The sequence below is a fragment of the Arachis stenosperma genome, chromosome 6 (assembly GCF_014773155.1).
Source record: "Arachis stenosperma cultivar V10309 chromosome 6, arast.V10309.gnm1.PFL2, whole genome shotgun sequence".
NCBI lineage: Eukaryota > Viridiplantae > Streptophyta > Magnoliopsida > Fabales > Fabaceae > Arachis > Arachis stenosperma.
Genome location: NC_080382.1, coordinates 2,647,934 through 2,720,022, shown reverse-complemented (window position 1 = coordinate 2,720,022; position 72,089 = coordinate 2,647,934). Strand labels below are relative to the sequence as shown.

At 33.4% G+C, this 72,089-nt stretch overlaps 4 protein-coding genes, 1 long non-coding RNA gene, 1 other non-coding gene and 1 pseudogene across 11 annotated transcripts; 1 reads left to right on the top strand and 6 right to left on the bottom strand.

Annotated features, from left to right (window-relative positions):
- Positions 1-2,729: 2,729 nt before the first annotated feature.
- LOC130935616 (UV-stimulated scaffold protein A homolog) lies at positions 2,730-5,630 on the bottom strand. Its single transcript, XM_057865441.1, has 2 exons — positions 5,256-5,630; positions 2,730-4,727 (listed from the first exon to the last, which is right to left on the bottom strand). The coding sequence occupies exons 1-2, from the start codon at positions 5,460-5,462 to the stop codon at positions 2,982-2,984; spliced, it is 1,953 nt and encodes a 650-aa protein (XP_057721424.1). The 5' UTR covers positions 5,463-5,630; the 3' UTR covers positions 2,730-2,981.
- Positions 5,631-13,652: 8,022 nt separating this feature from the next.
- LOC130935540 (aspartyl protease family protein 2-like) lies at positions 13,653-15,368 on the bottom strand. Its single transcript, XM_057865327.1, has one exon. It carries the CDS (start codon positions 15,347-15,349, stop codon positions 13,889-13,891), a length of 1,461 nt encoding a protein of 486 aa, XP_057721310.1. The 5' UTR covers positions 15,350-15,368; the 3' UTR covers positions 13,653-13,888.
- Positions 15,369-21,256: 5,888 nt separating this feature from the next.
- Positions 21,257-23,401, bottom strand: LOC130932724 (uncharacterized; annotated as a pseudogene).
- Positions 23,402-26,828: 3,427 nt separating this feature from the next.
- On the bottom strand, positions 26,829-35,627 carry LOC130935786 (lysine-specific demethylase JMJ27). 5 transcript variants are annotated; one of them, XR_009067964.1, is made up of 14 exons: positions 35,196-35,627; positions 34,971-35,072; positions 34,692-34,816; positions 34,429-34,528; positions 34,218-34,344; positions 34,068-34,131; positions 33,093-33,858; positions 32,680-33,009; positions 31,623-32,168; positions 31,463-31,535; positions 31,292-31,377; positions 28,661-30,495; positions 27,928-28,587; positions 27,266-27,386 (listed from the first exon to the last, which is right to left on the bottom strand). XR_009067964.1 is itself a non-coding variant. In XM_057865676.1 (13 exons), the coding sequence occupies exons 1-13, from the start codon at positions 35,511-35,513 to the stop codon at positions 27,052-27,054; spliced, it is 2,832 nt and encodes a 943-aa protein (XP_057721659.1). In that variant the 5' UTR covers positions 35,514-35,626; the 3' UTR covers positions 26,829-27,051. The 5 variants fall into 5 exon arrangements, 2 of the variants coding, with proteins under 2 accessions (XP_057721659.1, XP_057721660.1); XR_009067965.1 differs by having other exon boundaries at positions 27,928-28,582; XM_057865676.1 differs by lacking the exons at positions 27,928-28,587; positions 28,661-30,495 and adding an exon at positions 26,829-27,126 and having other exon boundaries at positions 27,267-27,386; positions 35,196-35,626.
- Positions 35,628-38,345: 2,718 nt separating this feature from the next.
- LOC130936689 (uncharacterized) lies at positions 38,346-41,655 on the bottom strand. 2 transcript variants are annotated; one of them, XR_009068148.1, is made up of 7 exons: positions 41,410-41,655; positions 41,134-41,212; positions 40,969-41,031; positions 39,985-40,165; positions 39,254-39,313; positions 38,858-38,960; positions 38,346-38,385 (listed from the first exon to the last, which is right to left on the bottom strand). It is a non-coding gene; the product is annotated as an uncharacterized LOC130936689 (long non-coding RNA). The 2 variants fall into 2 exon arrangements; XR_009068147.1 differs by having other exon boundaries at positions 40,045-40,165.
- A 4,171-nt stretch (positions 41,656-45,826) lies between these two features.
- TRNAQ-CUG (transfer RNA glutamine (anticodon CUG)) lies at positions 45,827-45,898 on the top strand. The gene has a single exon. It is a non-coding gene; the product is annotated as a tRNA-Gln (tRNA).
- A 4,752-nt stretch (positions 45,899-50,650) lies between these two features.
- On the bottom strand, positions 50,651-53,656 carry LOC130933067 (protein DEFECTIVE IN MERISTEM SILENCING 3-like). Its single transcript, XM_057862567.1, has 6 exons — positions 53,481-53,656; positions 52,768-52,888; positions 52,311-52,566; positions 51,887-52,078; positions 51,305-51,625; positions 50,651-51,048 (listed from the first exon to the last, which is right to left on the bottom strand). The coding sequence occupies exons 1-6, from the start codon at positions 53,487-53,489 to the stop codon at positions 50,862-50,864; spliced, it is 1,086 nt and encodes a 361-aa protein (XP_057718550.1). The 5' UTR covers positions 53,490-53,656; the 3' UTR covers positions 50,651-50,861.
- Between the last annotated feature and the right edge of the window lie 18,433 nt (positions 53,657-72,089).

Here is a 72,089-nt window from a genome sequence, read left to right as displayed (position 1 = left end):
AAATGGCAAGAAGAGCGCGAATAGATGTGAGCCGAGCAATCGAAGCAATCATCTCTTCATAATCAATACCATACTCTTGCATACCCTTAAGCGACCAATCGTGCTTTATAACGGTCAATAGAACTATCAGAGCGAGTCTTGATCTTGTATACCCATCTACTACTCACAATTTTATGATTAGAAAGAAGATCAACCAAATCTCAAGTGTGTACATTTTCAAGTACCTGGATTTCGTCCTACATTGTTTGCTGCCAATATGGATTTGTGGAGACTTCTTGGAATGATTGAAGTTTATGGTGATGAAGAATAGTAGAAAACAATGATAATCAAGAAGATGATGAGGTGAATTTTTTACCCTAGAAGAATGATTGGAGGGAGGAGGTATGATAGCAGGAGTAGGATCGTCGTCTGGTCTAGAATCATCGAGAGATAGAGAAGGCAGAAGAGTAGAAGGCTCAAGAGGTTGACTGAAGATAGAACCTGTAAAATCATCACTAGAAAAAATATCAACATTGGGGTTAGTGAAAAATATAAATCTGAGGTAGCTCATGGAGATTAGTCATCAAATAAATCTAAGTTAAGTGTGAATAATTATCAATGAAAACTACAAAGTATCGAGTCCCTCCTATAGAAGCGGTGGGAGCAGGGCTCTAAACATTAGAGTGGATAAGATCAAAGGGGGAGCAAGCAAGAGATGAATTATTGCAAAAAAATAAAGTAGGTTGTTTGACAGTCTGACAAGAAATGCAATCAAAAGATTCATTATTAACCTGACCCAAACACCCTTAGACACAAGAGAACAGAATTTTTCTAAGGAGCTGTGGATAAGATGGTGATACCACAAGTGAAGGGTAGATGGAGAAGAAACAACACAAAGATTTGACACAGGATTATGAAGATTCTCGAACTCAAACAATCTTTCGACCTTACGTCCAGTCCCGATGATCTGTCCTGTCCGAGAATCCTACACACGACAACCAGAAATAGAAAAATTAACATCCAAATCGAGTTCAACAAGTTGACCAACAGAGATAATATTAAAGTGTAAGTTTGGAATAAATAAGTATCAGGAAAATTAAGATTGGACTGTGAAATAAAATCCTTATGTGTCGCATGCAAGAGGGAATTATTAGCAGTATTGACAGAAGGTATATTTGTGGTGGTAGAAAAAGATGAAAAAGGATAACGCAAAGGAGATATGTGATTAAAATAACTAGAATTAAAATACCATTTAGAATCACATGGAGGAGTGGAAGCAACAGAAGTATTACTAGAAAAGGAGAAAAATATCTTAAAAAGTGACTCAATGTAGGATGGAAAGACAAAAGGTGAATTGAGAAAAGCAGAGTTAATAAATTCAGTAGCAGCAACAACAGTAAAAGCAGGCACATTTTAATTAGTGTAGTTAGAACAAAAAATATACTTGTTCTGATTTAAACGTAGTGGGCGAGTAGAACATATAATTATTTTTTATTATATTTTTTAACTCCAACTTTATAAAGAGACATAATTATCACGTATTTTAAAAAGTGAAAAACTTAAATATATTTTTCAATCATAAAAAATTTAAATATTTGAGGATAAAAAGATCGGAATATATTTATCTTTTTACTCATAAATAAATAAATAGAGATTTTGTAGTCGATTAGCATGTGAAAGGAGATTTGATTGAATGATTTCCCTATTATGCCTTTGAGGCGCATAGTGTGTTCACCTCACCGTCAATCGTTTTCTCTGTGGATGCCAGGTTTATCCATAGTTTGAAAATGCTAACAAAGAGAAAAAAGAACTTTGATTTTGTAGTGGGGTTTCCAAAATTTTAAATTTTATATTATTTTATTGATGTGTGGACTTAGTTATCTTAATCACACTGATATTTGATTTGAGGACGCTCTAAAAACACGTATCTGTCGTGCAAAGCATTTGGAACTGGTTTTGAGCCACTTGCTGGAGAAATGTTGCATACTTGTATCTCAAGGCTTACACTTGTTAGTTGTTAACAAATAACAATATTCATCAGATGTGACCTTATTATTATTTGGTTTTTCCCCCCTCCATTTTGCGTGTTGTGTCGCTTACCCCCCCCCCCCCCCCCCCCCCCCCCCCTTACTTTACTTGTTACTTCACAATTCACATACACTTTCCATCGTGCATGTTTAGTACAATTGTTAATTTTAGGTGCCTCATGCTTGACATTGAGGTTTGCTGAGTTAAATCTGACACAAATGATAATAAGACAGGTTTCATGGAAGGCTAAAGAACATAAGATAGAAATGGATAAAAAAATGAATGACTTGCAATCAAAGTAACTTTCTCTCGAGTTGACGGAACATCTCTTTTATTATTGCGGGTTAATCTCCCCCAATAATAATCGGGATATACTGTCAGTTATTTCGTTTTCTAGTTCCTCACAGCACTATGCCAACTTCTTCATATCAACAATTTCTGAAATCATATTGAAAAAACCCCATCCACCGATGAGTGCGTCCAAAATAACTAATTTTGGAGTACAGTCGAAATTCGCTATGAGTCTTCTTGTTAGGGGAAAGCAATAATTTGGTCATGAATCATGGAGGTCCACCACCACCACCACTGGCAACTCAGACTACTGAGCTGCCCTTATTTAATGAAAATGGAAGGCATTTATGATACTATTAATGATTCTACAACCACCCACGAGGTATTTTTATAAGTGAGATTCCTTCATGGGCTACACACATAACACAACCTTGATGGGAATAATAATTGATGAATTGAACATCTATTGGCCTATGGCAACAAATTATAGTTATGGTTAACATAAACACATCTTGGCACCTACTATATACGGGGAAAAAATTATAGAAAATGTGGTAAAATAAGTTTTCAATTTCGCTCCTCTCCAAATTACAGAGACTGGCCAAACAAACTGCTTTTTTCTTCATTCTTGGTTGACATTATAATCAGCCAAAGAAAAATAAAGCAGCATGAGAAGCTGCTGCCTAACTGCAGCCCCTTGCCCGCAAACCCAAAAGCTTTTGGGCAATTCTATCTTTGGATGTGACTTTCTTTTGAAGCATGGATGCAAGACCTTTCTTCTTTTCTTTGGCAGATGATCTATCCTCACCGTCTTCCCCAAGTGCCGCTGATCTTGAAGTTGAAGCCAAAGCAGCATCGCGCAAGACTACTTCATTGTGCTCTCGAATTTTAGCAAGTTTTGCCCGCTTCAATGATCGTTTATCCACTACTCTCTTTTCTGCCACCTCTTTGTCTCTTTCGCGAACATTTTTCACTGCTTGTTTTGCCAACTCCTCTACCAAATCAGTCTTGAAATTCATGTTTGTTTCCTTTGATGGGCTCAGATTGTCAAGTGGTCTCCCTTCATCATCTCGAGGAATTACAGGTCCATGAAATGGGCAAACTTTTATATCTCTTCTCTGACATAGTCCACCATTCCTCAAAGGAGCACCGCATGGTTGTATCTCAACCTGCTCTTCTTCATAAGGAACGGCCTGAACATTCAGTTCATCAATTTTGTCTGCTGGAAGAACTCTATCATTGTCCACCCTACCCCAGTGACTTTGAAGCTCCAAGCCCCGCTGGTTGGCCATATAAACTCTCTGTGAACCCCAGTCATCCAAGTTAGAACCCCAATGCACCACAGGGGCTTCAGCCATTAATTTACTCCTCAGAGTATTTGACTCAGTTTCTTCTTTTCCATGCTGCATGCTGTCAGTATTAGAGCCAGCAGAACATTTCTTGTTTGAACCAAGATTGTCATTATTCATATTCATTCTATGGGAACTTGATACCATGGCAGGTGCTTTGTTTTCTATACCAGTTGTATTCAATGCGATTTCAAGAGCCTTGTTTTCATTACTAGTCATACTCAATGAGGTTACATTAGATCCAACAATACCCTCCTCCCAAAAATCTTCTTCCTCATTTGGTTTTGATGAGTTTGTAAGAGAACAACCTGCCTCCTCGCATTTTCTTTTAACTGATTTGAGACGATTTAGGATATCTATGAATAGTTTCAGAGAGGAATCCCTGAATCTATTATCTGCCACTTCAACTTTTAATAGAACAGAAATCCATTCTTGGATGCAAACCAAATGCTTTGTTACTAGAAGCTTGTACAGCTCCCTCAAGGCATCAAAAATGACCTTGTTCTCACTATTCTCGTAAACTTTCTCCCCTTCTCTCAATGCATCAAGACGAATCCGCTGCAGCTCTAAGGATCGGAATGCAGCATCATCATCATCATCATCTAAGATATCATCTGACATGGATTCATGCTCTGAGTGCAAAATGTCCAAACATTCATCAATCTCTTCCACTGTAGACATTATTCCTCCCTCAATTGAAGATACATTTTCTTTCAAGAATTCGTACTTCTTCAATAAAATCTCTTTAGACTTCCTCTCTCTTTCCCTTCTCTCTTGCTGAATTCGCTCCCGGTTAGCCTGTATGTTAGGAAACTGAAGCCTAAGAGTATTCTTTAGGTAATCATAACCTAATCTAAGCTGCCTGTAATGAAACCCAAATGACACATTCCACTTCTCCAAGAACTCAATGGCCTTAGAACGCAGAACAGATGCAACAGCTGGTGGAGCAGGCAGAGGCAGATTTCGCCTGAACCCAACACTCAAAGTCATTAACTGGTCCAAATTCTCAACAATAAGGGTCCTAAAAAGCTTCGAACGCATGAACAGCTCATTGATGATAAGAAGTGCAAGGTACCTAACCTGCAACACATATCTTTCACGATCAATTCAGGATCATGTTTCAGAGATGACAGCAGCAATGTTAAAGTTAAAGTAATCCACTTAGTCAATTATGCCTGCGGAACCCAGGATAATCCCCACCCGTCGTTGTAATTTTAAAACTAGTTACTTCGGTTTGGTCGATAGATAATCAATTACAAAACAAAAGCTTCCCGCAACAAGAACAGCTGAATTTTTTTATCAATCAATGCACAACGAAGAAGCACAGCTAAAACACTCACTCACTTCATAACTTCACTCAAATCCCACGTGACCAAGTTCATGATTTCATGCCTTTTCAAGCTAATTGGTCAAGTAAGCATGGGGTTGCCCTGCCCTATCCATATCAATAAGACTTGAATGCAACATATATTACATCCTTTTTTTTTTTTCGTTTTTCTTTGCAGATAAGATCGACAAATACTGAAAACTTGTCCAATTGAAAATAACCCTAATGAGAAAACAGCAGGGAAGAAATTTAAGCCCTAGGGAACAAGAAAAAGGAAGAACCTGCGAGTGGTCACGCTTCATGAGATCCATTAGAATTTCGGCAGAGAGGCGGAGCTCGGAATCGGAGTATCGGACCACCGCCTTGATAGCATTGAGGAGGCGGGGATCCACCTCGAGTTCGGTGGAGTTGGTTGCCTTTTCGATCAAAACAATCACCTTTCTTCCATTCCCAATCCCTTCTCCTCTTTCTCTCTCCTCTGCTTCCATACTTTTCCAACTTCCAATCCAATCCCTATCCCAATTTCAATCGTAAATGTGAGTTATATATTCATTATCATTTATACCGCAGTTATAAAAACCCTAAATTTATAGTGCCTTGCAAAATTGCCCCTTTTCGTGTTGGTGACGCCGTCCGCGCGAAATGTCAACGGCTTCCAACTGAATCTGATAAAGACCATCAGCCATTTGCTGACTTTCAATATAATTGGGTCATAAATCATAATAAGCTGAAAGTCATATGGATCCAAATTGAAAATAGAAGTAAATATCAGATTATGTAACATAGTTTTTGCGGGCCTTGTCCTCTCTTTGAAGCCCAAAAAGTAAACCTTTTTGAAAAAATTAAAACAAAGTCCAATCCAAAGATACTATATACATCTCATGTGTCCACTTTGATGACCCAATATTATTGCCGCCTCTGACTTCTCTGTCTCCATTTTAGGAGGGATTGAATCCGTTGGCTCAGTCTATTTACCTGTTTAAATGATTGGCTTTTGTTTCTTTTTTCGGATTCGATCAAAGGCTCGACCTGATCTACTAAAAGAAATTGTCAAATGTTTTTTTTGCCAAAAAATGTCATTTTTTGTAGTCTAAAATTGAATTTTTTTATCTAATTAAAAAAAAAAATGAAATCTAATTGTGGTCTCTAACAATTTCATAAAACTTTTTTTCACCTCTTAAAAAAATATAATATCATCGTGACCTCTATCTATCACTTCCGTTAGATATTATGACTCTTCTATCAAAGTTTCCGTCAACAACAAGTAGAGTCAATCTTACGTGTAAAGTTATGTTCTTACGTGTAAGATAACGATCTTACGTGTTATTGGATAATTTTTGTATAGAACAAATTGCCTCTGATATAGTAATCAAAACGTTAATATTTTGATGAGGCCAAAATATTGGGTTTCACAACAACATTATATAGGTAAACTCTTCCCTTCATCTCCGTTATTGACACCAACAATTATAGAAAATCCTAAGAAAAATTTTATTTCATGCTAGAAATTCTCCAACTAGAGACACCGTGACGGAAAATGTATAACGACTGACAGTACAGTGACGTCTTATTCGAGGAATATGAAGTAGGCTTTTTTTCTGTTTTCTAATATTTTTCTATGTTTAGTTGTGTATCTGTGTGCGTGATCCTGTTAGGTGGTCCTCCTTTATAAATCTATTGCATGCAATTTGGAGTTAGTGACTTATCTAGTTGTTAGGATGATAAATATTTTCTATTTAGGGTTAAGTAAAGAAATCAAATAATGAAAATAAATTAGTAATTTCTAATTAATGTTGAGTGAGGTATTATGAGTAAATTAAAAATAAATTAGTTGTTCGAGTCGACCATGATGTCCATGTAGCAGTCTCATGAGGTCGGTGGAATGGGGTTGGTTCTCTCCTTTCGGGTGACGAACCTCGGAAGGGATTCTTCTGTGATGATGATCGCCCGACACGCATTCCCCGTGCGATTCCTCCGTCCTTGAAGGATACCACAAGGACTTGCTCATTGTTGATAATGTTTTGGTATTTTGGATACGATTCAGACGCTGTACGTCCGTCTTCAGCGTGATCGACTGTCATAGAGTGCTGATTTCCAAGTCTCTGGCAACGGCGTCAATGTTTCGAAGGTTACCTGAAACGGGATCGTGTCTGGGCCTGAACGTGAGGTACAAGCTCTTAGTGAGGTGGTTTCCGACTTAGCTATGTCAGGCAGCCGTCGTTTGAGTTATTTGTGAGGAGATGGAGGTGGTACCTGCAAAATACTCTGATGCCTAAGTCAGTAAGGGTCTTATCAGGTTTATCGAGTATTAGAACTTACGTATACCTGAGAGTGTCATGATATTTATAGGTAATGAGTCAATAATTACCGTTGGAGTAGTTCTTCTATTAATGGAGGACCGCCCTTTTATCAAGAGGTTGTAAAGATCTCTCTTCTGGAAGTGGAAAAAGATATTAGGAGTTAGTTATAACTCTTTAAGGGTGAAAGTTATTACCTTGTAGCACTTTTGTCCGACCTGTTGAGAGGTCGGCTAGGCAGTAACTGTATTTTAGGCTTTTCTTGCTTTTAGGCCTGGCTGAATGTTTTATGTCAAATATAAACAACTATTAATTTTAAGGATTATTTTAAACTTTGAGTGCAATTTCAAAAATCATTTTTGACTCATTAAAATTCATTAAATTAATGTTTCGTATAGAAGATATATGCACAAAAACCAGATCTGCGGATGGAAAATAGGGGTTGTAAGTGCAATATTCGCATTATTCTTGGATATAATATACAACTTTATCATTGCAATTCTGATAAGTTTTGTCTACCCTCCTTCATAATGTCTAATTAAGAAGTTCCATTCACATGGACACGGTTTGGCTTTATACGAAAATAAAAAAATTGTATAAAATGGTTGATGATTTCTGCACGTCAACCATGCAGATCGGTGAATTTTCAATATTGGAATTTGTTACCTCGGTTTCAGCTTATAAATGATCAGATATGTTGAAAAATGGACTGCCATATACATACACACACTGCACATTCATCCTTAGCTTTTAGTCTAACGATACAGAATACAAAGAGCAATCATGATTACTTGATCCCGCTTTTATAGCCTTATAGGCATGCTTTTACTCAATCTATACTTTGTTTAAATCTTATAAATTAAGTTCAATTTGTTCTACAAACGTATCATAGGACAATGAGAGTTTAGGCCACATGTGAGCATCGCCATCATACTACTTTATTATAATATAATGAGTATGTTCACGATTTCGAACGTGAGCTATACGATTTGGCGAAAAGAAACTAGTTACTTAATTAACTTGGTGGTTGGATCGAAAGCAATAAGAAAAATTAGGCAGTGTTAAGCTGAAATGGAGGAGCTTGGTGCCCCCATCATTGTGATTTTACAAAGTAAAAAGGGAGCTTCCACCGATGGATGCTTTCTTCTACTTTTTAATCTCTTAACAGCTAGATTCCACAACATATTAGAAAAGAGAAATTTGGTTTCCTCTTTTCCCGAACTACCTTCTACAGCAGAATTTTTTATTTTTAATATTGGAGTGGTAGTGGTGTTTTTCTTAAATGTGGATTGTTGGGGTGTTATACTTAAATGTGGGATCGTTTAACTAGAAAAGCATAAATCGGTGCTAAAAATTTGTGAGAGGTACACAAATCGGTGTCAGGGATTTGTGAGAGGTACACAAATCGGTGCCAGGAATTTGTGTAGGGTACACAAATCGGTGCCAGGGAATCGGTCCCAGGAATTTGTGTTAAAAAAAAATTAAAAAATTTTAAGTACAGAAATCGGTGTCAGGGATTTGTGTACTTCCACAGTTTTAAAAAATATCAAAAATTACCATGTTAAAGTATATCACCACTTTTACTTTCATAACAAAAAAAATTAGCCTCTATAGCACTAGCCATTTAGGTCCAATTTGAGTAATTAAATTACTTTTGAAGAAATAGCTTAAACAATAAATATTTATATTAAAAATAACTTATAAATAAATTATTTTGTGTTTTATTTTTTAGTTCTAAAAGTACTTATTTTAAAAGAAAAGTAATAAAAAAATTTTATTATGAAAAAAGTCATTTTTTTTAATTTCTCCTTAAACAATAAAATAATTTTTTAAAAAATTATAATTTTATTTTTAAAATTATACCAAATATTAATATTACACCTTTTCATAAGTTAAAAATTCAAAAAATCACTTATGAAGTTATCCAAACGGGTCTTTATTCTTTTTATGTATTATTATCAGTTAATTTTTAAGAGTCGGCTGGTTGGTTGGTGATTGAATTTTTTATTTTTTTTTGTTTTTTCATGTGGAACATATATGGGCACTCTGGAATCATGGCAACAGAGCATGTGCCCATGTCTGCTTCAAGCATTGTTATTGATTTAACCATGCTATCCGGGTAATTTATTTAAGAAAAATGTTACACAATTAACTGTTTTTTATATTTAATTTATATTTAAAGTATTATTATTAATTATTTATTTAACTAAAAATATTAGTATCTGTTTTGTTTGGATTTTAGTTTTTTGATCTCAGATATAAACGGTTGCTGAAATTTGTATCAAGATTTTAATTTGGGAAGTAAATACTATTTTTCTTAAAGAATTCGACTTTAGAATTTATCGATTATAAGTGTTGAAATAAACTTTGCTAGTAGTGAAAGAGAAATGTAAACTTTGTATTATTGACCAGGTGAAACTTGAAAATATTTTCAATGGAGTGTTTTTAGAGTATCACTTTTGATACTTTTAAGAAGTGAATTGATTTAGAATTGAAATTTACATTGAAGTTGATTTATAAAATGAAACTAGTATTACCTTAGAGATACCATATTACCTTGATAGAAAACCAATAAAATTTTGTCACTCGTATAATTATGTTGATAAAATAATTAAAAAATATAAAATTTTAAATGAACTAAGACTAAGTATTAGAGAAACAAATTTCACTTTTAATTTTAAATTATTATTTATAATATATGATCCTACAAATATTTTTGTAGGACTCAAAATGAAACTGAAATTAGAACTAGTATTAGAGATACTCTTGCAAACACATTTTTCTTTAAAGATGTAAATGGAAATAAAATTAAACATGATCTAAAATAGAATAGCTAGAAGTAAAGAAAGACTTAATATTAAAAAATAGTTAAAGAAATAAAGAAGATAATTCAAAGAATTAAAAGACAAATCAAAAGTAAAAATAAACAACGAAAGAAATAACTTTCGACACGCACATACACTTATACTTTATGTTCTTTTATAGCATCTATGTGATTGGAAATTTATCAGGGTTTTGGTGTGATTTTGTAAATAGAAATTCCATTGTCAGTTCGTGATTCTTCTATTTATACTTTTATTGGCAATATTCTTCAGCTCTAAACCTTGTTCCTTGGTCATGAAGAAATTCACCCGATGTTCTGGTTATACTTGACCTCCAAGCTATTAATCCATATTCTATATCTGTTTGGATTCAAGTAAATCACCCACGTCTTGAGAGCTGTTATTAATTTGGATCAATTAAATATTTAAGCACTTTAATTGTAATCTCTTTTTATGTGTGTCTTCGATTGTCTTTACTCTGTTATCTTTAAAATATTGTTAAGTGTTTTTCTTTAATTTTGACTTTGTGATAGACTTTGAACTATAATCCTTGTCAAAGCATTTTTTCATCGTCTCATCCTTCGTTGATTTGCCTTTGTATGCTAGACTCATGCTATGCTTTCTAGGTTTGTTTCGAGAAGTTTTTGCAGTTTACTTCGGTTCTTGTTACTATGATGAGTCAAAATATGGATCCACTTATCTTACGAAACTAAATTGATCCTCTCACTTCTCAACCTCAATGCTCATCATAGCACGTCTATGTCAAAAATGAACTTTAACTCCCCTGTTCAAAATTTTGATTTTTGATTTTTTTTTTTAGTTGAAATGCCAAGGTTTGATCGAAATTTAATTCACACCAACAGTATCTTAACATTTATCTTTTCAATTCGAATAAGGATCCAAATATTTTTCAATTAATATCAACTAATTATTTAAATTATATTTTTAATTTTTCGGTTCTTATTGTCTCTTTTTCTCTTCTTTAAAATAATTATAACTTTCCGTTAGTCAACTATAGGTATTGTTTTGCTTGATTTTTGTTCGACTTCGACATAAGTGTCAATTCAAGTTTGTATCAATTATCTCAATTTAGAGAATAGATACAATTCTTCTAAAAAAAGCGAATTCAATGCAGGACTTATCAATTGTAGTGTCAAAACTGACGTGTCAAATAATATAATGATGGAACTTTTTAGATCAATGACAATAAAATTGTATAAACGACTATTAGATAAGAACAATAATTAAAATAAGATCAAATCAACTTAACCAAATGCTACTAAAATCTGAGATAAGAAAAACTTGTTTAAATGTGAATGAAATGACGAACACAAATGAATAGAAATGCTAAAAGTAAACTAGAAAGATATAAGGAAAAGAAATATCAACAAAGAAAAAGAGTTGACTTCAAACACTTACTTTATACTAGTATTTTATGATCTTTTGTATCAATGTGATTGAAAATTTTGCAGAAATTTAGCGTGATTAGAGATGTTTAAAATTTCATACTTTTGACTCTCCTATTTTAGAGAAAAGAAAATTTCTAGTGCTCTAAGTAGTTATTGGTCTCTTACCTACATTCTTGTTTTTACTTAATCTCCAAGTTTAACTACCTACACTCTTACCATATCTTGATGGTCAAGTAATAGCCCCATGTTTATCTCCATTTAAAAGTCAATTCCATTTTTCATGTGTTATTTATATTACTTAATCTGATTTAGAAACTCCCTTTTTGCCTCTCAAAGCACTCTTTGACCAAATCTTTTGTATTGTCCATCATTTGCTATAGTTTTCTGGTGACTAAACAAGAAAAACAAAACAAAATAAAAAACAGAACACAGCTCAAAGAGCTAACAGATCCTGCTGAAGAGCATCCACAATCTTTGGCACTGGAGATAAGAATTCCACATAATCATAGCATCCTAAGGCACCTAATTTTGCTAAACCATCTGCAACTTGACCTTCCCACAAAATAAGACTAAAATCCATCTCCCAATCAAAAAGAATCATTTCTCGAATCTTCGAGATTAGATCACCATCATCGCCAACATAAGCAGAGAAACAGTTTTTAACTGCCAAAAAGACATTCAGAGAATCAAGCTCAAAGATAACCGACTTGAGCTCAAATTTCCAAGCAAGCACTAGATCTTCTATTTCAAGAGTCATACTAGATTGATTAATTCATATTCTCCATACACTAAGAACAGTTATTTTTAATTTGATTAAAAGTCTCAACAATACTTTTTCAAAAGTAGAATTTACTACTATAATAATATTGAAGACCATGATTATTCTTAAAATATTTAACAAGTATTATTTGAATTCAGAATTTATCTGAATATTTTAAAAAAATGTCAAACTAACTTGTTAAGAAAAGATAAATTTATCAAGTCAATTGTTCATACCCTGGACCAATTACAAAGCCCAGATCCAAATAATACATAAAAGTCCAATCTACGAGATTGGCCTTCTCCTACAACCGACTTTCTGGTAAGAGGTCGGGTTCGACATAGGTTCCATAAGTAAGAAGTCGGGAACGAAGATTAGTTGGCAAATAACACTCATTCAAATAAGTAACTGCCCCTAAAATTTCTCAACCCCCTTTTACAAGTCAAATCTCAACCTCCCTAAGATAAAGGGACGATTATTCTCCTTAAAAGACGGAATCACTCCAATGGTGGTTATGAGTTCGCCATTAGAAGTACACTGACACCTCTCAGGTATTTCGAAGTCCCCATACTCTCAAAATTTGCTTAGATTTTTGCTGACTTAGACATCGGATTATCTTTGCAGGTATCACCCCCATTCTCTTCAATACACAAGTTGGAAGGAAGCTCCTAAGAGTGAATCCGCTCGAAGGCTTCTTCCACTAGACGATTTGGCCAACTTAACAAGTCCAGTTCATTCATCTTCGTTACCCACCGTAACACAAATATTTTTAATATCCAGTCTAACAGCCTTCTTAAAAACAATTTAACTTCTCTCAATTTATCAAAGAAAGACCTCTACCATGATTTGGAAGAAGAAAAAACTTGTATATGATATATAGAAATAGATGGAAATGACTGACTTAATAAGGCATGTTCTACCGACCTTATTAATTCCAAAATTCCCTTCAATTGCCATGCAGATTGCTTATTGGATTCATCATTTTACATATCTATGAAGACTACACGTGTAATCGAAAACAACAAAAGTGTAGGGCCCTCGTAAAATGCTTCACGAATGAAAAAGATGCCAGCGTGGCAAAATAAGACAAGAGAGTGCTCTTCCGTACGTGATTGACGGTCCACGCGTGCTCGTCATGGTCACATCGCTTCATTCAAGTGCAAAACAACAGAGTCTACTACATAAATAATCGATTAAGATGTGTTTTGAAACTAACTACGGGTCTATGTCAAGCTAAACCCGAAATCCACATCCCCAACTTACTATTTTTCTTACTATAAGAGCTAAATGTGAGTATATTGAAAATGATATTTGCTGTGGAGCTAGAAGTCTAGAACTAACACATTATTTCAACAATACTATTTGCCATGCGCCAAAGCATGCTGCTAAATCGAATAAGAATGTAGTAATATTTATATTCAAATCGGTAAGACTAAGGGTAAAAAGAACAACAACAAAGCACATCTGAATAGAGAGCTGGAAGAAACTACACACATTCTCATTTAGTTTCTCCTCCCATCTTCATCTACCTTATCTAATCTAACATTTCCAGAACTTAATTAAGATATAATAATAATTAAAAACAATAATAATAAAACAGGGGAAAAAGATATTCCCAGGATTCATTCACTCGCATCCTCGCTCCGCGAACCCGACCCGAGACCCCGCAAGGTCGTACACGACCCGAAACCCTTGTTGCTGAATGTTGCCAATAATGGACAACCCGCTCATCGTTCCGGCGAACGCAAAGCAGAAGCTGCCACTGTTGTCCACCGGGATCATGTAGTTCGAAGCTGGCAGCGACACGTCAGCACCTCGGAAGTGCAGCACCACCTTCGGAACCTGCACCGAAGTCTGCCCCGACAGATCGTAACACGTGTCGAAGAGCGAAAACTCCGGCGCACGCTTCAGATGAGAGGCTCCGGCACGGTAAGCATCCCTCAGGGCGATGTAAGCGGGTCGGGTCAAACGGGTTACTGAAGTTCCCGAATCGATTATAACGCCACCGTTCCCTGTGGCGTCGATCCGAAAGAGCGAGGCGGAGACTCCGCGAACGGCAGTGCCGCCGACGCTGATACCTATAAGCTCAACGTAGTAGAAGGTGTCAAGCTTAGGGTTTTTGAGAAGCGGAGTGAACCGAGCGGTTCGAGAAACGGCAGCGTCACCAAAAACGATTGAAGATGGTTTGGAAGAAGCGGATCGGTCAACGAGGCAGTAAGAGAATTTCTGGTTGAACCGGCGTCCGGTTTGAGCTGGGAATGATAACCTTCCACGACCCAGGCCCAAAAGGCCAGCAGCACCGACGAATAAACCCTCGTTGTCGTGACCACACCCGAGTGCCACGCGCGCAACCCTCCTCCTTCGAAATGTGAGCGTTTCGGTGGAGAAATCACCGAATGTGAAGGAACCGTCGCCGTAGGAGACCTGATACTGGCAGACCTTGTTCCGGTTGCATCCCGGAGAGTCAAGGCGGCGGCAGAGAGGGGCGCCACAGGGGATTTTCGCGAAGGTGCGGGATTTAGATGGGTCGAAAACTGGATCGGCTTCTTGGTAGCATTTTCTGCATGGCGCGCACTGAAGCCAAACGACGTCGCTTCCGGTGTCAAGCACCATGTACACGTACCTGGCTGGGGTTCCAACACCGAGGCGCGTGAAGTACTCGCCACTTCCTTGAGCTAGACCAGAGATGACTGAGCTGCTGAAACCCGGAACGGATCTGGGAGAACGGGGCCCAGCACGAGTCCGGTTGGTAGCTGCGGCAATGGAGGTCAGGGCGTGGACCCTGGCGGCGTCTCTTTGGAGCCTTAGGTTGAAGAGCTGGTGTGGTGTTGTGTTAGTGGAAAGAGCGTCTATGTGGTGGAGTTGCAGGGAGAAGATGGCGGTGGATTCCGCTTCGGATTCGGCTGGGTCGAAATCGGAGATGGATTTGGATTCGGACTCGGGCCATGAGAGGATGGGTGGGTGAGGGAGAGTGTTGACGGTTAGTGTTTGTGTTTGGAAGTTAGAAGTGGCGGCGGCTGCGGAGAGTGAGAGGAAGAAGGCCAGGAATGAGAGCAGGGCCGCCTTGTTGGGTTTTGCTTCTTCCATTGTTGCAAGGAAAGAGAAAGAGGAGTGAAGAAAGAGAGTGTGAAAAAGGAGGAAGAGGGATAGAATTATAAATAGTAAGAATAAGAATAGTGAGTTTGTGTAAAGGCGGTGGGTGGTGAGTGGGCTCTTTTAGTTACCGGTGCAATTTCATTTGCCAAAAAGCGGAGCCTAATAATGATGATAGTTGGGTTAGCCATGACTCATGACTCATGAAACCAAACCAATATCAATATGCTACTTTTCCACGGTAATCACCTCCTTTTACTGCTTTTGTTTGGTTGCTACAATGCTACCCAAACAGTTGAGTCTGAATCACAGTGGCCAGCCTTATTAAAGACACCAACTATCTTAGGTGGATCAATTGTCTGACTAGTGCGTTAAAAACTCAAATAGGATTATTTTATTATTTCGTTCAAGTGAATAGTTATTTAACTCTGAAAATAGTATGTGAGAACTGAACTAAAATCATTTGCATAGCCGCCCCTACTGTGAATAAGTGACAGAAAAACAAAAATACTTCTACATGGAAGAAATGTCGACTTTTGTAGTGAAAACTGGGTTTGTATCCAAGTGTTATTGATGATAATTATGTGATAGACGTGCATAGAAAAACATCGCTTGGGAAATAACTAAGTCGGTCGCCAGATTCTAAGCGCAACATGCTTCAATGTGAACGTTTATAAACATCTACCTAAAACTCGTGATTAAATGCAGATGATGCTGCTGATTATTCTAACAGTGCACATGGAGTACTGCACATGATATCCCGCAATCTATGCGAATGGCAATAGACAAAACGCGTTAAAGAGTAGCTTCGTTTCGAAATATCCTTCTATTATATAGCACACAGGTCACGATATTATTGCCTTTTCAAATTGAATGTCACTTTATTTCCTTGAACCTTGCTTCATGTCAAGAATAGACACATAAACAAAGGAAATCCCATATGTATCATGCAATCCTCTGTCCCTCTCCTACATCCCGTTACCATCTTCTGCTCCTCATTTACTGAATGTTGTAATATGAGCTTAGATTTGACAAAGAAACCCCTTTTTGGGGGGAAGGGGGACATTGTCACCCATTGATAAACATATGCTCAAAAGTGTGTTTGTTCTTTTAAATTTAGGAATTACTTGAATAAAATTTGTAAAAAAGTGGACTGAAAACACAATATTATTACCATCCTCTTATTTCAAGTTCTCAACGTCCTGAGTTTGTCATTTCTGTGGGGGGACCGAGGGAATTATATTTGCAGGATTTCGACACTCAAATTAACATGAGTCACTAGAAGTACTAAGGTAGAAATTATACCTAAGTGGATGCATTTGGAATAATACATATGTGATAAAGTTATGATGTTATGAGATCCTCTTCTTAGTTTTTTTTTTTCTGAAATAAATAAGAAAAAAAAATTTATTTTCAAAAATAAATTATTTAAACTTTAATTTCAGAGATACAATTTTTTCTCTTTCTTTTTTGGAGTTTATGACAAGTTTGCTGCACCTTCGTCGATCTCTGTTATTTTAATAGAGTTCGCCATACTATATAAACCGTGGGGCCATTCAGTTTGTTGTTTTCAACTTTTCTTTCTTCCAAATCTCCTTTCTTTCTTCTTCATTTGTTATTTTCAGAATCTTTTCTACGAGATTTTCTGTCTTCGTACGTCCGTAAAGTCCTTTATCTACTAGATCATCAGTTTCAGATCAGTATATAATATGTTAGTCAGATTTTTTATGCTATTATTTTTAAGTAGAGTTCCTATTTACTGTTTACAACATGTTAGTTAGAGTAACTTATTAGTTAAGTGTTAGTTAGTTTAGTCAGAATAGTTAGTTTAAGTTGTGAGTTCGATGTTAATTAGTTAAATATGTAATTAGATTAGATTAGAATGATACACAGAACAATTAAGTTATCAGTTAATTATTAATTAATATGTTTATAGAGTTAGTTAAATATGTAATTAGATTATATTAGAATGATACACAATTAGTAAAATTAAGTTATTAGTTAATTATTTATTAGTATGTTTATAGAGTTAGTTGATATGATCATGTAGTTGGTTTACATATTAATTAGTAAGTTTATAAACTGATTAAGATGTAAGGTAGACAAGTAGTTAGTTTAAATATGTCTTTTAAAAATTTAGTTAATGTGAAAGAAACTGAATTCAATTTATTTTATTTTATTTTACTAGATTGTAGTTAGATGGAGCAGCAATTATTAGGGTACGAGTATACGCTTTGTAGATTAGATCGGGCTGAACACATTGCAGGCAGACTTGATCGAGTGGTACACTTCTTTTATCACTTTTGTTTATTATATTGTAATAAAATGTGATTTGTAATTTTATGTGTTGACCCTCTTTTTTTTACTTGTTTATTTTGTTCGATAGGCATCTCGGATCTTGTGCACCAGACGAAATTTGATGAGACGCCTGCTTGAGCAGATTAGGCCATATCTCAGACAATCTGGGTTTGAGCATGTGACGTACATGGTAGAGTTTGAGCATTATTGGTCATTGGCGTTAGTGTTGATAGAGAGATGGAGACCTGAGTCCCTTACGTTTCATCTGCTATGCGGTGAGATGACTATCACCTTGCAAGACATAGCGTACCAATTGGGACTCAAGATCAATGGTGATCCTGTTAGTGGCGTACCATTTATATCTCCTAACCTCCCTTTTTTTGCTTTCGGCGATATGTTATGTGTATCTTCCAAGAGCATTCAGGCCTGAACTGGATACACTGTACGTCATACTTCAACTGGTCACTCTCCAGTATTTTATACTCCACATCCCTCTTGATACTATACCTCTTAACTGCCAACATGACTTCTTCCTTATTTTCAAATTGTTGTCCAACCTCGAACTCATTGGTTGGATCCTCTTCGAGGCCTCCATGGGTAAACAATCAATCCAAAGTCATTGCATCAAGATTCAACCTGGAGAAGTGACCTGAACAGTCATATGGCCGAGAAATAGAAGGTTGTATCAGAGCGATTTGTGTGTCACCGTAATAGTTCATCTCTTCTTCCTCGTCACCATCATTAGAAATTTTCGTTGGTTCATTACCAACATCGTCTCCGTTATCGGGGTTAACTTCATACGGATCCATCATCGAATCCCTGATAGCAGAACCCTCATGACTTTTAACATTATCTTCCATCATGTCAACATTACTAAGTTCAACGTTTGACCATATTTAAATTGACCATCGTCCTTTTAATATTTCTTCTAACAGTTTCACTTAATGGACTATCATCAATAGTATCTGCAGTGATCCTCGTCCACCCAACTCAACTAGAAACACGAATAATTCCAACAGATAAATATTTGTCCAAAGATTGTGCCACGACCTTATAAGACGTACGTTCTCGTCGTCACGTAACCGATACCTAATTCAAAACAGTAGAAATATTTCTCAAAACCATAATCTAATAAACATAATTAACAACAGAACAAAGACAACTGTAATATACCTTTTATAAAACAAATTGTCATCTACTTCGACGAATATCTCTAGTAAATTTTTTTACTCTTTTCGTGTGTTGTTATCCAACACAATACAATATCAAATTCTTCAACGCTGTTAGACTGTTGATTTCCAGTGTCATGTACGTAATTATTGGTTACCTCGACTTAAAAACAATAAAACCTTTTTCATCATACACTATTTCACCATCATAATGAATGGATAACAATGGATTTATTGACATCGTAGAGAAAAAATGCTAAGATGAGAACCAAAGAGAAGAATGGAATAATGGTATTGCGCTCCATTCTCCAACAACCATGCTTTTATTTGGAAACTCAACGTGAAGTTCACCGAGAGTGCCGCGAACTTGCCCTAAACTCCAAAAAAAAACGTATTTCAGAAATTAAAGTTTAAATAGTTTGTTTCTGGAAATAAAATTTTTTTTATTTATTTCAAAAAAAAATCTTCTCTCCTTGTGTCATTCTGAAGTTATAAATTATCTTTTAGGTTTTGTTAATTTAAAAGAATTAATTGCTCTTCTTATAAGTTGCTTAATATTTTGTTGCGGTATCATAGTCACATTTTTTTACATATCTAACCAATATTATAACCTCTTTTTTAAAGAGAGAATAATGGTTATAATATAGCCATTAAACTCATAAAATGAGTTATTAGGTATTTATTAATTGATGAAAAATTATTATCATCTTTGTGACATTTTTTATGGAATCTTTTTTAAATTTGAGATAAGAGTAAACTATCAAAATAGTATTCGAAAGTTTATATCACTGAAAAAATGAATCCCAAAAGATGCTAACAACAAAGAAATTGCCAAAAGATTTTAAAATATGATAAAAAAACTAAATATTAAATATATATTCAAAAAAATGATTTTATATATTAAATTTTGATATAAATTTTTGCAATTATTATTAGAAAAATAAGAAATTTTCATTCTTAAAATTTGATATTTTTTGTCAAGTGAATTTTTTTTAAAAAAATTGTGAATGATCACATTTTTTGAAAAAAAAAATTAAGATCAAATTTTGCTTCAATTTTTTTAACCTTTTAAATATTTATTCAAATGTTGCCACAAAATTTTAAATCTAATGAATAAATTATTTATTAATATGAAATTTTTTTGTTAATTATAAAAGATATAATGTTTATTAGTTTTTTATTGTATTTTAAAATCATTTTAGAGATGTTTTGTCAATAACATCTTTCAAAAAAATTTTATCAGTGACTGAATTTTTGAATATCGAATTGATAGTTAATCTTTCTATCATCGAAATTGTTTATATATATATATTCTTAAACTCAATTCTTAGTAATAAAGAATTTAGAAAAATATTCTAAAATAACCTTGCATAAAAAAAAATGTGATTCCAAATGTTGATTGGATGTGAATTATTGATGCCAATCATTATTATTTTGGACCCCAAAAAAAGAAAATTAGGTAATAATTAGTTAGTGGATTATTAGCGACAGAAATAAGAATGTAAATAAGAGATTACCCCTATTGTAATATAGAAATCAAGAATGGAATTGAGTTAATTTACGTTCATTTGAATCTCTCTCCTTTAGATTCGAAGAACAAGGCATTCATTGGTATCCTCTTAGAATTCATTCATTGTTAATCAAATCAATCTTTTACTATTGTATTAGTTGTTCGATTCTCTTTCATTTTACTTCTTTTACTATTCTCTTGATTTCTTTGAGATCCATCAATGGGGTCTAAAATCCATCGATGCTTAATGAGCTTGAAACATGTGAGGCAGGGACTTGAAAGCTCAAGTTCAGCTTTTACCAACGAAAAATGAGACATAATAAGCGGTATATTGATGAGGCAATTCAAGCTAATCATAGTTCATACTTCATAGCAGACAGAGCATTTATTGGTATTTAGCTTTTCGTTTCAGCATTTGATATATTTTTCTTTTTGCATATTTGTTAAAAAGCAATTGCTATTTATTGTGCGTGTAAAATCTGATTTAATAATTAAGTTTTTTTTATACATAATATGATTTATTTTTTTCTTTTTTAATTAATGTGAGCATCCATCTGTGGATAAAATCTGTAAATAATAAAATACGATTCCATCAACAACAGCAATAAAAAAAATAGATTCCTAATTTTTTGTCTCACAGATATTTTTATTTCTAACCATTTAAAAACACTTTTAAATTTCTAACCTTTTTTTTTGGTCCACGATATTCTCCAACCCGACAGGTCAAGAACTAATCTGTCGCGAATCGAAACTTCATTTAAGGGTCTGCCGCTGGCCAATAAATTATTGCAAATTCCTAACCTATTTAAAAGTTGGACATATGAATTCTTCCATTCATATAGATCCATCATACCCAACGAAAAAAATCTTACATAATTTTCATTGTGCTGACTTAGAAGTTACAGATGAACATATGAAGGTGTCTCACAAAACCTTAGCAACAATGGTGAAAGCTTCCGCATCAGAAACAGAAGCCTCCCTAACCCTAATGAGAATTTCTGCTTAAATGTCCTCTTCCCTCTGCCTCAATCCTTTTTCAGCCTCCAACATAACTGCACACTTCACTACGTAGCTTGCAAAAAGGTGTCCCTCCAAGAATCTCTTCTGCTTCTTCCCGTTTCCAACTTCTCCATCTTCATCACAATCATTCTCATCTTCCTCTTTCTTCTTGTAATCTAAATTGATCAAATCTCCACTAAATTCTGACATTTGTATCTTCCCAAACTTCTCCACCAAAGCCTCCTTAAGCATGGCCTTTACCGCTTCCTTCCTCCCAAAATATCCAATCTCAAGCACGCAACCCATCCTTAAAACCTTTATTTCCAATTCCTGCAATCCAAAAACCCAATGATATTCGAAATCTCACCGTTTGATTCAATCTCGTCCACAAACGGCGACTTGATTGACCGGATCAGAGAACACAGAATCTCAATCGAACGCAGCAAGCCCATACTCGCCAGAGTTCGAACGGTATGGCCCATGAAAACTTGCCCAACAAACATGTCTTTCTTAAATTGAATTAGCGCTGTCACAACCATCCCTACGTGCTCCCAAACATTGAGGGAGCACTTACCGTCGAAGAGAACCGATTCAAGTGAAGAGAAAATCTTATTCTTGAGAACTAGGAACTGCAAGTCACAGTTGAAATCCTCGGAGAGGCGTTGACGGAACTGAGTCAACTGAGTGATTAAGTCGTCAGGGGCAAGATGGTCATTTAGGTGACAGGAGAGGAAGTGGATTCTCTTGCGGTCAATCCATGCTTGGATTTCGGACTCAATGGAGTTGGTAAGCTTAGAGATGGAGTGAGTGGAGAGTCATCGAGAGACGAAGGAATAGAGGGAGTAAGGGCGGTGGCGGAAAGTGGTGGAGATAATGTGGTCGAAGAGGTGCTTGAGGCGGGAAAGATGGTAGGAGAGAGTGGAGAGGTTTGGGTCGTTGGAAAGTATTGTATCAGACTCAGTATGAAGCTCGAGGAATTCTGTAATGGTGAGTGATGTGTTCTCGTGGTTGTATTGAAGGTTTTGTGACGCTTGTTTGAGTGCTAATCAAACGACATCATTTTAAAGAAGGGAGATTTATTTGTCCCGTTTTGAAAATTCTTTTTCCACATGTGCATTCGTAATGGTCAAGTCAGCGCAACGAGAGCCATGTCATATTTTTCTGTTGAGTTTGACGAACCCATATAAATGAAGGGATTCATATGTCCCACTTTTAAAAAAGTCAAAAACTTAAGAGTACTTTAAAATGGTCAAGGAAAAAAATATTCGTAAAAAGATCTATTTATCCTTTTTTCAAAAAATAAAAAATAATACCAAAACATATCCATAATTTCAAACCCCAGTCTATTAAAAATAAAATCTGAAATCCAGTAAATATATAAAGAATTAAAATCTATTCTGTTTCAACCAAGTTAAATTGGTCGAGTAGTCAACTCACTTACCCGCTTAAACAAGTGTCGAGGGTTCAAATCCCACCTTGTTAGGGGTGTACATGGTCCGGCTCGACCCGAAGACCCAGCCCGCACTCAAACATTTTAAGGGCAAATTTGATGTGATTTCACCAGGTTTAGAGTTGGGTAAGAATTTCAAAACTATACTTAGTCATTATTTAGGACTGGATCTGGGTCAATGCAAATGGGATTCACTCAACTCATGTGCACTCTAAGGGAACTAAAAAATGTATATATGTTTTAAATTAATTTCAATATTATGTTATATTAATTATAAAATTATTATTTTATTTTTAATTACACTTGTTGAATTAAAAAATAGATCAAAGAAGTATCAAATTAGAATTTATAGACAAATTCAAGTTTAAATATGAATATCAACTTCTTAGTAACAGTTTCTTCTTTATAAATAAGTGTATCATAAATAAATATTTTTATATATAATTTTTTTATAAATTATTGTTAAAACTTTAAAAGCACGGTTTGGATCTGGTATAATTGTGGCCCGAAAATGTTTAGATTTTATCGGGTCTAGGACCGAGTTAGAGTCTAAAAAATAAATTTAGTATATATTTAGGACCGAATCTGAATTAGAACAAACCTGGTTTCACCCGACCCATATACACCCCTAAATCTTATGCATGCAGTAACTATTAGTTAGTGACAAATCCTTAAATAAAACTCAAAATTGTAACAAATTAATTCTATGGCTGTTGAATTGAAAGATAACTCGTGGACAACTAAAAAAAACTAATCTGTTTCTTCAGTTTCGAATAACATGGACAAACCGTGATTCACCTCCGGCATTGATCAACCATGCATGAACAGCTCAACACCTACTACCTACACCTTGTTCTCTCCCTAGAGTTTAGAATGGAATTATGAATGGTGATGTATTTGTATTTATCTACTCACCTTAGCTTAAGAAATTGGGTGTTTTATGATTGGGGAATGGATTCTCGTGACATGTGTCCCTTTCTCACCCGTACAAATCATGCATTTTTCGTATGTAATGCAATTGTGGTATGGCACTTATGAAAGAAAAAAGAAGAAATAATTTATGGTATGGCACTTAGGTCCGTACAGTGAATCCGGATTAAGTTTCAAAAAGTAATAGCTTGATCAGGGAATCCTAGAATAAATATATATTACAGCTATATAATCCTTTTCTATTTACAAATCTATATTTTTTTAAAAATGTTACTACATGTACATTTGGTGTGTTTTTTTTTTTGGGTCTGGATGAAACCTGGTGTGTTTTTATGGGAGAGGCATAGTAATAAAAAGATCTACATATAATGTTTTTCGATTTGAAAAAAGCGTATGATAAGATATTAAGGGAGGTCTTATGGAAGGTTTTCGAAAAGAAGAGAGTAAGGATCGCATATATTCGTACAATTAAAGACATGTATGATGGGGGTACAACTAGTGTGAAGACTCAAGGTGGTGTGACAGAGGAATTTTCTATTGGTATAGAATTACACCAGAGATCATCCTTAAGTCCATACCTTTATACATTAGTCTTGGAAGTACTCATAGGCAGCGTTTGGTTTAAGAGACATAGACACTGAGACATAGACACAGTGGTACACGGTGACACATGTCTGCTGTTTGGTTTGGTGAGACACAGATTTTCGAAGGACACGGGAGGACACGGATGGACACGGAGACATTAAATTTGTGTACCTCCAATTTGGTGAGACACTAAGACACAACTTGTGAGACACTAATTTTTTACTCTTTTACCCTTATTGAAATTTTAAAATTTGTCCTCTTATCTCCTCAAACCTTTCTTTTTTCTCTTCCTCTTTTAGATTCTATGACTAAATTTATCTTTCTATTTTCTTCAAAAAAAAATTGTACATTTAATTTTTTATTTATTTAAATTTTGATTAATCTTTGATAAATTCTGAGCTTTAGTTTTTTATTTTTTTCAAAAAAAAATATATATTTAATATTTGAATGATAATTTAAGATGATATTAGAAGAAATAAAAAATATTAAAAGAAATAAAAATTCAATGGTGATGACATGTAGTGTTTGGGATAATGGATGTACAGTAATAATAGTAAAACTTGTGGTAGAATGAAGGGTAATTTAGTCTTTTTAAAATATGTGTGTCTTGTTCTTTATTTTTACCAAACACAATACATAGACACAAATATTTTATATCCATGTCTTTAATGTCTATGTCTTTGTGTCTATGTCTCATCATATACATCAACCAAACGAAGCCATAGAGCACATCCAAGAGCCTGTGCCATGGTGCATACTTTTGCCCGATGATATCGTCCTTATGGGAAAGTCAAGGAAAGAGTTAAATAAGAAGTTGGAGTTATGGAGAGAAGTTTTAGAAGTATATGATATGCGCATAAGCCATAGCAAGACAGAATATATAGAATGTAAGTTCAGTTTGAGAAGGCAAAAACGCTAATATAGAAGTGAAGATTGGAAAAAACATCTTACGAAAAGTTAAAAGTTTTAAGTATCTTGGGTGCATCATACAAGATAATGGAGAGATTGAACAGGATGTAAATCATAAGATCCAAGTAGGTTGGTTAAATTGGCGGAGTGCATCTGGTTTTATATGCGACAAAAAAGTGCCTTTAAAACTTAAAAGGTAAATTTTATCGCACCCCTATAAGACCGGCTATAAAGTGCCTTTAAAACTTAAAGATAAATTTTATCGTACCCCTATAAGACTGGCTATACTTTATGGTACGGAGTATTGGGCAGCTAAAGGAGAGTACCAACTTAAGCTGAGTGTAGTAGAGATGAAGATGTTGAGATGGATGAATGGTCATACGCGATTGGATAAAATAAGGAACGAAGATATATGGAAGAGAGTTAGAGTAGTACTCATTGTGGAAAAGATGGTTAAATCGTGTCTCAAGTGGTTTAAACATGTGAGAAGAAGACCGATAAAACATCCAGTCAAGAGGCTGGATGAGATGGAAGATAGACAAGGAGCGAAAGGCAGAAAAAAACCTAAAAAGACCAAGATAGACAAGGGGCGAAAGACAGAGGAAGACCTAAGAAGACCATCTATGATGTGGTCAAACAAGATCTACATATAAACAGTCTCTCTATAGACATGATACATGACAGAACACAATAGCGTTGTTTGATTCATGTAACCGATCCCACTTAATGGGATAAGACTTTATTGTTGTTGTTGTCCGGATGAAACCTAGTGCTGGTTCATGCATCATCAGCAGATGAGATATATATGTAATTTGAGTGAAATTCATATATCATCTAATGATAAAATCTAAAAGTAAATATTGTAAGTCAGCATAATAATTGACATTATATATACAAATAATACTCTATAACTTATTATTAAAATTGGACAGCATCACTAAAACAACTTTCAGCGAACTAGTAGTTATATCCAGCGTTGGATATTTATAATTATAGGTCGTGAAAGTGAATTAAAGTTGCACATGCAGAATCAAACGAGTCAAATAGGCAGGCATGCAGGAGATAATCTGAGAATGCCTTGGCAAGTGTGAGACTCTGATTTTGTTTGTAGGGGAACAGATTAGAGAAATATAAGTTCGGCAATGAGGGGCCAGAACCGTTGGCTGTATCCAATGATAAAATAATATATTTCTCTGCCCATTTTCATTTACTCAAGGGGGATGGAATATTTAATGTAACCGGAGCAGAATCGTGATTCCTCCTAATTTCTTTCCTATCCGTGAAATGGATAAAGCGGGCGGGTCTTGTAGACAGTGGAGGAAATATGGACCCCGCATCAGTAGGGAGAATAATATATATATTTTTTACTTTTTTCTATATATATATATATATAAAAAGAAGTTTAGAATTTAATAGATATTTAGCTCTTTCTCTTTCGCTACCCTGTCTAGTGTCTTTCTTTGTTGGCCTAAAAAAAATACTAGTTGACACCAAATATGTTTTCTTTTTTTGCTTTCTCCTAAAGCTCTTTTGACAAAGGTTCCCAGATGTTGTTAGACTAAACCAAAAAAGTTTAGAACTCGCTGAAAAAAGCCGAACTGGCTAAAGGTAAGATTGTAATAATACTACAAAAACATTTTAACAAGATATTGTTGCATCAGCTAAAAAAGCTAGATATTATAACATGGCAGTGATACATTTTGTTATTTTCATATTTCATAATCTTATTCACCTAAACGTTATTAAGAAAAAGGGGAATCTGTTTATAACTGTAACAAGTATTCGTCGAAACAATGGCAGAAGTAGCTAAAACATGAACAAAACTTCTAAGATAGTAGATCCAATCTTACTCGTTGACCGGCATCATTTGTTTGACTTGTCTAACAGCATTACTTACGGCATAAAGCGTCAACTTCTTAACCTGTAAACAGAGAGAATTGCACAAAACTGTCAAGCACTTTCCATGACACAATATTTTTATGGAAGTTATGTAGGAAACAAGGCGACAAACAAGACTCATCGACATGGACAAAAGAACAAAGATATAATATAAAAGCTTGCCTCCAATTTGTCTTCCTTGGCTCTGTGGTGTTTTGGGAGCAAACGAAACTCTTCAGTTAGTCGTAAACATTCTCCAACATTTTCCGGAGAAACGAAATCAAGAGCAACCTTTATACAAGACTGATCAACAAAAACAAGTTTAAGACAATTTATAAGAAAATAATATTGGTTAGCAAGGTAGATGGAACCATATGAAGTCCCTTTTCAAATAAAAGTAGGAAGAAAATGTGCTGCTAATTATACAAATCACTCTCTCAACCGCATACTTGTGGAATAAGAAACATAAATGGTTGGACCTTGACAATGACCCTAATAGGCACTACAAATATTCACAGCAATTCACAACAATCACAGTAGCAATATGACAAAGGAGAATAAGTGTACTCGATTGACATACAAAGTACTCAATTGATATGTAAGGCAAAAATCAATGAAACAATATACCAATACCACCTTTAGCAAGCAAAAATCAATGAAACAGTATACCAATACTACCTTTAGCTCAAGGGAGGTCTGCACTATCAAATAGCAACATAATACCTATCATTCCTTTTCTTACACTATAATTTTCTTTTTATATCATAACCCATTTCCTAATCTGTTGTAACTAACTCGGACCTCAGCACAAGCTAATAATTCCATATGACGCACTCATACTTACTTCTCGTAGTCTTTCATCCATATGTATAGCACTGCCGGTTGGAAGTTCCAACTTGTACGCGACTTCCCTACCCCCTGCAGCACCTTAAACGGCCCATAAAACCGCTTAGCAAGCTTTAAGTTACCACAAACCACCACTGAGCTTTGCCTATATGGTTGTAGCTTCAACAGAACCCAATCACCGACATTGAACAATTTCTCTCAACGATGATTAACAAACAGAACTCCGCCTATGTTACACTTGCGGTACATAGCCGGTCCCAAGCCCGGATAAAGGAGGAGGGTTGTGTTAGGTCTTCGACAACCAACATAAAAATATAGCCGAACCCCCATGACATGATGATTAGCAGACAGGCGTTTCATTCGGTTCTATTCTTGTTGGAGGCAAAACTTCAGTTCCATATAAAGAGACTCCTGCACTCGCAGCAAGTCATCTACATCCTCAACCGAAGATGAGTGATGCATATACCCTGGAATGGTCCGGGCTAGAAACCCATATAATGCTTCATGTGGAGACATCTCAATTGTGGTGTGAAACGAGTTATTATAACAAAACTCAGCCCATTTTGCAGGGTGGGAATGGGTGAACACACGCAGGTATTGTTCCAGCGTTCGGTTTACAACTTCCGTTTGACCATTAGTCTGCAAATGATACGCTATACTATAGAGCAGCTTAGTACCCCAATTCACAAATAATTCCCTCTAGAAGCGACTTAAGAAGAGAGGGTCTCTACCGGAAACAATAGTGGCAGGGAACCCATTTGCGTACTCCCAGGACCACATTTGCGCCTTTGAGGTCCAGTACATAAGGCTGCATTTGGTTTTGAGAACAGAACAAGACACAAAGGACACAGATAAAAAAATTAGTATTCTTATATTTTGTTTGGTGATAAACTAGAACAAACTATGAAAGTCCAATTTATTCTTATTTTTTTCATTCAAAAAATTTGGAAAGAAAAATATAATAATAAAGAATATAATTATGAAAAATTAAGAAGAATAATGAAAGAAAAAATGAAAAATAAGTTGCCTCTTGTTAGTGTCTCTGTGTCCTTCCTGTCAAGATAGACACAAAATACACTAATTCAGTGTCTCTAGACACAATGTCCCTGTCCATATTTCATCTGCCAAACACGATTTTGTGTCTCTGTGTCCCTATCTTGGTGTCCCGTGCCTGTAAACAAACGCAACATAAGAGTCCACAGAGAAGTTATACCCTTACACCAATAATGAAAAATCTTGGCATTTAGCAGCAAAATTAATGGAGTCGCCATTGTCCATCATTGAAGTGTTGATGTGGGGGTAAGAGGCAAATTGAGCTTCCTGGCAATTGAGTGAATTGACCCTTTAATGAAGTTGTGGGTGCTGCCGCCGTCAATCAAAATCAGCAGGGGTCAGTTGGCGTGTGTCCCTTTCACGTGCAGAGTCTCAGGGTGGAACTCCCCGGCAAGGGCGTTGAGACTGATTCGTGGAGGTTGTTCCTCCTCTTCATGTCCATCATCTTCCAAATCGGAGTCATTCTCCTCTTCAAGTGTTCCGGCAGTGCCTTGTAAGAGCTCCTGGAGTTCCTTTTCACCTACGTGGAGCTGATAAGAAGCCTTGCAGCGATACCCCTGGCTGTAACGTTCATTCGTGCTCGAATATCAGCGCTGGTCAGTTTCTTAAATGCCAGTGGGGTTGTTTATGGTGTTGGGAAAGAAGAGGGTGTGTTAGCAGAGGCTATGGAGCTCGTGGAAGGGGTAGTCATTGGGTGAGAACTCTTGGGGCAAGGGTTCTGTTAGGAGCAAACCGGGGCGGGTTCTGGGCTACTTGTGGCCTTATTGCTACCGACCCGAGATAAGCCCAGCATCGTCGCGTTCTTCTGCACATGGAGTTTAGCGATGGAAACGGCCTGGACATAAGATGTGGGTTGGGCTAGGAGCAATTCACATTTGAGCTGGTCCTGAAGCCCACCAACAAAGAGGGAGATGATCCACTCCTCATTCATCCCATTGACCCTGTTGGTCAACTCTTCAAATTGGCTCTCGTACTCCACCACCAATCCACTCTGCTTCAATTCTTTAATGGCGGTGCAAGGGTCATAGAAGAGATTCTTCCCAAATCTGACTACTAGCTACTAGCGCCTCCAGAAATGTGTCCCAGGTGTAGGTGTAGGTGATGCTGTTGTTAATGCCCCATAGATACCATGCATACGCTGCTCCCACCAAATGAAACTATAACACCCGAATTCTCTGCTCCACGGGTATCTCAAACGTCTCCAAGTGCTGACGGCGTGGAAGACCCAATATTCCACTCTTTCGCTGTCAAACATGGGGAGATCAGCGACTTTCACCCTTAGCCGAGGCCATGGCTGTTTAGTGCCCATGCTTACTGATCCCACACCAGAACTGCCATCTGCGGCAGCGTCACCAACAGGGCCATAATCAGCGGCCTTCATTTTCAGCTTCAAGTTTTCACGTAGCAACTTCTCAATAGATCACAGTAAGGAGTCCACGTTTGTGAGTTGAATTTGCGTTTCGGTGATCCTCTCATTTGCCTCCACCAACCAGCGGCTAAGAGTGGTTACCTCCTGTTTATTGGACAAAGTGAGTTCCTCCAGTCGGGTCAAACGGATTCCATCGGCCATGGCTCCGTTTCCTCTCAATAAAAGCACCAATTAATAGGCACTACAAACATTCACAGCAATTCACAACAATCACAGTAGCAATATGACAAAGGAGAATAAGTGTACTCAATTGATATATAAGGCAAAAATCAATGAAACAGTATACTAATACCACCCTGAGCTCAAGGGAGGTCTGCACTATCAAATAGCAACATAATACCTATCATTCCTTTTCTTACCCTATAATTTCCTTTTTATATCACAACCCATGTCCCAATCTGTTGTAACTAACTCTGACCTCAGCACAAGCTAATAATTTTTTGTGACACACTCGTACTTACTTCTCGTAGTCTTTCATCCATATGGGAGGTTTCCTCACCCTTTTGCTACTTGGGTTATTCTGCATAATGACTTCATTAGGCCCATCCTCTTGTTTCTCTTGGGCCTCAGCATTGGCATTACTATTACTATTCGCATCAGAACCCATGGGAGACTCAAATATATACTACTTATTCTTCTAGTTAATTCAATTTTTTCAACATGTACCGCCTTGTTACCATAATGCCAACCTTTTCCAAAGACACTTACCTTAGTTCGTTTTAGTGGCTGCAAAAAGCGACTCGAATATTTAAGTATCCACAATTTTGTTAACAACAAAAAAAACTTATCCCGCCAAAAAAGAAGAGAAATTTGTTAGAACTTAAAACAGACATGTTGCACCCAAGAAAAATGAAATGTTTGTCACAAGATGAAGAATTACTTGTCTGTTTCTCACTTGGTGAGGACATCCTGCTGGAATGAAGACAGCCTCCCCAAGGTGTTGCTCAAAGGTCCATGGTTCAACATCTGCATAAAAAAGGAGGATCTTTAATGTGGTGTTGTATTACTTTTCAACTAAGTCTAAACTAAGAAAACTAATTGAAAAACTTACTGAACTCCTTTTTCAGCTGTTTCTTATGCCTCTCATTTAAAAACAGAGTTTGATCATGAATAGGATGTATAACCTGTAAAAAAAACAGTATATTAAAAAACTGACTTAGCCCTTCCAGATATGGGAGAGAGCATCAACAATGACTGGCAAAGCTACTCACAGAATCTACAGGATGATTTTTTATATGACGGAATTCATTCTTGTGCTTTCTTAAGTACTCAATTAGCTTAGGGACATCTTGCCGGCGGAAGATATCCCAAACAGCACCACCGAGGGCAACCTCAGCTCCATCTTCAGTTTGCAAAGTATCTTTCTCCAGGCCTTGTTTTGACTCTCTCAGCTCAGGACCAGCAGGCTCCTTATCATGTATAAAATCAATCCTCATTCTGCCTTCCTTATTGCTCATATTACTAGCTAAGCTACTTGCAGATAGATCATGTGTTTCTAACTTCTGACTCTTGCCTTCTTCACGTATAGATGGAATGCACTGATCCACGTCGCTAGTTGGTGAAATATTACCAATTCCAATGTCTGCCTTCTGATCATGACTCAATGCTTTAGATTTAGGTCTTTCACCAGCATCTCCTAAAGCCTCACATAAAAGTTCACGAGAGTCTTCTTCCGCATATTTTTTCTGCAATTCTTTTATTATTTTTCTCCGCCAACGAGCTATCTTCACTTTGGTTGTATGCATCAACACATTGACCTAAATCACAAATTTATGGTACATTAGTTATAGTATTATAAGGTACACAATACACCTAGTTAAAACAATGTCAGAAAAGGAGGCTAGGAGTTTTAACATTGATTAGACTCCATTCGTAAACCAAATTCCTCCCGTCCAAATGAACTCAGAAAGACAATAACTATAAACACAAATTCAATAGAATTATTAGAGGTTTCATTTTGAAACAAGAACATATTCAATAGAATTATTGTGCAGGGAAGAGCATAAAGAGTAAGTAAAGAAAAGAAAATAAGTTTTATTTTACCAATCTCCAAGAGGAAAACTTGGAGATAGAAATGGACAAGATTATCAAATGTCTAATAGTTGGAAAATTTTGTAGTTACAAATATCACATGATTAACCTAAACCTTTCCATAATATGTGTAAGCAATAAATGAGGGTATAATTTACAAATAACATTTTTTTTAATAAGAAAAATGGCAATATTCAGAAAAATAAAATCGAAAGGAGTCCCTAGAGAAGAAATTACTGCATCAGACACATCACAGTGCAGCTTTGTCACAGAATCTCCTCTACCAAGCTCATCAGAAAATCCATAAGCAATATATGTTTTGGGTCCTAAATCCGGCTTTAGTAAGTCATCAGGAAGTTTAGAGGCAAAATTCAAAGTCCCAGATTTTGGATCAGTGTAATCCCTGTAGGGGAGTGCCATGAGGAACTCTCTGCCATGCCTAGGCAAGCGCTCTTCAAAAGTGGTGGATGTGGGCCAATCTTTCAATTTCAGCATTTCTGGCCACCCATTTTTATACATTCGGCCTTCCAGGTAGCCATCGAAAAATTGGTGCATATTGATCTCAACCTGTGAAACTGAACCATGTAAATAAAATAAATTTTCATTGCAATAGATCAAATTCTTTGAAATGATTAACTTGCATAACTTACCCCACACCAATCGAAGCAATCAATAGCTTTTACACTTCGAGTTTCGTCTTTAAACTTCGCTTTGGAGCCTGTTTCTCTTAAAGCCCTCCACATAACCATTGGCTCCCAGCTAAGACCCGACGTCTTATCTAGAATGTTTCTCACAACAACAGGTTCTCCCCTCATCCAGTGCCTCTGGAAATGCTCAATTTCATCATCAGAAATATCAAGGGCATTTGAGCTATATATGAAATTATCATTATCATCATCTCTGAATGCTGCCCTACGGGCTTCAAGATTGGTTTTTTCTTCAATGGTATTTTTCTGACATAAAGAGCACTTTTCTGTAATATCAACATCAGGCGGTGTGTAGTCTCTAGTGAGGTCCTCAGCATTATTTAGCAATTTCACTACCCAGTTACATTTGAAAGTACGTCTCAATTCTAGCAATGTGGTACCACATCCTCCACGCTGTTTTGGTGGACATGGAATGTTACCATCTGTATTAGCGTTCCATTCAGGGAAGGGGGTGGACATGTCAGCTTGAAAATCAGGCACAAGCTGGCTCTCCCATCCATATCTTTTACTTTGTTTTTCACTCTTAGTTATTGACGAATCATGATTACGAGCTCTCTCAGAAAATTGTTCCTGGGATGTTTCAGCTTCTATGCCTCCAGGTTGGCAACCCTCCCTAAGCTCTTGACAACACATGAGACATAGATCATAAGAGCAACTGGGATTGCGGCAGCTCCGGTAAAACCCAATTATAGATGTATTGCAATTGTCACTGCCATTTATAATGGAGGCAGTCAGTTCAAGACCAACATAGGACTGACACAATTATAGATGGAAGTAATCCAACCCTTGCAGCTACAAAACCTTGTCACAATGAATTTATACCAAGTGTATCATTCTATACACAAAAGTCCTAGATAAAGTGACAGATCAAAGGCAAATATGATGGAACATAATGGTTACAAAACTCAGAAAACGTACCAGTATAAGCGCTCACGTTTGTCTAGCTCTGTTCTTGCTATGCCTTTTTCTTGCAGTTGCTCACCTAACACCCAGAATCATTAAAGCAAGTAAATTAAAGACAGTATTCAAAGAAACTAAATTTCTATAGACTGGCCCATAACATAATACCTCTTATTTTAGATTCAATCTCTAGTTCTAAGCTTTGCTCCCTGTGAATATGCCTCAGAACAGGCAAAGCTTTATAGAGTAAGTAGCGCAGTCGATGTAATTTGACACTGGAATTTACCTCTCGGTCCTGTTAAAACAAAGAAGACAGTTAAACAAGGACATAAGGTAAGCAAGTTTCAAAAGTTTCAAAAGTTCATCATATGCTATCTACCCTAAGCACTGGAACCTCCCGCAAGCAGGCTTTGCAATTGCAATTGCCTGAACAGAATGGACATGCATTCTCAACTTCCTTCCGGGTTTTACCTGGGTACCTAATTCAAGACAATCAGTGAGAGGCTGGAAGCTCTAAAATAGTAAAGGTAAAAGGCTATTCACCTTATATCAAAATGGGAAGATTATTAATTCCTTCAAGATGACTGCATATAACAGTTTTCAAGTTCTCAAAATATTCACAACAGGAAGGGCAAAGCTTACCACTTGTTAAGGCATTCATAACAGTAGCGTTTTCTGTTGCACTTCGAGCAAAAGACAACTCCACTCTTATCATTCCTCTGGCACTGATGACACATCAAACTTCCACCCTCCTTGCTTTTGCTACCCTGAGGAGCCAACATTGCAGTGAAAATAAAAGTTAAGCCTCCATCATTAACATAAAAAATAATGATCATGAAGATTAATAAATGTGAATTTTCTAAAAAATTAAACACCACCAGTCGCAATTCATAAATGATCACGACATAGCAGTTTCCTCACCATTTGTTTCTTATCTTCAACTCCTGAACCCTTCTTGACACCGTTCACGCTCATCATTCCCCTGTCAGAGTCCTCGTGAATACCACACTCATTTACACTCTCCTGAAAATGCAAACGACTCAACACTGTTGGAAACAACGATGCTACATTTCCGGTTCTAGAGCATGAAAAAATTAAACCAAAATTACAGTAGCAATCATTTAAAAAAAATAAAGCTGAGCTAACTTGATCAAGTGGTTTCTTCTTCTTCGTCTCGTTCTTTTTTTTCTTTCTGACGGAGTTTTCAATCAATTCGGACACGGAAACTTCCAATTCGGATCCGGCACTGACGTCATCCGCGGTCGACAGCCTCCTCTTGGTCTTGTTGGACCTGCGCTCTGATTCGTTCCCTTCGTTCCTCTTAATTCTGCGTTTCTGGTCTTGAAGCGCACGCTGCTGCAAGTGTTTCTCGCAGAACGATTTTCCCAGCGACGCCACCCCGCTGCACCGCCAATTTGGGCCCGCGGTGCGTTTACACCGCCTATCCGACGGTGACTCCGTCATCTGATCGGACGGCTACGAGCTGCAGGAGGAGGTGAATTTTGGATTCTGTTGTAAATGAATTTCGCCTCTAACCCTTGCGTTATCGGTATTCAGAAGACTAGTGTAGAGCCCGGGCTACGCCCGGGTCATGTATATAATTTATTTTATTGTATTTAACTATTTATATATAATTTATTTAATAAAAAAATTAATATATATTTATGATCTAATATATATATATATATATATATATATATATATATATCAATTATATTATCTTGTAATGAATATATATTATTTATATTAAAAGTTATTATTTTTATTTTAATTTTTTTTATGCATAAAATTTGTTATGCAAAATAAAATATTATTTGATTTTCTATTTTTGATAGATGAAATAAACTTTTTTTTATTTTATATTAATGAATTTTACTTATATGTGAAAAAACTATTATGTATCCGTATTTAAAAAAATTTATAATACTACGTTATTATTATACATAAAAAAACATTAAATTGATTATACAAATATTTTTATTGTAATTACATAGACAACAATTATTAACTATGTGATATTCAATTATATATTTAGACCTGAATCTAACTAATTCAGTTTATGATAAGTATATTATTAAGTAATTAAATAATAAATTCTACAAATTGCATTAATGTGTGTTATTTAATATCCATAAACCGAGCTAAAATGTACAATAGTAAAATCCTAATAAGCTTATTATAAGGTCTTTAGATCTTATCGTTGACACATAGCGAATTATATTAATTGAATCATAACATTCACCATTCTCGTAATGGAAAAAATAATGCTTATCATTACATCACCATCTTCCTATCAGAATGCTACTTTCATACTTTAAATACAAAATCACTATATACAATAGTATTTCAGCAATCCTTCCTTCTTCTCTTATTTAATATGTGACTACGAAGAACAACCAAATTTCCAGCTGATATACATATATTAGTTACATTGTCCTGCAATTCGAATATATGCAATTCTAAATCTAAACTCCTATGTTTTCATGTAGTATGTAATTTTTTCTTTCATATTATCTCTAAATGAGGCTTGTTTTCTTACCTTGTAACTGATGTACCAAAACTCGTGAGTCAACGTACTTAATTTATTTTATTATATTTATGTATAACTTATTTACACAAAAATTAATATATATTTATTAAACGGATTAGTTTACTTAGTACATAGATAAATTAAGTGATTAATTTCTTGTTATATTAAATTCTTATTCTTTAATACATAAATTCCAAAAAAATTACTCAAATATCGCATCAACAAATTCCAACTATTAATTACATAAACTAATAATGATGTATTTTCAAAAAATTAGACACATTTGTCATATAATTTCATCAGCATAATTATTCCAATAAAATAAAACAGCAATTGAGATATACAGTTATTTAACAAATAGTTAATACAACATAATTAATATTTTTGTTCTACCTAAGCATATATAATTGGCTAATTTATTAAAGTTTCTGCCTCGTCAATTTTAATTTTTGTTTCAAAAATTTTTTCCTTTCCTTTACATATTCAATAGAAGATAGTTTAATTTATCACAAAATATATTATTCTAGTATAAAAATACACAAAGTTCATTGATGTTAAAACATTAATGTTGAAACATAGAACAACACTAAAAAATTTTTTATTAAACTAACATAATTCCAATTAGACTCTTATTAAAAAAACATAACGAAATATATTTTAGTATTTTTTTTTTCTTTTTTGTACATTTGTCAATCCTCTCCTTCACTTTTACCTGCTCTTTTTCTTACAAAGAATTAGAAATACTTAAAATTTAGTTGCAGATAAATCAAAACATCATATATTCAATATTTTTTTTAAAAAAAGATAGGACATAAAATTAATATAAAAAAGCAATAATATAGTTAATAGTAGACAAACATAATAGATTATCCAATAACATAATGTAAAGGATAAATTTTAATTATTGGTTAATCACGTCAGGTGCTCAACAAATAAGAACAGAAGAGTTCATCCAAAAAGAAAGCACCAACTTATTACATATATCAAAAGACTCTAACTATACTTTATAATATTCTTATTTTACTAATATGTTCAACATAGCACCTATAACATTATTATATACACATATATAGCAAGCAATTAATTTACACCATAGGCTTAAACACTCTTCAAACTCTCAACAACTAAGACACGTATCCAATACTGCATAATAAACAATTGACAAATAGAAATACACATGAATACGTACCGAATGCTTATCCCTGAATAAGAAACTAAAATAGAAGCCTAAGGAGATGGTGCTTGCTATCAAGTCATCCAAGTCATTATAAGAAAAATATTATTCGTATTTGTATGTGTGTAAAATCATGGCCAACTTTGAAATTTTGGGGCATAGATTGTGATTTTGTAATATGTATATGTTAGTACCTGCCAGAGAGAGAATATTAAGCCCTGATTAATTTGAGACACTAAAAAAAGAAAAAAAATCCAATAAATATCATAAATTTTCGCCAATGTAAATTAAGATGACTCAAAAATCAAATCACACAGCCCAAATTAAAACTAAACAGCTAGAAATTAATTTGTTACTAATTACTAATAATAATAAAAAAAGATTAAATAACACAATGGAAGGAACATACCTTTAATCCACACAATTTTCACGTTTACAAAGTGATTTAGTATTCAATTTTCACACATTTAATCCAAGCAATTGAAAATTATGAACATTGAGAATAGCTCAATTTTTTTATAATCTTATCTTATATTGCAATAAATTATTATTAATAGATGAAATTACCAAGATAACATCTTCTTTCAAAGGAACCATGTACAATCCCAACTGGAAAAAAAATTGCTTTTGACCTGTTTTTTTCCGAAATCAAACACATAAAAACACAAAGGATCAATCTCTCGAAGACATTATTCTTACCAAAGCAGTTCACATATAAATTATCTATACTTATTGGAACTTCCTCATATTGCAGTAGCCAAAGAGTTTTTTTTTTTTTTTTTTTTGCCAAAACAAAAACATGAAGACCAGACCAAGGCAACAACAAACACCAAAACTACAATAGATAAAAACAATTTCTATCCTCCGTTCATTTGTTTCTCATTTGAATCACCTCTATGTACCACTCCTCTAGACTCCTTTTCTCTTGACTATAGATTCGATTTTTCACTCCTGCTATGTACACCAAATTACTTATAAAACAGTGACAGCTACACTTCCCTTTTATACCTATGAATCCTCCAACCGACTGAAGATGCAAAGCAACTAAATGCTTCCCCTAGCTATACCCAATGCATAGGAAATAATAAGTCATAAAAGTGATACCTTTTAGCTATTCAACATCTTCAAGTGAGCTTTCTTCTTTTTTTTTTAACATTGAAAGTTCAGCCTCATGCTTAGCCAGAGCAGATTTCTCTTCAAAAGCAGTCTATACATTATGTCAGTAGAATCAGAACAAAAATTACTTCCTTCAAAAACAGAGGCCATCAATTTATCAGAAGACAATAATTAATAGTTTGATCTATTTTATGAAGCAGAAAACAGTCATAAGCTAATGTCAAAACAAAAGTAACTGCATCCTATATAATATGCACTAAAGCTATATATTATATCCTACTCAAAGATTCCAACCAAGAATTATAACACACTACTATGAAAGCATTTCCTTAAAAATGATACTTTTACCCAACAATTATATGTGATAACAGGAAACTTTCGTACCTTTTGGTGCCTCCTTTGAACAATGCAATCATGGCTAAGCAAAGTTGTAACATTTCGATACTGGTCAAAATGAGAAAAGTTTTAAAAAATATACAACAATAATCTAAAGACATATATATAGGAAAGACATAAAAATTAGATAAAATAATCAATTCATTCAAATTCTAAAAATATAGATAGAAGGAACGATATATGATATAGTTAAAACACCATGTTGAATTAACTGGTACACTCAATGGGATTCAAGTATTATTTTTAAGCTTACAGGGTCAAGCAAAAGCAATTAGGATCATAAAAGCTTCATTTCCCAAAACCTGTTTTTCCTCTGTTTTTTTTTTTTATGAATGCTATGGTACCTAAGACATGGTGCTTAACTTATTAAAAAAGGCGAAAAAATAATATTTAATAAACTTTAAATATTTTACTTTAGTTAGACAATTTAGGCACCACAATGAAAGACACCATAGAATCCACCTTTTTTTTAAGCAATAGTGTTATTATGAACTTATGTACTGATTCTTCTTCACACAAACAAACGCAAACTGCACCAGTGTATATGAACAACCTATCTCCTTAGCACTTTGAGTACTTATTATTAAAAGTTCATACACACACTAAATCAATGCTTTTCCATCATATACATAAACAGATAAATATTGTTGGAATAATTTAGTTTTGAAATTTACTTAAAACTTAAATACAATAATAAAAGAAGTAAGGAAATAACTAACATTATAAATCCTCTTTCCTCAAGGAATTTTCAGCCCTTTCAAAACTGACTACTTTCTAACCTTAGCTTTAGTTGTCAAAGCAGCAACATTCTTATTTTCCTTTAAGAACATCATAAAAATCGTTGCCAAGCCTCAAGAGATGCTTTTGGTGCTGGAACACTCCAACCTCCACTTACACTCCCTGCCAAAATTAATTATCTGATCAACTATGAGGAAAAAAAGGAAAAAAAAAAAAAAAGAGAGAAGCAGATTAAACAAAAAGACATAATTAGTCACCAAAAAAAAAAAACAAAAAGACATAATTTTAAAAAAATAATTCAACTTTGGAGATCTATTGAAAGGAAATAAATTTTTACTCCTCTCTAGATGTTTTGCCCATATACCATCAAAAGTGTTAGATATTTTTCATTCTTACCATCAAGGGCATTTTGATTTGATCAAGTAATGACAACAATTCTGAGAATGGAAATGGGATTGTCCTTTTCTCAATATTTTTAATGAAGAATGAAATTGTTTCTAAATTTTTTAAAAGAAAGAGCAAAATGGTTCATCAAATTTGTATGAGAAGTTGTATGAGAAGGCACACTGCATATGTAAGAAAGAAACAAACCATAATACAAAATTAGAGCAAACAAAGGCATAAATCAAAGCAAAGAAGCCCAATAAATCACCACAGAAAATTTCCAAAATCAAATCTTTTTCCTCAAATCAAAATAAACGACACACGACCTTACCTTAATTCAAAAATAACGAAACACAAATTATCAACAGATATAAAATCAGAAATTTAAACAAATGAAAAATCATGTTTAAATTTTAAAAAACCAAGAAGAAACAAAGGCCAATGCAATAAGGAAAAATATAAAATCTTAAATTAAGATATTCCAAATTTGCATGAAAATAATTATAATATAAAAAAATTGAACAACTTTCGTTGGTGATAATGATAAACAGGGGAAAAAAAGAACATAAAAAAGGGGTTACCTGAAATTGAAATTGAAGATAGCACTAACTGTTGCTATTTCATTGCTTCTCAATATGAGTTCCCTTCAAAATGGTAAAAATATTTCAACTTCAGCAATTTCAGAAAATAGGTAATTAAATTCAATAGTTTCATATCTTTAGCAAAGAAAAAATAATAAAGTGTACCTTCAGTTCAAGTTGCTGTTGCTGTTGTTGGATTTGGTGCAAAACTTGAGGTTGGTGTAGAAGGTGCTAGAAGAAAACGCTGCCATTGAAGCCATTGTTGGTTATCACTTGTTAGAAGAAAAGAGCTGAGAAAATTGAAAGGCTATGTTTACAGCAAAGCATTATGTATATAGAAACAGATCAAAGTATTGTTCAGAGGAGAAACCCTCAAATCAGAGCTGTAGCACATCAGTTAAGGGTACAAAGAAACAAAAAAGCAGCTTCCATTGTGCTTACCTATAACATCCTTTGAGTATTACCGGTTTCACCTTCCTGCTCGGATCCGACGATTTCTTCCAGAAGAAGAGATCAGCATCCCAGTTATCAGTACCGGTAAGGTCGTCACGATCAGGACCACCGAACCCGACACGGTGTTGCCGAGCGACACGCCCAGCACTGACTGAAATGTATGCAAAAAATCGGTGTTCCAAAAATCGCGAGTGAGTGTGAGTGAGACGGACCGATTTTCTGTTTCGGTTGTGACTTATGAGCTGAGAATTGAATGGAGAAACAAACAAAATGTGGGCAAAAAAGATATTTAAATAATAATTTTGAAATTCAAAAATTTTTTGAAGAAAAAATTCCCGCTCAACGAAAGCATCCTGTCTTGTCTGAATATTGAATAAAGAACCAAGGAAAGAATTGTTGAATACAATATTTCTCATTCATTAAAAATAAACACTTGTCAATTTTTCAGGGTAACACTTGTCAAATGTAGAACTATAACACTTGTCATGTAAAGAACCATGTACTGCTCTCCTATTATATATTAATTAATAGATAATTCATTATAAATTTATAATATGAGAGATTCTATTATTCTATATAATTAAAGTAATTATTATTTACTATAAAAAAAAGTAATTATTATTTTTATTTATTTAATTAGAGTTAAATTTTAATGTATTTTATAATCATTTAATCAGATCTATAATTTTTTGGTATATATCCAAATAGGTCCCTAAGAAATTTTCTGTCGAAAATTTTTGTCTTCAAGAAAATTTTAATATGTTGAGATCGGTGAACTTTATAAAAATAAGACATATAAGTCCTTCCATTACATTTTTTAGGGTAGTATGGCGCATCAAAGGAGGTTTCAATATGCTATATGTGAAATTTGGGTACTTCTTGCTAAAATTCGATGCCACTAAGGATCGTGAGAAGGTCATGCTTGGTAGTTTTTTGTTGATCGAGGGACACTATGTCACGGTAAAACCATGAGATATTGATTTTTGACCCAATGAACAATCTTTCGGTTCTACGTTAGTTTGGGTTCAGGTCTCGGGTCTCCCAATCTGGTATTATCAGGAGCAGGCAATGCTCCGTATTGCAACTGCAATAGGAGTCTCGGTAAAAGTCGATTTGGTCACCGAACTAGCAGAGAAAGGGAGTATGCCCGTGTTTGTGTTCAAATAAATCTAAGGTTGTCGGTGATCAAGAATATCATTGTTGAGGGTGTCATTTACGACGTGGAGTATGAAACTCTAACTCTGCTTTCTGAATTTTGTGCAAAATATGGCCATGATAAGTCTCAATGCTTGGGAAAGGATCCATTGGAAGGAAAAAGGGAGTCTGGTCAGGGGGAGCCGCAGGAAGGCACTAAATCGGATCTAGAAAGTAAAAAAAAAAAAAAAAAAGCAAAATGGAAACTGTTGATATGGACAAAATTTTAGACAAGGATAATTGCACTAATTTGCATGCAAAGTCAGCGGATGATTCATTGCATAGGACCGGGGTCAATGTCAAATGAGGCATGTAGAGAAGAAGATGTGGACTAGCATCAAGTGTTGAGGAATGGAAAGGCTAAGTTGGGCCACAAGCCTACACTTAAGGCCCAAGGAACCAAACACTCGACTACTGGTTCAAGTGGTCACCCAAGGCCCAATCCACAGACTCCGTGCGAATCCAGGGAATCGAGATTCCAGGTTGGGCAGAATGTAACCCAGCAGTGTGCGACGCCACCTTCTCTCCACACGCCAACGATCCGAGGACCCTCCATAAGGAAACGACCGCGTCCGGCCTCCTTGCAAAACTCACCGATTAGAGGCGCGACGGTGGATGCATATATGCATGAGGGTCCAGCCAAGAATCCGTCGGGGAAGGGAGTTACACCGCCACTGGTATCTACAAATGGGGTTCGGGAGAATAACGTTTCAACAAAAATTCAGAAGAAAAAGGTGCAGGGAGTTACGCTGCCACTTGTCTCTGCGATTGTGAGAGAAAAGCGCCTCATCAACGAAATCGAAGGAAGTGGTGCATGGAGGTCTGAGGCATTCCGTTCCAGGAGATAAGTCTTCTCCTAAAGTTGGTGGTGCAAGTTAAATTCACCTATTTTGATATTCTCTTGTCACTTTTTTATGGATAGTTTAAATATCTTAGTTTGGAATATTAGAGATACTTCTAATGAGTTCGCCCAAGTGAATTGTAAAGAACTTGTCAAGAAATTCAGGCCTATTTTTTTATTGTGGTTGAGGCTCATTCTCCCTTTCAATATTTGAAATTGTTCTAGTAAAGAATTGAATACCATCCTATTGGTATAGTGTAAGCATTAGGGCATAAGGTGGTATATGGTTCTTTTCTTCAACGCAAGGTACTTGCTATAAATTGGTTGATGCTTACGATTAGTGTGTCACGATCGAAGTTCAGCTTGGATATATGATTTAGAGGTGTAGTGGTATTTATGGTAGTCCGCAGTATAATACAAAAGGTTTTCTTTGGGATTACCTAGTAGCTCAGTCATCGACTTTTCAAGGGCCTTGGATTGTCCTTAGTGATTTTAATGAAGTTCTTTTCTCTCATGAAGCTAATGGTTGCCATTTTTCGAGTTGACATGCTGATCAATTTGCCAATCCTTTAGGGGATAGTGCTCTGTTTGACTTGAAGACTATTGGAAGACGTTTTTCTTGGTACATGACGGTTAAAAATAATATTGAGGTAGCAAAAAAGCTATACCGAGTTTGTATTAATAGTGGATAGTTATCTATTTTTCCTGATGCCTATATAGAAATATTGAATAGACTGTAGTCTGATCGTTGTCCTATCTTCGTGCGCTGTAAAGGGCGCCTGCAGTTAAAAAGGAACAGACCTTTTCATTTTATGGCAGCTTGGGCTACTCATCCTGTTTACAAAGATATTGTGAAACAGTCTTGGTGGTCTCGTTTTAGAGGTGCAAGAAAAGCTTTCGGAAGTGCAGAAGAATTCTCTTGAATTTAATTCTACAGTGTTTGGTAACATCTTTATTAGAAAATATGAATTGGAGCGTCAAATTAATTATATTCAAAAGCGTTTGGAAGAGAAGAAAGACTCTTTTATGCATCAAAAATAGCAACAATTGGTTGAGAATTATAATAACACTCTTGTGCAAGAAGAACTTCTTTGGTTTTAAAAATCCAGAAAACAATGGGTGAAAGTTGGAGACAGAAATACCAGCTTCTTCCATGTTCAGACTCTTGTGCGATGGAAGATAAATAAGATTCATGGTCCCTTTCTCAAGGATGGCATATGGGAGATGGACCCGGAGGTTCTTAGCTGGGAAGCTGAATCTAAAAACAAGTAGATCAGGACACAAATTTTGATCGTACCAACTAACCTGGGTCACGAAAGCTATGACAACGACAAGGTAATGGTTGACCTAATTGCAGCAGTAATACGGCAAATGCTATAGCTGGGGTCTTGCTGGTCTTGCGTAGGTGAAGATGAGGATATAAGAACACAGTGGCTACAAAGATGAATGTGCAATGGCGACTCACATGCCTCGCGATGGCTACAACGACGTGGCGGACCTGGCACCGGCAATGCAGAGGCTGCAGTTAGAGGTTTTCGATGCTGGTCCTACGTAGAAAAAGACGAGAAGTTGAGAACACGGTTCCTACGAAGGTAAACGTGCAACGACGCCTCACTACCTATGATGGCTATGGCGGCAACGACACAGCAATGGTGTCCTAGTGAATGGAAGATGCACGAATGAGAAGAAAAACTGTTAAGAAGTCCTAATTTAATTCTTACAAAGAATAAACTTAGAATTAACTTATTAGAATGAAGATATTTTGGTAAAAAATATTAGTTAGATTTCAATCACTGTCTCCAAAAATTTCAATCACCTATGTTTTCACTTTTTAAAGGTATTGAAATATTGAAATTTTAAAGACAGATAATAAAATTTTAATACCAATTTTTGGATTAACAAACAAAAAATTTAAATCCTAATCTCCAAATCTTGATGTAAACTATATAGTTTGAAGCACACAATATTCTTTCCTCCGCCGAGTAAGTCTCCTTGATATAAAATCTAGCCTTCTCGTCATATTTCCTTTTACTATGTAGAATTTTGATAATGTCCATAAAAAAATTTTTTTGAAGGCTCCACTTTAGTATAAAAAATAGGCACTTTAAAAAAATATCTTAAGTCAAGTGACTAAGAATTTAAATAGTCTTATAGTCGAAATTTAATCTACCCCTTCATCTTCCCACCAAAAATAGTCCGTATAGATTTAATTTTTTAAAATAAACATCACCAGTTTTTGAAAAGAAAAAAAAAACATCATCATGAACTAAGCAACTCATTTTATTAGTAACCTCCCAATTTGTGATAGAACTTTCTTTTTCTGATGAAAACTCTCTTCTTATTATGAGAAAAGCCAGCAGCTATCACCTTGGTTCCATGGTCTAGTGGTCAGGACATTGGACTCTGAATCCAGTAACCCGAGTTCAAATCTCGGTGGAACCTACTTTTTCATTGTCTTTCTAACACACTTCCACTCATAACAATTCCATGCCTCAAATCTCAATGAAACCACAAGAATATCAAAATATACTAGAGCATGTCAACATTAACTTGTTATCATTATCGTTTGCTCACTGTTTCAAAATTGTGCTTCTTCTTTCGTTTTTTCAGTCGCGTAACCTAGGTCTCTTGTTTTTTTTTGCGCAATATGGATTTGGAACCAGAAACTCGACGGAAAATCGAGGACATGGTGATGGATTTACTCAAGCAATCCAACATAGAAGAGACTACTGAGTTCAGCATCCGAGTCGCCGCCTCCGAGCGACTCGGCATCGATCTCTCCGATCCCAACCGCAAGCACTTCGTCAGAAACGTCGTCGAGTCTTATCTTCGAACCGTCGCTGCCGAAGACGCCACCGTTGCAGCCGAACAGAAACCGCCGGAACTGATCGCTCCTCCGGAGGAGCCCATAGAAGCGGCGTTGCAGTTGCCGAAGCCAAGTACGGAGGTTAAGGATGACTGCGACCAAGTCATTTTCCAGGTGAAACCCTGGTCCCAAAATTCGATTGGTAACTTAGCGAAATGCAATTAATTCCATATGCATAGTCTTAAAGTCCTATTTTCTTTTTTCTTTTTCAATCGAGAAAGCGAAGCTACTAGTTGTTTTTTTTTTTTTTTTTTGAAATATCATATATTATTATTAAATTTTAAAATGTTATTTGCACACCAAAATTAACCACTAAGATAAGCCACTCTGAATTTGTATATGGATACATATGTAGTTTAACTCATTTTTAACATGTATTTTGCATTCCAATGTGTATTCTAAGTGGCTAATTTTGGTGGCTGTATTAATTTGCATGTTAAATTCCTGGTCATTGGCCTCAGTAGATGTTGTTTTGGTTGATGTAGCTGTCAAACAAAAGGAATGTGGTGGTTAAAAAGTTCAAAGGGACAACATTGGTGTCAATTAGGGAGTTTTTCCAGAAAGATGGAAAACAGATTCCCACTTCCAAAGGTGATTATTCTATGCATAGTTGTATAATTGTTTTCCTCTTACAGAACATGTTGCTTGCATATTACTTCCTGCTTTACTGTAGTCTTTTATTGAGCTTGCAAGTGTCACCGGAATTTGAGCAAAACGGCCACACGGACTATACCTTGGGACCAGGCTGTCATGATATGTCAATATATCAATATCTCATTTCCCTTCTACTTGTACAAGTTTATAAATTCCCTTGACAGCCATTAATGAGTGGTTTCCATATGTAACAATCTTTGATTAATCTTTGTGGCTGATGCTCATGCTTAGTAATTCACAGTAAGGCAGTCTCAGTATAACGTGAATAACTCTGTTGTTGGTTTTGCACTTTGCATAATTTGTAGTGTTTCACCCCTGATTTTGCTTTAGGATTAATTATTCTATAATGCAATTAGTGTGTTTAATTTTATGTGGCTCAGTTTCCATCAGAAATTGATTATCTAAACTCCAAAAAGGAAAGACCCTTGTCTCTAACTACTGCCGATTTTTAGGGATAAGTTTATCATCTGAACAATGGTCAACCTTCAAGAAGAATGTGCCAGCTATTGAGGAAGCTATTACAAAGTTGGAAGGAAAGATGAAGTGAGTATTTGATGTTTACTAATGAGCTTTGAAAATAACATGCATATATTTGACTTCAGAATGACATTAATTGCTAGTTGTTGGAATGTGATGGAGAGGAAGCCACTTGTATGCAATATGAAAAATTTTGATCATATTATTTTTCTTTCCATGATGGTTTTGTAACTGCCAATTGTATGATACCCCGTTGTACTATAGTTGGAGAAATTTCATCATTCTTCTGAACAAGTAGACATTACTTTTTGGCTAAAAAGATAGCATGTTTGTAGGTAATTAATTATGTGTAAATTCATTGATTGGCCTAACCTGGAGTATTTAATCAATGCAATGTAGATCTGAGCTTCATGGTAAGCAAAATGGAGATGCCTATAATTCAGTTGTTGATGTGGCTCCTCCTCTTGAGCATGTCCCTGTTGAGGTCAGCCGTTTTGATGGGAAAAATTATCAATTATGGGCTCAGCAGATGGAATCACTTTTGAAACAGTTAAAGATTGATTATGTGCTTACTGAACTAAGCCCAAATGCTGTGCTTGGTGAAAATTCTAGTGCTGAAGAAATTGCTAGAACCAAGAATGCAGAAAGGAGATGGGTGAATGATGATTTAATGTGCCGTCGCAATATCTTGACTCATTTATCTGATAGTCTATTTTGTCTCTATGCAAACAGAAAAATGAGTGCTAAGGAGTTATGGGAAGATTTAAAATTGGTTTATCTGTACGAGGAACATGGAAGCAAGAGAGCGCAGGTGAAAAAGTATCTTGAGTTTCAGATGGTTGACGAGAGAGCAATTGTTGAGCAAATCCAAGAATTTAATAGCATTGCAGATTCACTCGTTGCTGCTGGAATGTTTCTCGATGAAAACTTTCATGCGAGTGCCATCATTTCAAAGCTCCCACCATCCTGGAAGGACTTCTGCATCAAGTCAATGCGCGAGGAGTATCTCCCTTTATGGAGGCTAATTGATTGTATAAGGATGGAGGAAGAATCTCGCAACGGATTCAAACGAGTTGGTGAACCTTATAGTAGTAGGATAGTATTTAACCACTCCAATAAAGGTGGACCAAGGGAAAGTGACAATAAGTTCCCAGGTATGCATAGGAATAAGTCAGAGAGTAATGGCAAGAGTATAGCCTGTTATATTTGTGGCAAGAAGGGGCATCTTTCTAAACACTGCTGGAGAAGATATGACAAACAAGGTAATGAAAGGAAGGCCGAAGATGTATGTATACCTCAAGAAGTTAACATGGTGGGGGGTTGTTAGCTGTTAGGTAGGTTTCCCTGGCAAGAACTGCGGCAGGCATAGCAAATATATTTTCCCAATTAGGCAGGGTACGTTCTTCTGTTAATTATGGGGTACAGGTATGATCTTTGTCATAGACTCATAGCCTTCTTTTTAGAATTTTTTTTTTTAAATTACGATAATCGAAGCTGTTACTGTATATGGTATATATCGAGGTTCAGTGTAATTTGCCCTTTATATAGTCTAATGCTCATATTCTTAATTTGTGGTTTTCACGCCATGGGCTAACTGATTTATGAATTTACCAATGATATATGTGTAATTGTCACATAAAGCAAATGATGTACAAATGATTTATAAACTTAAGCACTAACTGAACAGATGAAAAATGTACGTCATTGAACAATATAACATTTTGTAAACGAAAATAAACCGTTATATAATGTAGCATAGCTGTAATCCAAAATAAATACTACAATAACAACAAAGTCTTGTCCTATTAGATGGGATTGGTTACATGAATCAAACAATGCTATTGAGTTTTATCATGTATCATGTCTACAGAGAGACTATTTACAAATAGATTTCGTTTGACCAACTTATGGATTGTCTTCTTAGTTTTTCCTCTGTCTTTCACCCTTTGTCTATTTTCCATCTCATCCATTCTCTTAACTGGATGATCCTTGGTGTAATATTATACCAATAGAAAAATTCTCTGTCCCACCACCTTGAGTCTTCACAATAATTGTAGCTCCATCATATATGTCTTTAATTGCACGAATATATGTGATCCTTACTTTCTTCTTTTCTAAAACCTTCCATAAGGCTTCCCTTGGCACCCTATTGTACGTGTTTTTCAAAATAATAAACACCATATGTAGATCCTTTTTATTATTACGATACCTCTCCATCATTCTTCTTAATATGTATATTGCTTTAGTGGTGGATCTGCTTGGCATAAAACCAAATTGGTTCTCTATTACTTGTGTCTCTTGTCTCAGTTTCCATTCTATCACCATTTCCTATAACTTCATGGCATGGCTCATGAGATTGATCTTTCTATAGTTTCCACAACTTTGTATATCCCTTTTATTCTTGTAGATAGGTACTAAAGCGTTTTTTCTTCACTCATCTGACATCTTAGATTTTAAAATCTCATTAAAAAGTTTGGTTAACCTACTGACGTCTTTTTCTCCAAGACCCTTCCAAACTTCAATCAGGATATTATCGGGTTCTACTGTCCTGTCATTTTTCATCCGCTTTAGAACCTCTTTTATTTCGAAATCTCGAATCCTTCAATAGTAGTCGAAGTTTTAATCTTTTTTCCTCGTGCATAACTGACCAAGACTCGAAAGAGTCTTCTGTCCTTCATTAAATAACTCGTAGAAGTAGCTCTTTCACTTTTGATTAATCTTTTTCTCTTGAGCCAACACCTCCCCGTCTTTATCCTTTATGCACTTAACCTGATCTAAGTCTCTCGTTCTTTTTTCACGGCTCTTTGCGATTTTATATATACTTTTTTCTCCTTCTTTCTTGCCTAAGGACTAGTAGATATCCTCATATGCTCTTATTCTTCCTTTGCTTAAAGCCACTTTTGTTTCTTTCTTAGCCGTCTTATATTTTTTCAATTATCTGCATTACAGCACAAAGATCACTTTTTAAAGTATACCCTTTTTACCTTTATCTTTTCTTGTAATCCAAAATAAATAAATTAAAAAAAAATGTAGCAATGCTTTTATCCCTTGTGATCATCACAAGCCAATGTGTTATATGCACCGTTGAATCTTGAATCCATACGACCTTTGTTCTTTATAATTTCACGTGCCAACTGATTTGTAAATCCTTTCAAGGTAACTCTCCAAAGGACCAGAATTTTAACAACGAACCAGAATTGGAGGATAAGTGTATAATTAATGAACACTGGACATGGTCCGAAGTCAGGTGTTGGTTCATTAGCAAATGTTAGTACAACATTCAAAAAGAGAATCTAAATACAAAATCATCATGCGGTAAACTTAACTGCTAATGCACACACAACTGGATGTGGTTATATGCAACCGCGTAGCTCAAATAAACAGGTCTATGTAATAAACAAGAGTTTTTCAAGCTACTTTGTTTGCGGACTTGGCCTTCAAATGGTCCAATAGTTGCTGCTCTCTTTGTATGTCTCCAGCAAGCTTGGTGCTTTCCCATTTCAGCCTCCTCACCACTTCTTCAGCTTGACTATAATTTGGAGGAACCACACCACTTCTTCCCGAAAATATACCAAACTTCACTTCTACATCTTTCCTATAGCCACACAATGTTGTGTTATCACAAAGTTTCTATGATCATATGATCCAAAAAAAAGGTTAATCATATGATAAAGCAATATAGCATATGAAAGTTTACAGAGAATAACATAAGGCTTTCACCTAGAAAAGTAATAAATGAACACAATTACACAAGTACTAGTATAGAACATGATGGAGGCGCTAAAAAAAGGAAAGAGTACGATCAACCTCAGACATATATTAAGAAGGTAAAAGGATAATTTGATACTGACCTACTACCAAGAACAAACATTCCATTTTTCTTGATCATTCCACCATCTAATGACACAGCTCCTTCATCAATGCATGGGAGAGCAGACATCATTTCATTTCGGGTTCTGTATACTTGTAGGCCAGAGAGAAGGCCATAAAATAGTGTCTCTCTAAGACCGTGACCACTAGAAGTAACAAAAGATAAGTTATTGGACTCTAAATAGAGCATGTTTACTGCATAATCAATGAACCCAGCCGGGCACTCCTCGTTTGGAAATCTTGGCTTTGGAATAGCCAACTTCTTTTGTGGATCATTGGCTACAAAACCTCCAACATATGGTCTGAAAAACAAACAGTACTCAGAAAACTATAAGCAGAAGTTTTGCTTCTCACATTTAACCATGATGTAGCAATGCTATCATGTAACTTTTTCAGATGTCCTATTAGAAGAGACATACATAGAAATAACCTGAACAATGCCCTGTGAATTGTATCCTTATGAGGTTTTGATGTTAATTCCTATCTAAAGAACCCCATTGAAAAAAGCTTCACATGAAGAGTACCTAATACACACATACACAGATTTATATAATCAAACTTGCCTGAAAGATTCAAGACATATGACAGCAAATCGGCCATTTACATTCTTTTTAATTGAAGATCCAATTCCATGCAAGCCTGCATTACAGTTTATTGTGCCTTCAGGGTTGTACTTCTCTAATGCATTAACACCTTCATTAGTACTGCAGACAATTGCAAGCATGGTCTCCAATCCCAAATACTCAGAGAGAATCCTGCACTTAGACAACAATGCTGGATTATCTTAACACAATCTATAATAAAAATAATAGCATCTTTCTCCAATGTATGCTACTAAAAATTTAAAACAACTAAGAGAACCACATTCCAATATCTGGCAAATTAAGCAAAACCATAAGAGATAGTGCCTGCTGCAAGATAAAAAAAAGATATCAAAGGACAAAAAAGGGAGTTAAAGATTTGGGGAGAATGAAAGCTGATATTGACCTGCTAAGTTCATCGCTCTCAACCCTGGCAAGGGTTGCCACAACTCCCACAGCATCTTTTTCCAAAGCCAAATTCGATGTCTGAGCATTGGCTTTCAGCCAACAGAATATGCCAGCAGCTGAATTCTCTTTCTTCAATATCTGTTCTGTTGTATCGTCCTCGATAATAGATGGTGCTGTATCGTCCTCGGTATTAGATGGACCACTTCCATTGTCTGGTGTAATTACACTACACGAATGGTACCTACCAAGACTCACTGTAGACACATTGTTAGACAAAATAAATCAGCTAATAACTTTTACATGAACTACTTAACTGAAGTAGTTGGTTTTCGTTTATTCAACCAATGAGTACTGATGTCATGTTGTGTTAGTTAGTTTACCAGGTTTAATTCTAGTAACCTGGTCTCTATGGAACAAAATAAATAAGAGCAAAAAAGATTGGTTTATGAACACACCTTGTAAGTCAAGTATTGATTCGGCTAGTCGATTTGATTGAGAATTAAGGAATTTAAGGTTATCTTCATGTTTCTTTATCTCATTCTTAATGCTCTCATGATTAGCATCATTTTGGTTCAGCTGAAAAATGATAAACAACAATAGTTTCAAAATTTAGTAAGGGGATAAAATAAACAAAATCAAGTAAGAAAATGTACTCTCTGGAACACACAGATTCATGTTCATGATTCAAAATAAATTAGGGTTATCAATCACATATGCAAAACTAATAGCAATGATATAAGTTCCTCCGTCAAATTGGAAACAGATTCCTGAAATTAGAGACAGTATAAACCCCCAGTGGTAACTGGTGTTGTTAGAGGCAGAAACTTGGTGCCCTAGCTGCTTATGAGTATATTACATAAAACTGGTTATCATCCAAAATAAATCAGAACTAAATGATGAATAGTAAGGAGTGAGGACATAGTTGAGTTATTGCAGCAAATTAAGTTTATGTAATAGTAGTAGGTGGGAAATAACCAACCACCAAAAATGTCACCGCTTCATCCACATACATTCAAGATATAGTTTTTTTTTTTTTTTAATAAACATTCAATATATAATTAACTGGTGCAGTGTTGAAAGAAGAAGAAGAAGAAAAAAAAAAAGAAGAAAAGAAGTGAGGAGTAAAATATGGGAGCAACGAAGGAAGAGAAGAGAGAAGAGATATCACCTTAGACATTAGAGCGAAGGAAAGCGCAGAGAGAGGACCAAAATTAGATACGCTAAGGTTGTTGCATGCTCACTTATGCACTGAAGTGGTACTTTCGTAATTCTACACAACTGTTGTACCTACTTTGTTCATTTAGGACGGGGCAGAGGTAAAGTCTCCTTTTTTTTGGGGTCTGATTGTAAATTCACTCAATTCAATGCTTTTTTTTTTACTGCAATAAGAAAAGAAAAGAAAAACAAAAAAAGTTAAGAGCAGGTAAAGATAAATCTTGCTACAAATGTACAGCGAACTAATAGGAGGATGATTCTCTGTTTTTGAAGTATTTTAGTACAGTTTTTTTGGTCAACTAGCCAGCAACTTTATTTGTATCTCTTTGAATGAGACCAAATTGAATGATACAAATTCGTTGTTGTTTAATCCCTTTTTTGTGGGTGGAGAAGGAAAAGAGATAGAGTAGGAAGAGAGGAGATGATAGGAATCCTTTATTTTAGAAAGATTTTATTTTAATTATAATGAGACATTTTTTCAGAAATTATTTTTAATATGGAAAGGGAGACGGTGTTTTGGTTGAATATTGATATTTGAAGTGTATTACAGTATTGTGGAACTCGTCTAACACGGCCCCCACGTGTTGCACCACGCCCCCCACGTGTTGCACAATACGCTGCCACGTGTCCACCACGCCCCCACGTGTTGGCCAGAATGCTGCCACGTGTCCACCACGCCTCCCACGTGTTGCACCACGCCCCCCACGTTTTGCACCACGCCCTCCACGTGTTGACTTTTTACCTACAAAATCCACCTATCTGTAATTACACCAAATAATCCCATTTCCCAAAGAAACACCAATATCTCTTCCATATAAAAAAAAATCAGCCACATTTTTTTTGTTATAAAATATTAATATATAATGAAAAGTTTTATGGTGTGAATGATATTAAATATTTATATCTGTGAATATTATGTGAACACCGTAGTTGATGAATACGTCTGACATTGTCTATACTTACAGTTTTAGTTGATGGGACAGCATATCAAGTAATACTAGTATTTTTGCAGATCTAATGTATAATGTACCGAAATTAATAAGCTAATGAGATGCTAATTATTTTTGGTAAATTAGGCTAAATGGAAGTTGTGTTTTTTTGTTTATGTGGTTATGACGGATTTTTGAGCTTGGATTACCATATTTTGTGCAGTTGTACAGAAACAATTTTTTTGTGAATAATATTAAAAAAGAAATGAGCTGATGTGTTTTTGGATTTGTTTTGGGTAAGCAAATTTTTTATTTATAAATATTAAAAATACTAATAAAAATAAGAACAATAACAAAATAATAATAAACAAACTAATATTTTTATTCGGATGAATAAAAATATAAATGAGGACAAAATGTTAAATATCTTTATTTATTTATTTTTTAACGTCTTTTATAAATATAATGATAAATTGTGTACTCTTAAAGATTTAATTTATATTATTAATATGACATATGTGATGTTTAAAAAAAATTTTCTATTTTTATAGTACACTGAAATTATGAAAATTTAAGCTATATTAATAATTATTCATAACAACATCATAAAAAATAACATTAAAAAATAATAAAAATAATATTTTTTTATCTTAATTTTTGTTTTAGATATAGAAAACAAAAATATTTTTAACGGTTATGATTTTTGATGTACAATTTCTCCTTTATAATCTTCAAATTGATTTTAAAGTCGTTCTTTAATAATTTTAGTATAATAAACTTAATTTATTTTATGATTTATTTTAACAATGAAATATATCCAATTTTTACATTTAATGTTTTAAGAGAAGATTAAAATATTTTATATTACATAATCATTATCACCGTATTAAGTATTAACATATTAAGCTTTATGAATTATTAATTTTTTTTTGGTGACTTTATGAATTGTTAATTTGACTGTAGCAATACTAGATATACATTATATATTATTATTATTATTAACATACATCACATTATACATTCTCTTGTTTTCTTTTATCTATTTAATAATATAAAATTCCTTCCATTTTATAAGAACACCATTACAAAAAAATCAGAGAAGTATAGTCATATTTTCTGAAAAATAAAAAACTCGATTACACTAAACAAATAAAAAAAAATATCAACTCACTCTCTTTTTAATATTACTTTTGACTTGCTTTTATCTAAGAAAAAATATTTTTGCCCAGCTGCAAAAAAAAATGGTAATCCAAGCTCAAAAACCAGTCATAATCATGTAGACGAAAAAAATACAATATATCCATTAGTCTCAACTTATCCAAAATAATTAATATCTCGTTAGTTTTATTGATTTTTTATATATTATGCAGCAGATCTGTAAAAGCACTAGTATTATTTAATATGTTGTCCAATCAACTGAACCTATAAATATAAGCAACCTCAAACGTATTTATCAATTACAGTGTCTACGTAATCTTCACGAGACCGATTTCATACTCCTCTATAGTTTTGAGTTTTGAAACTTCTTTGTATTATCTATCTACTTAATATATTAAAATTGGATTTTCTCCCGACTAATAAGAGTGATGTGTCGATTTCTCGTGAGTTCGTTTTCTCTCCAAAACAAATGAATTTTTTCATCTATTCTAAATTATTTTATAAAAAATATCTTTATTATAATTATATTATATTATAATTAATATTTAATGAATAATATATAATTATACTAATTTAAAAACATATCTTCATTATCAAATCAATATTTAATGCACTATTAAACTACTTATCAATTATAATGCGTAATTACTGCACATGATAAAAAATTGCCTTAATAATAAGTAATTTACATATTTATTTTTGTTTTACTAAGGTCTATAAATAGTGTTTTTCTGGGGTACATGAATCTAAATTTGAGAATCAGCTCATAATTTTATATTTAGTATTTTTTTACTACTTCATAGAATAAGAATGTATTCTTCGCTTTTTATTGAAGTTGATCCTTTTAAGGTACAATTTATAATTTTTTATAATATTTTTCATATACTTATTATATTATATTATTCTTTTAATAATTTATTGATTGTTGTTACTCTAAGTTATTCTTATCGTCTAATGTTCCAGTTCGATTTTCTTTTACCACAATCGTTTACAATGCATCACATCCATGAAATACCTCATCAAGTTGTCTTCACTGATTCAGGTTCCAACTACATAGATGTAAACATTCAAAGAAGGGGCAATAATCTCTACTTTAGCGAAGGATGGTTGAATCTACTTACCTATTATGACCAACCTAATGAAATGTGGTTAAAGTTAGCTTTCTTGGGAGGAGCTTGAATTTTTATTGAGGAATTGCATCCACGGAATTTTATAGGGCAAGTTCAAGTTCCATCCCCTCCATGCTTTTTACGTCTGCCCGAAAATCTTCAAAGTGGAGCACATAATGAGATTGAATTCTCTCAGTTTAAGTTCAGTTTTGCTAAATTCGTGACAAACTCGGATATGCAATTTCAACGATTGGTAATATATTTAAATTATCTTATTTTAAGTTGTTCATTATTAGAATAATTTTATAACATATTGTGATTTTTTTTCAGAAATTACCGACTTTCTTTTGCATGCATGCAATGCCATTGAGAGGAATAAGGGTTAATTTGGTTTCTCGATGTGGCAATTCTATACCTTGCCGCGTTGCATGGATAGCGGATGATGAAGCTTATTTAACAAGAGGATGGTTTGAATTTGCACGAATTCTAAATGTTGATATTTACGATGTTATTTCAGTTGGTTATCGTTACGAGAATGACTCTATATTATACGTGACTAAGAACTAGAATAGATTCAATATTGTTTAAGTAATTTGGTTTTAATATTAGTATTTGATTAAATTATAATTAGAAAATTTTAAATTATTGCCTAAATTTATATATTATGAGTATTTTTCGTGGATGTACTATTTTTAAATAATTTAATAATTAATAAAATAAAGTGGTGCCATATATATTATTTAAGTTTATTTTTATCCTTTATTTCTTTATTTGTATTTTCATTATATTTGATAAAAAATTTATACCTAAACATATAGTTTTCGTTGACCTAAATACAATTTAGTTGCCAATAAAAACCGATTTTATCTATAAAAAATAATAAAACATGTATCTTTTGATATTATATTAATATAGTAAGTAGATATTATGATATAATATCTTTAATTGTATTATAATTAGCTCATAAATAATGTATGATTATATTATTTTAGGAAACTTTTTTTATTATAATTATATCAAATCAATATTTAATTATGATAAAATATGTTAATTATAATTATATCATAAAATTATAATAATTACGATAGTTATGTTATATATTCTAATCATTTATGTAAGTAAATAAACTAGAAAATAATCAAATCAAATCATGACGGTAAATAAATAATATAGAATAATATTATACATTTAATTGTATTATAATTAGCTCATGAATAATGTATGATTATATTATTTTAGGAAAATATTTTTAATATAATTATATCAAATTAATATTTAATATATTATTTAAATCTATTTTTTATATAATAATAATATTATATATATATTTATATATCACTTTTGTAAACTCATTTTTACAAATATTGGCATATAATTAATATAGATAACATATATACTTAATAAATATCTTTATTAAATTATTATAACGATTAATACAAGATAATCTCATAAGTATAACATAATTATAGCAAGAATTTTCATAAAAATAATTGACTACTAATTCGAATATAATTGATATAGTTAAATTGATACAACCGATAAGATTGAGAATATGTAGCAATTATAGCAATTATTATATCAATTATAATAATAATTCACGTGACTTCATATACAGTAATTTTTGAATTATAATTGTCACATAATTTTAGATGTTTTATAGGTAATATTCATTATCACATGAATTATCATCATTACTCAATAATAATAATAATAATAATAATAATAATAATAATAATAATAATAATAATAATTTTGAGTTTATATAATTAATATAATTGATATAGTTCTAATTCTCATTTGTATGCAATAATTTTATTAGTATGTATTCACAGTTTTAATCAATATATAATAATAATAATATTATTATATGGACATAAAATTAATTAGTTAACAAATTGAATTTAGTTTATGGATTTTTATTTTCTACTCAAATTTTTAATCATTAGTGATTTTTTTTTATATTTACAGTAAATTTTGACTATTAAAAAAATTAGTTTTGATTGTTTTCTATTTTATTTATTTACAGTTATAATTAAATTTGATATAATTATAGTAATATAAAGCTGCTTCATATATAGCAATAATATTATAAAAAATATTATTGCACGATTGTAGAATAAAAAATAATCATATATATAAAACGAAATAATTATAACAAAAAAATTAATACATGTAATTTAAATATTTTTAATAGCTGGTAATATGGAATTTAACAAAATATAATTCATATATTTTTTATTTATGTATATATATATAATTATTTATATATATATAATTATTTAACAAAATTAATATATACGTATATATAAATAAAAAAATTATTATAATTTTTGAAAATTATACATGAATTTTTTTTCTCAAATAAATTTATTTTAATTATATTACAATTAGCTCATGAATAATGCATGATTATATTAATTTAAGAAAATATCTTCATTATAATTATATCTATAATTATATCAAATTAATATTTAATGCGTTATTAAACTACTTATAAATCATCGATATTTTTAATCATTCTAATTATATCAATTGATATAGTTCTAATTCTCATTTAAGTGCAATAATTTTATTAGGAGATAATTGATACACACATTAATAGTGACCCATTTAATTTGATATCAATTAATGGATAATAATAATAATAATAATAATAATAATAATAATAATAATAATAATAATAATAATAATAATAATAAAGTCTACACGGTACATGCATTATATTTTAAAAAGGTAAAATATATTTTTAAAAAATTAGAGTATTAATAATCAACTATGATTAATATCAATATCAATAATTAATTTTTATAATTATTTTTTGTACTACTAAATGCTACATATAGTGTTTTTCTTTTTTGTAGAATAAAAAAGGTTGTGATTCATAACATTTTTGTAAAGTTATATCGTATGGATACAAGATTAATTAGATAACAAATTAAATTTTAATTAATATGTTTTATTTTCTACTCATATTTTTTCATTAATTATTTTACTTTTTATATTTACAGTAATATTGAATGTAAAAAAGAAAAAAATAATATTGAATGTTATCTATTTTATTTATTTAGATTCATAATTAAATTTGATATAATTATAACAAGTATCTAGGATTAATAATAACATAATAATATAATTTTAAGTTGTATAATATAATAAAAAATGTAACAAGTTATGTATGCTTCCTATATAGCAATAATATTATATATTTATATATCTCCTCTTTTAGCTCTTTCCTAAAAATATTGGCATATAATTAATGCGATAACATATATATTGAGTAAGTATCTCCATTGAAAATATTTGTTAACTATTACCGTGTATAATTAGTGTGTATATATATATATATATATATATATATATATATATATATATAAGGATTAATAGTGTATTGTTACAATTATTTATCATATAGAAAATTCGTACCTCAGACATAGAACTTCTTCTGTTTATTATTTTTCATGCCTAAAGGATACTAACTACGATTCTATCAACAGTATTACCTATGATAGATTATGTAATGAAAAAAGTTTGAAAAATAAAGGTAAGAATTATAAAGTTATGAAAAGTCTCATCCAAATTTGACAAGAACAACACGACTTACATAGAAATAGTTCTTATGGATGATAAGGTGAGTTGATTATTTTCCATGATTCTTTCAAGTGATGCTAGGTCCATTTTATAAATATTTTTTGTTTATATTTTAAGTTTATTTGATAAATAAACCCTTGCACGAATTAAAGACAGTACGATTTTATAGATTTATAAGTGCGTGCTAATAGCCTTTATATTTAATTTGTTTTAGAGTGTGATAATAGCCAATATGTTTGTGGGTAGATTTAACTATTACTATATTATTTATGATCACATTCAGTATATATGTCTGATTTATTGAAGAAAATAAATTATTAAAATCGATTAATAACTATTTTAGAGTTAATCCAATTAATAATAAATTTAAAAAACAAACAATGTATAACATATTAATTTTTTATTAATCAAATTATTATAATTTAAATTAATTTTAAAAAATAATTTAAAATTATAATTTCAATCTTATCACGTGCATAGCACGGGTAATTACACTTATTAATATTATAATATACTTTGGTGCAATATTTGAGGGAATATTTTATTAATGTAACTTTTAATGTACAGGATCATTAAATAATTAATGTTTTTTCTTGTGAAACTACAAATATATTAATTATAACTTCTAAAATATATTTTCAATAAAATGACAATTATGATATTAGTGAGTCTTTTTATGACTTATTATTAGAAATTTAACATGTTCTATTGCTATATAAGTTATTAAAATTATTAAATTTGTTTATAAATTCTAATTAGTTAATAATTTTTTTTATTTGATATTATAATTTATCTCATAAAATTTGTCTTATATATTACTTTTTTTCATCTATAGCATCATGATTTTAAAAATTTATATTATAACATACCATTTAATTAGGATATATATAAGAAACATAATTAATATTTTTTAAAGTGTTATTTTAAATTAATTTGTTGAAAGATACTTCAAAAAAAAGAGATATTAAAAATAAATTTAGATGCATTGAGGTACTGCATAATTTTTTTTAAGATTTTATTGGAGATGTTTATTTTAGATTATTAGTTGAATGTAATTTTAGATTTTTATAGTTAAGACTAAATTCAAAAATAATTTTAAGTAAGTAGTCACAAATCAAGGAGCATAATAGTGTTACATTATCTATTCCTAACTAGAGTTGTTGCTTCTAATGTTTAATCCATAAAGTTAGGATGTAACAGGATTGGTTTATTCTTATTTTTTTTCGTTGCAAATTTTTTCTTTTTTTTTGTTTTTTAGAAATCTAATTCTAATTCGCTATTCAAATCAATACAAACTGATATGATCGGTCCAGATTTAGTCACAAAAATATATTTATCTGAAAAATTTAAAATAAAAATAAATTTTATTTTAGAACGTAGAATAATAATTTTTTATTTTCCCTTTTGAAAAATATTGTCAAACACCCATCTACCGAAATTAATATTCATTTCAAGATGTATCTTTTAAAAATAATTTTTTTTGGATTTAAATTTTATAATTTTTATAATCAATTTTATTTACTAATATTAAAAATTAAAAATTTAAATTTAATTATAAAAGACTACTATAATGGAAAAATTATCTAAATGAATTAAAATAATTTTTTAATTTTTAAAACAAATAAAAAATATTACTATACCATATTTATTCCTCCATTTTATACCATATTTATTTTTATTTCTCTTTTTTATACTATATTTAAATGTTATTATAAAAAATATTAATGAGTATAATAAAATAATTATTCAATAATATTTTTTATAGTACTTACTAATATATTTTATTGTACTTATTAATAAATTTTATAGTATAATAAAAATATAGTATAAAATAGAAGAATAAAATCTTGTATACGTTGAAAGTATAATAAAAGTATTAACGAGTTTGATAAAAAAATATTAATAAGTAATTATTTTATTATACACTTTAATATTTGTTATAATATAATAAATATTTATTTGTAGTTTTACAAAATTAATACATTAATTACTTAATGATTTTATCAATATGCATTAAAAGCTTCATTAATATAATACCTTCTAAAATAATGTGTTAAACATATATTATAATATTAATAATATAAAGGAGTTTTAAAACTCTAAACAATAGAGGAGTATTGTAAGTTTGTAACATCCACCAGGTTTTTTTTTTTTTGTTTCCATGCTATCCCCAACCCGACAGGTCAAGGACTAATCCGCCGCGATACTGAGTTTTATTTAAGGGTTTACCGCTGGCCAATTGGTTGCTGCATGCACAAGGCGGGATTCGAACCCCCAACACTTACTTAAGTGGACTAGTGAACTAACTACTAGACCAACCCAACTTGGTTAACAAAGTTTTTTTTTTTTTTGGTCAGAGAGGGATGATTACAAAGTTTGAAACCCACCGTCATGCTCTTTCGATATTTCCAATAAAAACCAGCTATTTTGGGCCTTTAGTAAAAAAGTAGAAATCGGACATATGAGTTTTAAAATAGCCCAGAATATAATTGGACTGATTACCAAAACTAAACCCATTAATGTTTTGCCAAAATTGGTAGCACTGATCTCAGACCAAAAAAAAAAGGAGTGTAATGAGGAGTGATGGTTATTGACCAAAAGAAAAAGACTTTAAACTGAATTCCAAAATAAATTATTTATGGCAAAGAAAGAATTATACATCACAAAATTATATTCTAAATTTGTTTCTTTTATTGAGCAGTGTTGTGAAAAGCTCGACCACTTAAGTCTCTGCTTCTCTTTAACAAATATCTGAAAGGGTTTTTAATGACATGTGCAGGAGCAGGAATCCGAAAAACTCATGGATGGAGTGACACATTCAATTTCAAACGTTTAATATCATTATTATCCCCACATAGCTAAAGCCCTTTAAAGGATCCTCCGCATTAGCCACTAGTGTACCTCTATTTTTTTTATTTAATAAATAGTCACTGAATTGTGTGAACAGATCCACAACTTCATCCAACCAGAACCTACATAACTAGGGTTAGCACCTAGATGGCTAGATCAAGTTTACGAGCAAGAGTCGGTAGGGAAAGAGAGCCAAGCCATCGCAGCAGCCCATGTCAATAAAAGGGACAACTAAGAGGACCATGCAGCCAATGAGCTATAGCTCACATGGCATTCCACCCCTTCTTCATCTCAAATGTCTCGGGTTCGAGTTTTATCAGCTGCAATCGAGAAAAAAAAATTAGTAAATATGTGAGGAGTGTGTGGATGTGTATTGTGTATCTAAGATTAGGGGTTGTCCAATCTATCAACCAAAAAAAAAAAAAAAAAAAAAGAGGACCATGCATATAAGGGAGTGGATTTTCTCCAATAAAAAAAAATTGGATGGTGTCAATGTGATCTGCTCTTACGGAAACTTTTAAGATTTTTCTTTTCTTTCATTTAGTACTCTCTATTTGTAATTTAATATTTTATAGATTTTGTATATTTTATTTGTATTATTGATATTTTAATTTATTGTTCTAATGAAAATATTATTTATTTTCCAATATGTTTAATGATGAATAAAATATAAATTTTGATAACAAGATAATGAATATTTAAAATATTTAATCAAAAATAATTTTAAAATTGGTCACATATTTTATCCTCAGATTTATAATGAGATAATTTTTATGGTAATTAATTAATTTTTTTAAATAGTGCATTAATTGTTGTCATATTTACAGTAAAAAAAATTCTACGATAATATTTTATTAATAAAAAAGTATAGGTAATAAATAATATTTTTGAATAATGTGTGAACAATGTGAATTAATAGGGTTAAAAGAATAAATTTAATTAGTAGCATTAAATTAAAGTGGAATGTATTTGATTAGTAGTTATTCATATTATTCAAAATAGTCATTATTTATCTAGTATTCCCCTTTATCAATATGTTATCCTTAGTGCTATTTAGTATTTACCATTGATTAATCCAACGGTCATGTATTTCCGTCAAAAAATTTGTATCGGATGGAATTCGATAATGAAAAGCTGATTTTTTTTTTGTAGTGATAAAAATTTCTTCATTCGATTTTAAAAAGCAACCATGCGGTAATGGATTTTCACAATTATTAGAAAAAATTGACAGCGTAAAATATAATTTCTTATCTTTTATTGTTCTCTCTTATATTTATTTTTAGTTTTATTTATAAAATTAATAATAAAAAATTATACTTTATTTTTTTAATTGTTAAAAAAAATTGAGATATTTTACACTACACAACATATCCAAAAAAATTTGTGTCATCAATTTTGTTGTGCAGGCAATAGCCACACGTCAGAACAAGAAATAATTTCCCCAGATCATCATAAATATGTAGTTCTCCAAATTGCACCATTCTAATGCAATTCACCCACTGTATCTCGACTTACAAAATTAATATGCGATGTTATTGGATGCTTAAATAATTAAATTACTTTTTAAAAAATCAACCAATGGAAAGAAATAAAATAATCATAAAATTTAACATTTCATTTCATTTCTTAGTACATAATAAAGTTCATGACTAGAACTGTTGCTAATTACTAGAAGCACGAAATGATGATTGTCTTATTACACATCTGACTTAAAAAATAAAGAAAAAACAAGGATAAGGAAAACGAAATAACTAATTAGTGAAAGAAGTGGTAAGCAATAGAGTATGCACCACCATAATTTATTTAGCCCTTAAAAACGAGAAACACATGCGAGTTTATTCCTTATTTAACCCATGATAATATGTTATGTTATGTATGTGTGGCCCATTTGAGCTCTCTAATCTAATCTTATTGTCTGGAGTGGTCTCTAGTATCTAACCCAATGGGAGTGGTGCGCATGCCATTCCATGCCCATGCATTCACTTCACCATGCCAATTATAAATGTGAGGTGAGTTCTATAGTATCTTTGTTATGGTGTCTAAATTGTCTATTTTTTTTTAAAATAAAAAATAAAATATTTAAAATAAAAAGTAAATCATATAAAATTTATTAAATATTATTTATTTACTTTTTTAGTAACTTAGGTACAAAGTGATAGACACCATAGCATTCATCTAAATGTAATTCTCCTATTATGGGCTTTCTTTCTTGGTACCTTATCCAGTCAACCATGTCAATCATGCCTTATATGTGGAATTCAATTGTTCTTATATGATATTTTTCTCTAATGGATCCCACAACTTACTTTTCGGCCTTAATATCGACGTGGATATATGCATGCACCCATTAGTGCACAACCAAAAAAAAGTACATTATTCAACAATGACCAGTGATCCCCACATAACACATGATATGTTTGGAAATTGTGTGTTTATAAGACAAAGGAACCCCACATTACCAATGTTAGTAATTGGCATGGATCCTTTCACTACCTCCAAAGGCCAAATACGGAGGATCCTTTTGTAACATCTGAAATTCGGATTTTCTCCCACCCAATCCAAAGTAGAATAAAGGACCCCCATAAAAGTGACCTTGTTCAACGGAATTAGCTAGTTGTTACGATTCGTTCCTAAAATTTTAATTTAACGCCAAAGACTAGTATAAGAAGTTTTAATTGTTTTAGTATGCCGAACATACGAATTGAATTAAATATAATAAAACCGTCGATAAAATACTAAAACATGTTGTTAGTCAAAATAATTATTTTCGAAAGTTAAGTCAATTCGAAATGTTAGTAAAGTTTAAAATGAAAGTAGAGATTAAAAGAGATACACGTGCAAGCATTAAATGAAAATTGTTTGGCACGAATTCGATAAAAACGATAAATCGAGCAGTTATTTGAATGAAAAATTGAGCAGTTACTCGAATGAAGAAGATCGAAGACCTTCTTTGAATTAAGAATTTGTTAGTAACGCTTTTGGACAAAAGAATGGGAACGATTACCCAAAATTTCGCACACAAGGGGTATCATGTCATTAATGAGCAGTTATGAAAATGAGTTATAAATATTAGAAAGTCTTAGGAAATCGGAGTTGGAACTTTTCTTCAAAAATACACTCAAACACACTCATATCCCAGCAAATTCTTGAGCCTGCATTCGAGTTCGATTTCTGTAAGATTTTTTCCATGTCTTTATCTTTTTAATTTACAATTTCAGCAAAGTTTACTTTTCTTGTTAAATTTACCTTTCAAGTAATGTTTAATTTCTTTGCTCAATTTATGTTCCAGTATCTTTAATCTTCATGTCAAAAGTCTTTTGATTCAATCAAAGGCATTTTTATCGCTTTATTTAAATTCATTGCGAACTTTTTATTTTCGATTTTAATCAGTTTATCTTTCGAAAATCTTATTTTACACCTTTTGAACCTTTTACTTTTCTAAATGCTCGTCTAATTCGAGGACCTTTGATGCATTTATAGAAAAACTGGTACCTGCAAAAGAGGAGTAGGCTTCGCTCTCAGACCATTAGAATTAAACCACCATTGATTTGCTAAAAATTGACAAAACAAATTAGCACGTCTAGTGGGACAGTTTGAAACTGAAGTGTGTCAAATAATTTTGGTGTCATTTGGTGTATGCGATTAAGAAGTGGAAGAATTATTCACATGGCAGATGAAATGTCGAATGTGAATGGTGGTTCGTCCACTAATGACAGTATACCAGTAATTGTACATCCTTCAGATGTTACTTCGCGATCAGAAGGCACGATTGTAAGTGAAAGTATAGTAGTTACTAGTGTTCATACTGAAAATAATGGACGCAATATTCGTCCACGTGGTAATTTACCACCAATACAGCCTCCAGTGACTACTAGTTTGCCTCCTTATAGCCTTCCTCCTGGTTATACTCCACCAATGGATGGTTTTGTTCCTCCTATTCGTGTTGGAAGTATGATTAGAGTAAATAATTCCCAAAACCCACAACAAGACTCTGAGTACTCTCGTGATTATAATGTGGACTCTACGTCGAATACCTCTAATTCGGTGACAGTATTTCGACAACAGGTAAAGGAAAGTCATCATGATTTGGTCAACTTATTGACACAGCAAATGACCACAATTTGAATCCTATGATGGCTGATCATGAATCGAAATTCGAACATCTTGCAAGGTAAATCGAACGAATTGCTTGAATCGTTAATTATGATGAAGGAGAAAGGCATGATGCCAGGGGGAATAATGAAGGTTTCAAAAATATATTTCAAAATAGAAACAATGTTTTAAGAAATAGAGATAATCCTCAGTTAATTCTCCGAGGTCAAAATTTGGATGATGTCCTGGCCCGATTACGCGCTAATCAGGGTGGTGAACGATATCAAGTTACGAGAATTATGGAAGATGTGCTAAATAGAGTCAGTTTGAATGTTAGGTTCATGAATAGACCCCATTTTGTATCTGCTTTCCCTCAAGTTGTTCAAATGGCCGAAGTGTCAAGAGGTATGAAAAATCAAAAAATAATTACAAAATTTGCGGGAGAAGTTGGAGAATTGACCTCTGAACATGTTGCTCGATATTTGGTCAAGATTGGGAATCTAGCCAATGATGAGAATTTGAAAATGAAGTTTTTTCCTTCCTCGTTAACGAAGAATGCATTTACTTGGTTTTCGAATTTTAGACCAAATTCGATAACAACTTGGACTCAGTTGGAAACTGCTTTTCATGCCCAATTTTATTGAGGGGAATTGAATGTAGCAGTTACTGATCTAGTAGCTTTGAAACGAGAAGATGGTGAAACAATTGATGACTATATGATACGTTTCAAAAATACTAGAAGTATATGTTATATGTCATTTTCTGATAGTGAAGTGGTGAAAATAGCAATTACGGGGTTAGGATTTTATATGCGTCAAAAACTGCTTAATGTACATATTCCTGATTTTACCCATTTAGCTAAATGGGTTCGTCAGGTTGAACTCTTGAAGAAGGAAAAAAGAGAAATATGAGAATGAAAAAGGGTTAAAGAGTAGACCCTTTACTCAAAAAGAAAAAGTTGCTTATGTGGCCATGGAATCCTCAGAAGAGGAATAATATTTAGAAGCAGAGGTTGATTTGGCCGAACTTAAGAAAGGTCCTCCTTATATTTGTTCTTTGCTTAAAAAGCTCCCTGGTAATGAAAAGTCGAATAATTCAAAACTGAAAAGTGAAAAAAGATACTGTTTTAATATTTCAAAATCTGATCAGATTTTTTATGTGTTGCTTAAAGATAAACAGTTAATTTTGCCTGAGAGCAGAACTTTACTTTCGGTGAAAGATTTGAAATGGAAACCATATTGTAAGTTTCACCAAGCAACTAGTCATTCGACTAACAACTGTGTTCATTTCAGGGACCTTATACAAAAGGCTATTATGGAAGGGCATTTGAAGTTTGATGACGGGAAAAAGGAGATGAAAGTTGACTCTGATCCTTTTGATGCTGAAGCCAATTTCGCTGAGCCATGTTTCGGTCTGAATATGGTTGGAATGTCTTACGATTTTGATGCGGCTTTGGATGATTTTGAATCGGAAGTATATACAGTATACCCTCGTGTGGGGGATGGTTTGTTGGATTTCTTGGTGGAGCAAAAGCTCAAAGATCGGGACGTATCTCTGTGTCCTCGATATAATGATGTGTTTAATGCTGAGACTGCAGCGATCTTCGAAAAAGAAAGGATAAAAAAAATTGGCTCATAGAGAGGAGCAGGCTTGTCAGAAGCAACCAATTTGACGAGTGAAAGGACAAAGCTCTAAGGCTCCTCAACATAATACAGTCGCACCAATAAGCCGTGCTTAAGCTATAGGAGTTCAATGGATTTGGAATTGTCAAGAATTCCAGAATCGAGATGCTCAATACAGGCGAAACCCACAGTGGGGACATCGAAGACCTCTTTGAGGCCAGTATCCCTATTACCGTGGCCGAGCTACGGGATACCTAAGGGGTAAAGGAAGAAGAAATTAGCAGCAAACAAAGAAGCCTAAACATGATATAGGCAAGGGGGCAACGCCTTCAGTGCATTCTCAAATTGTTTTTTTGTATGATGAAGAAACTTGTCCAAAGGGTATTCCTTCTCCTGTGAAGTTGGATAAAGGCAAAGCAGTAGTTAGTACTTAAGGTGTTGATAAAGACAAGGATGTTAATTTAGAAGAGTATTTCGAAGAAGGGGATGATGAAAAAGTTGGGACTATTTCAATTATCCCAACTGAATATTTAGGTGAGTCTGAACGTGACCCTGAAGATGATTATGATGTGGACGATGAAGAGGTCTTTTCTTTCATCCGATATGAAGATGAACCAGGGTATTTTCTGAGGCCTTCTGAAAAATAAAAATCTCATCTCCGTCCACTTCATATCACTGCAACCATGAGTGGGATTAAGGTAAACAAGGTTTTAGTCGATGGCAGAGCAGCAATAAGCCTTTTGCCGGAGAGGATGCTGATGAAGGTTGGCAAGCATTCTGATGATTTAGTTCCCACCAATATTGCCATAACAGACTTTAGTGGTATTTCTACTCCTGCTAAAGGTTTGGTTACTTTAGGGGGTGCGAGTGGGATCTTCTGATCGAAACACTGTTTTCGTGGTAGTGTCTTCGAAAGAAAGTAATAATGCTTTATTAGGCCGGGACTGGATTCACGGGGTTGAAGCTGTACCATCTACTGTGTATCAGAGTGTTCTCCTTTGGACAGAAAATAAAAAATATGAAATTGTTAAGGCTGATTTGAATCTGTATGTTGAACAGCTACATGTTGATTCCAGAGTATATAGTCCAAAACTGAAGCCTTTAAATGTTGACAGGGTGTTAAATTCTTTAAATTGTGAGGGCTGCTATTTGTCTTCAGAAGGTTTGACGGTGAAATTGCGTCATCCACATCTTACTGTACTCCCAACTGGTTGGGATTGTTTGTCTTAGAAGGGATTTGAGACGTTGCTCGATGGATCATGCACAAGATGTCTCGGATTACCTAGTAACTTTAAATAAATATATAAGTAATTTCCTTTCAGTAGAAAATAAAAATGATTCTTCTAATGAAGTTGAATCATTTAGGAATGTAATTTCTTCTTCTGTTCATAGTAAAAATTCCATGTCTTTAATCAAATTTAGTCATGGTTTAAGTTCTTTTTCTTCTTGTAAAATGAATGATGTTATCAGTCAAAATGCTGATAAAATAGCATAAGTTCATTGTATTGAAAATGAAGCTATTTTTAATCCAGCAAATGATCAAATTCGTTTCGTTCTTAATGAATCTGTTGATTTCTCTTTTGAATGCATCTATGATTTGGAACCTTTGGTTTTAAGAAACATTCAGTAAAAGATAGTGGCTTTGCAAAAGGCTTTGAGTCCCAAGATCCTCTAGAGGAAATTAATTTGGGACCTGCTAGTGATGTTCCAATTACCTACATTTGTAAGGGTCTTTGATGAGTGGATATTTTATACGCTTTTTGCCATCATTTTTATATAGTTTTTAATATGTTTTATTTAAGTTTTATTAAGTTTTCATAGGTTTTAGTGCAAAATTCACATTTTTGGATTCTACTTTTAGTTTGTGTGTTTTTATGCAATTTCAGATATTTTCTGGCTGAAATTGAGGAGTTGGAGCAAAAATCTAATTCAGAGACAGAGAAAGTACTACAGATGTTGTCAAGATCTAATCTCCTTGCACTCGAAAGAGCTTCTCTGGAGCTACAAAAGTCCAAATGGAGCGTTCTTAATGGCTATGGAAAGCTAACATCCAGAGATTTCCAGAAATGTATAATAGTTTATACTTTACTTCATAATTGAAGGCCCAAAACTGGCGTTCAACGCCAGCCTCCTGCCCTATTCTGGCGTCCAACGCCCACAAGGAGGAGACCAGCGTCCAACACCTACAAAAGATCCCCAAGCAGGAGTTCAACACCCAAGGAGCCTCCTAGCACGTGGATCTAAATTAAGCTCAGCCCAAACACTCACCAAGTAAGTCCCAGAAGTGAATTTTTGCACTAAAAGACTGTTTTACCCTTTTTATGTAATCCTTAATCATTAGTTTAGTATTTAAAGGACAAGGATCACCCTTGTTCAGAATTTTATGTCATATTTTTGAATTCCACATTTTATTTTCTATCAGTATGAGTTTCTAAACCTCCTAGGTTGAGGGGAGGAGCTCTACAAACCAGCTCCAATATTAAATCATTTACAAAATCAAAGTAATTCAAAATCAAATCGCTTCCAAAAATCAATTCAATTTCATATCTCAAATCATTTCCAAAGTCAACTCATTTACATTATCAAATTAACTCTAAAACCAAGAAAAAACTACTTTTCAAAATAACCAACTATATAACTTTACAAACCATCCAATTTCTGATCAACAATCGCACACCACTCAAGTAATCAGTAATTCAGTTTAGCAAACAACCATATTTGTAAGACAAACATAATCACAAAAATATATTTTTTACATCAATATCTATTTACAAAAATTCTGTAATATAAATAAATTTTAAGAAAAACCCTACCACAAAGTCGAACCCCCGTAAAGGTTAACGTGTCAAGAGTCCCCTTTCTATTCTTAACTCGCGGCACCAACCTGATTGATCCCCAGGCCATATCAACAATGACAATCAAGGTTCACAGCAACGGTGAATTATCTATTGTAAATTGGGATTAATGCGAAATGGATATTAAATGAAATTAGAATATAATTGTTAATAAAAATGTTGCGGTAAGTAGGAATGAAACCAATTAGTCTCACCACGAGAAATGAAGTGGGACGACGTCGCAGCAACTTTTATTCCTTCGAACAGAATCAGCGGTAGCTCCAGCAACTACCTTCAATGACAGCGGCAGCTGAGTAACTCAAGGTAATAACTTTATTCAATATAAACACTTTAACGACGACCTTCACAACAGCAACGGA

Excerpts from the sequence above, each read along its gene's own strand:
- LOC130935616 (XM_057865441.1), bottom strand. The coding sequence starts at position 5,462 with ATGGAAGCAGAGGAGAGAGAAAGAGGAGAAGGGATTGGGAATGGAAGA. Across the intron at positions 4,728-5,255 it reads TGAAGCGTGACCACTCGCAG|GTTAGGTACCTTGCACTTCT; the intron begins GTTCTTCCTTTT and ends TATGTGTTGCAG.
- LOC130935540 (XM_057865327.1), bottom strand. The coding sequence starts at position 15,349 with ATGGAAGAAGCAAAACCCAACAAGGCGGCCCTGCTCTCATTCCTGGCC.
- LOC130935786 (XM_057865676.1), bottom strand. The coding sequence starts at position 35,513 with ATGACGGAGTCACCGTCGGATAGGCGGTGTAAACGCACCGCGGGCCCA. Across the intron at positions 34,817-34,970 it reads TTGAAGATAAGAAACAAATG|GGTAGCAAAAGCAAGGAGGG; the intron begins GTGAGGAAACTG and ends TTGGCTCCTCAG. Across the intron at positions 27,387-31,291 it reads ACCAAGTGAGAAACAGACAA|TCTTGTATAAAGGTTGCTCT; the intron begins GTAATTCTTCAT and ends TTTGTTGATCAG.
- LOC130933067 (XM_057862567.1), bottom strand. Across the intron at positions 52,567-52,767 it reads ATCAATACTTGACTTACAAG|TGAGTCTTGGTAGGTACCAT; the intron begins GTGTGTTCATAA and ends ATGTGTCTACAG. Across the intron at positions 52,079-52,310 it reads GAGAGCGATGAACTTAGCAG|GATTCTCTCTGAGTATTTGG; the intron begins GTCAATATCAGC and ends GTCTAAGTGCAG.